The sequence below is a fragment of the Prosopis cineraria genome, unplaced genomic scaffold (genome assembly GCF_029017545.1).
Source record: "Prosopis cineraria cultivar Desert tree isolate PC_DT_omini unplaced genomic scaffold, ASM2901754v1 PC10, whole genome shotgun sequence".
Taxonomy (NCBI): Eukaryota; Viridiplantae; Streptophyta; class Magnoliopsida; order Fabales; family Fabaceae; genus Prosopis; species Prosopis cineraria.
In genome coordinates, this window is record NW_026555341.1 from 26660676 (window position 1) to 26732764 (window position 72089).

General features: G+C 29.8%; 6 protein-coding genes and 1 pseudogene across 9 annotated transcripts in view; 3 read left to right on the forward strand and 4 right to left on the reverse strand.

The window, feature by feature from the left end:
- Nucleotides 1-6193, forward strand: part of LOC129284367 (uncharacterized) — a 10112-nt gene extending 3919 nt beyond the window's left edge. Inside the window, exons 6-11 of one of the 2 annotated variants that reach the window (XM_054919826.1) lie at nucleotides 985-1077; nucleotides 1794-1866; nucleotides 4739-4814; nucleotides 4888-4978; nucleotides 5318-5441; nucleotides 5951-6193. In XM_054919826.1, the coding sequence (XP_054775801.1) occupies nucleotides 985-1077; nucleotides 1794-1866; nucleotides 4739-4814; nucleotides 4888-4978; nucleotides 5318-5437 (453 nt within the window). In that variant the 3' untranslated portion in view covers nucleotides 5438-5441; nucleotides 5951-6193. Of the gene's footprint in view, nucleotides 1-984; nucleotides 1078-1793; nucleotides 1867-4738; nucleotides 4815-4887; nucleotides 4979-5317; nucleotides 5455-5950 lie in introns of both variants that reach the window. The other variant, XM_054919825.1, reaches the window with a different exon arrangement.
- A 5561-nt stretch (nucleotides 6194-11754) lies between these two features.
- On the forward strand, nucleotides 11755-15896 carry LOC129321557 (protein RETARDED ROOT GROWTH, mitochondrial). The gene is made up of 7 exons (XM_054967357.1): nucleotides 11755-12235; nucleotides 13114-13225; nucleotides 13338-13497; nucleotides 13578-13726; nucleotides 14151-14302; nucleotides 14846-14960; nucleotides 15549-15896. The coding sequence occupies exons 1-7, from the start codon at nucleotides 11934-11936 to the stop codon at nucleotides 15684-15686; spliced, it is 1128 nt and encodes a 375-aa protein (XP_054823332.1). The 5' UTR covers nucleotides 11755-11933; the 3' UTR covers nucleotides 15687-15896.
- Nucleotides 15897-21397: 5501 nt separating this feature from the next.
- LOC129321855 (G-type lectin S-receptor-like serine/threonine-protein kinase RLK1) lies at nucleotides 21398-24302 on the reverse strand. The gene has a single exon (XM_054967782.1). The coding sequence runs from the start codon at nucleotides 24127-24129 to the stop codon at nucleotides 21694-21696; it is 2436 nt and encodes an 811-aa protein (XP_054823757.1). The 5' UTR covers nucleotides 24130-24302; the 3' UTR covers nucleotides 21398-21693.
- A 1733-nt stretch (nucleotides 24303-26035) lies between these two features.
- On the reverse strand, nucleotides 26036-28478 carry LOC129323162 (xylan glycosyltransferase MUCI21-like). 2 transcript variants are annotated; one of them, XM_054969745.1, is made up of 2 exons: nucleotides 28193-28478; nucleotides 26036-27302 (listed from the first exon to the last, which is right to left on the reverse strand). In XM_054969745.1, the coding sequence occupies exons 1-2, from the start codon at nucleotides 28452-28454 to the stop codon at nucleotides 26182-26184; spliced, it is 1383 nt and encodes a 460-aa protein (XP_054825720.1). In that variant the 5' UTR covers nucleotides 28455-28478; the 3' UTR covers nucleotides 26036-26181. The 2 variants fall into 2 exon arrangements, with proteins under 2 accessions (XP_054825720.1, XP_054825719.1); XM_054969744.1 differs by having other exon boundaries at nucleotides 26036-27446.
- Nucleotides 28479-29264: 786 nt separating this feature from the next.
- LOC129323037 (xylan glycosyltransferase MUCI21-like) lies at nucleotides 29265-32924 on the reverse strand. 2 transcript variants are annotated; one of them, XM_054969576.1, is made up of 3 exons: nucleotides 32709-32924; nucleotides 32360-32537; nucleotides 29265-30693 (listed from the first exon to the last, which is right to left on the reverse strand). In XM_054969576.1, exons 2-3 carry the CDS (start codon nucleotides 32529-32531, stop codon nucleotides 29432-29434), a joined length of 1434 nt encoding a protein of 477 aa, XP_054825551.1. In that variant the 5' UTR covers nucleotides 32532-32537; nucleotides 32709-32924; the 3' UTR covers nucleotides 29265-29431. The 2 variants fall into 2 exon arrangements, with proteins under 2 accessions (XP_054825551.1, XP_054825550.1); XM_054969575.1 differs by having other exon boundaries at nucleotides 32360-32548.
- Nucleotides 32925-52295: 19371 nt separating this feature from the next.
- On the reverse strand, nucleotides 52296-54596 carry LOC129284599 (xylan glycosyltransferase MUCI21-like; annotated as a pseudogene).
- Nucleotides 54597-62827: 8231 nt separating this feature from the next.
- LOC129322517 (xylan glycosyltransferase MUCI21-like) lies at nucleotides 62828-65318 on the forward strand. The gene is made up of 2 exons (XM_054968825.1): nucleotides 62828-63041; nucleotides 64069-65318. The coding sequence occupies exons 1-2, from the start codon at nucleotides 62828-62830 to the stop codon at nucleotides 65316-65318; spliced, it is 1464 nt and encodes a 487-aa protein (XP_054824800.1).
- Nucleotides 65319-72089: the final 6771 nt, after the last annotated feature.

Here is a 72089-nt window from a genome sequence, read left to right on the forward strand (position 1 = left end):
ATTTGTTCCATTCTTCTCGTCGGTGCCTACTACGGCCTTCTCTGTATATGGCTAAACCATCTCAAACGATTTTCTACCACTTTTCCCTCAATAGATGCCACATCCATTGTTTCCTTATATGCTCATTTTGGATTTTAATTTTTATAATTTTGTTTTTTGAAATAGTGACCAATATTTAATTGGTTAAAACTATAGGGACTAAATTATAAAAGTTAAAGTTTAAGAATTGAGTTACAATTGAATTAAAATTATGAAGACGGAGTTACAACAAGTCAAAGTTCAAAGACTGAATTACAATTGAGTCAAAATTATAGTGACCAAATGATTATTTTTCCCTACCTTTATTTATTTTTCAGTTGACTTGATTAAAGAAGTCTTGTAATAGACCTAGCAAATTATATCACTTTTAGGAATACAGAAAACTTCTTGGTTCCAATCATAATTGATCTGATATTGGGAGAACTGAAATTTAACTAAAAATGAGTGGAAAGTAGATTACCCGGCAATGTTTTAGATTTGTGGTTGAGTGGCCTTTTTGGATGAAGGTTCTCTTTCCTGTTGGAGATCATAATTTTTCCTTGTCTTGAATTCTATCAATCTCTTGTCACATAAAACTGACTTAGTTCTGTCTCATCTTAAAGATGACTTACCTTTGTATCATCTTTCACAACAACAAGAAGCCTTATCCCATTAGGTGGGGTCGGTTACATGGATTATATATTACCATTGTGCTCTTTCATTTATTAAGTTTTTAGAAATATTGTTAATTAAAAGGTTTTGCTCAACAATCTCTAAAAGTGTTCTCTTCGGTCTTCCTCTACCTTTCTTGACAAGGCTCAAAGTCATCTGTTCCAATTTTCTCATATCTGTATCATCTTTCACATTCTTATATATGCATGAAATTTGACCTCATCCCACAAAATCTTAACTTCAAGAGTTTCTTTATTTTTTCAATAAAATAATAATCAATTGATTATTTTGCAGAATTTTCTTGTGGATATAAAAGGACCTTCTATAGCATATTTGCCTGTGCTTGCATTTGAAGGAGGAACTAGAAGAAATATACCTAAATTTGAGGTGTGTAGAGATTGATTTTATGTTACATGCCAATACAACTGAGAATTCTCTCTAATTGCATTGTGTGGAGCTTTATGCTTGGTGTGTAAATCAATTAATCTACTTTTGAAGTAGGGAGCTGTGTATTAACTGTCATATGTACGCTTGGTGGGTAAATTAGTTTATCAGCCCAAAACTCTATGATTTAGCTGATTTAAAAGAATGAATTAATTGAGCTTTCTTGCTAAAAAATTATGTTATATCTTCGGATGCAACCAAGATTATATGTGAGAATTAATTTCTTAGTGAGACATTATATTCCCTTTTGGATTCTTATTTATTTATTTTTGGCATATAGAGATTACAACCAAATTACTTTCTTCTAAAAGTGTTTTGTGTGTTTAGAAAAGAGGACAAAATATAAAAGAATAAATGATGTGTTTCTTGCTTCTTGGTTTTCTTTCTTAAATTTAGATGGTAGACTAGCCCTTGATTTGGCAATTTTTGTCATTTATCATCGATGTTTTTGTTGGTTAGTCCATTGTGTTTCTGCAACCTTTGTGCTTTCTTTTGCCTTTTGCTACATCTTGCAGGCGGGTACTTTTGTCATTGCCTTATGCTTTTGTCATCTATCATCAATGCTATTGATTTGGCAATTTTTGTCATTTATCATTAATGCTTTGGTTGGTTAGTCTATTGTGTTTTCTGCAACCTTTGTGATTTCTTTTGCCTTTCAGGTGGGTACTCTTCTTTATGTGCGGGTTGTAAAAGCTAACCCTGGAATAAATCCTGAACTGTCTTGCACTGATGGTAGCTATCCAATTCCTTGTATTTTCATTTCTCACATGCCTTTTGGTTCATGCTTAATTATGAAGTCGGTAGGTGATAGAGGTAGAGGAGAGAGAGAGAGAGAGACAGCAATTTCATTCACAAAGACCCCATTACATCCGTAGGACCTATTTATAGAGAATATAACTAAATACCGATTCTACCCTTATATTCTTGATTCTCCTAATTACCCCTATTATTCCTAATTCCCATGTATCAATAGACTCCCCCCACAAGAGATCCTTGTCCTCAAGGATCAAAAAAAAAAAAAAAGCAGAAAGTAAAACATATATTTAAAAGAAGACTACTTTTTTTTTTAACTAGCCTAGAAGTTGCTATGACTTGGTAAAAAATAAAAAAAATAAAAACAAAATTGATGGACATTGAAAGCCCAGACTTTCTGCAGCTGTCCTTCAATCCAGAAGCCTATCATGGCAATCCACAAGGTTTCATCCCCCACATCCATCCAAAGAAATTTGGGCCTATATATGCTTGACAAGCCCAAACCTCAGCTAAATAAAACCTAACAGCACTTTTAATTAGCCTCATTATGGTTTTGATGACTGGCATGTGAATCATAACTAGGGCATGCTTGGTCCTGGAGGGTGCCTAGAAACTCAGAACACATTGACCCTTGGAGCAAACACTCGCTGTCACAGAAGCTTGTTTGTGCCGCTAGAGAAAATTTGAGAACCTCCAACAAAAACCTGAAACCCGCTATCTCTTTGCTAACGCCACTCGACCCATTGTCTTCAACAACCTCGAGAACAATATTTCTGCCTGATTCTGCTTTGGGTTGCCTTTGGCTTCCGATCAATGTCCTTTTTTTCAGCATCATGGTTAGAACTCCATCGATGAAAGAACGATATGAATGGCTTTGGTGAGTGGTGAGAAAGATCCCAATAGTAATGAGGGTGGTGAAGATTCAATGTGGAAGGAAGACACAATGGAGGACTTGCGGTGTGAGCTTGGTGGACCTTTCCAAGGCGAGGTGTAGCTAGCAAAGCCAATGCGAAAGCGTTCTCTAGTGTTGTGTTCTGAACTATGCAGGTGAGCGAATGATATGAACACTTCTAGAATCTTAAGTATCTTGCCATTGATGCTGAATCATGCGAGACAACGACAGTAGGCGTCGAGTTTCCAATGTAGAAGGGAGACTTCAATGGCATCATTTGAACCGCTGAGGAATCTTGGTGCTTTGTTTGGAATTTTGATGGTGATGATCTCTCACCTTGTGGAAGATACATAACCATAGGTGATAGTGATGGTTGGAATTTTGGTGCTCAACTCAATGGTAAATGCATCGGCAGTGAATGGCCAAGAAGACACACATGAAGAGGAGAGCCAAAAATTGAAGAAGTCAGAGAACCATTTGACTTCTTTGCTGCTCTGCATTTCTCCATCTCTTCACTATCGTGCTTCTTTTGGTCTTCTGCAATGCTTGTAGTGACATTGTCTGATTTCAGGGTATCGACATTCCCTATCTCTATCAATTCATCCTTCATCTCCTCATTAACAAGGGTGAGTGTTGAATCCACATCAGACTCCTTGACAATTGGCTTGTCCGTGTCTTTGTCTTTCTTGTTTGCTACTTGTTTGTGAATCTTGAATGCCTTCATAATATATTCATCTTCTTGACTGTCATGTTTCTTCTGCCACCCATATGTGTCTTGAATATCAGTAAAAGACATTGCATTAGCAAGGGTTCTTAGATTGATGAACTGAATGATTCATCGGATCTTTGGCTGGAGTCCATTGATGAAGATGCTGATAGCAGTGGATTCTGGTAACTTTGTGTGTGGCAAGAGTGCTTCAAATTTCCACTGGTACTCCTTCACTGTGGTCTCTTGCTTCAGCTTGGACAACTCTATTACTGCCGTGAAGATTGACTTGTCAGCAACCATTGATGACAAATCAGCATCAATAGCTTGCATAGACTGTGCAAGGCAGGAAGCTGCTTGCTTGAGTTCCCCTATAACCTGAGAGTGTAAGGCCAGACAAGTGTTGGTAATTTCAAACATGGCTTGCTAAAGGTTAAAGCATTGTTGCTGTTTGCCAATAAGATCGGAGGATCAAATCTCTAGCAACTCCTCCATGTCCAGAGAGGAGGCCTTAGTACCTTTGATAGGGGTAGAGAGAGAGAGAGAGAGAGAGAGAGATAGCAATTTCATTCACAAAGACCCCATTACATCCTTAGGACCCTATATATAGAGAATATAACCAAATACCCGTAGCACCCTTTTATTCTTAATCCTCCTAATTGCTCCTATTATTGCTAATTCCCATGTATCAGTAGGGCTCTGAAACTGATAATGAAAATAAAAAGGGAAGTTAACTCTTAAAAGAGAGAAAGAGAGCAAGAATCTCACTATTACTTTCTTAATAGCCAAAATACTAGGAGAATCTCAATGTAAACAAACTGGGAACTTTATTACTCAATATGACTAGCCTTTGAGCCTGCTAGTCTATTTATAATGCTGAATATACATAATAATTAATAAATATCAGAAATATCATGCAAATATCTCTGAACTAAACTAATAAACGTTGGAAACCCCTCTAGAAACAACCATAGAGGCCCACTTATTTAGCTAAGTGACTTTTGAAAGATTCACTGCTAACAATCAATAGTTAAATTTTTTTTTTTTTTTAAAAAAAACCCAAATCATCATCATTGCATAAAGCATCCACTTCAGTTATTTTCCTCCCCTTTCGTCTATGGTAGGTGATTAGTGGGGCACTAGGCTGACATGGTCTCTTATCAGAAGATATCTTTTTTTAAAAAAAAAAAATTCTTTCTAGTTATTTTTATGGACTTAATTCTTTGAAATTTTTGTTCTTTTTCTGTATTTAGCCAGCGGAAAAGCAGCAGAATATGGTGTGCTAAAGGATGGCTTTATGTTTGAATGCACAACTGGTCTATCAAGAATGTAAGAACTTTAATTTTTTGTTTGTCATTCGTGCACAATGATAACAGGTGCTGACATCCTCTGTTGTTTATAGGCTTCTCAGCTCACCCACATGTCCAGTCCTTGATGCTTTAGGGAAGAAATTGTCCTTCGAGATAGCAGTTGGTTTAAATGGCCGTGTTTGGGTAATACATCATCATACTCTATTCCCTGTTTCATATTTTGCTCTTTGCTTATTCATTTATGCTGTATATGCTTGTTAATGATTTTTGTTTGGGCTGGATTTGGGAAGAACACTCGTTCAGTATGTGTTCAGGGTTTTAAAAACTTTTTTTTAATTGAAAAAAGAAGAGATTAGCAGAAAGACCGTGACATAAAAGACAAAAAATCATAAATTTCAATGTGTGCAGTAAATTAACAGTATAATAAATTCAACTTTTATAATATATATTCACAATTGGTGAAAATGGGTTCAAGTGATCTCTACTAATTCCATATTTTTGTTCTTTCATAATTGTGTTTAGGTTAATGCAGAATCTCCATCTACAACTATTATTGTCGCCAATGCAATTATGAACTCAGAGTCATTGAGTGGGGTCCAGCAGAGAATAATGGTTGACAAGCTGCTTCAGAGAATCCAGTGACCAAGTTAGTCGTGCATGTCAGTACTTCTTAGCTTTGATTGAACAATTTTAGTTTACAATCCTTTTAAATGAGGTTCTGAGGTGAATATAATTTATAAATGATAGATGAAATTAAAAACAGGCATGTAAGCATGTGAAAGGTGAGTTTTATGAAAATGCGGAGAAATTATTCCCTTATTCTTGGGATGCCATGTTATTTAAATTCCTTTCACTAAAAAACAGTCCAAGTATTTAGCGGAGTGAGATAAAGAGAGAAATATTAGTTCTTTGTAAAGTGAAAATAATATTGAAAGTGTAAAATAATATGTGGGTCTTAAATAATCTAATTTGGACTATTTTTATTAGAGTTTGAATGACATGGCATTTCGGGGTGTATATTAACCTTTTTAAAGCGTCCTTGGCATAGTTGCATGTCTCTTTCTAACCGGTTAAATTGGATTCATTTCAGAATTTTATATTTTGGAAATTCTCTTTAGATTTCATGAGATTAACCTTGTATTGTCACTATATCAGAAGGAATATGCGTCCCAAATCTCAAAAGCACTGGCAAAATGTACAAGGAATTTTCAATGACCTTACTCTTCAGTGCAAGTTGCAAAAAAGTTTATGACAAAGTTACTAAGTTAAATGTAATTTTGAATTTTAGGACCTAGGTTTTGTTGGTATATTACAGTCTCCCAGAATATCTTATGCAAGGCCCTGTATCAAATGCTAAATACTATTGATAAATCAGTACAAGTCCATTCTTTTTTGTTATTTGAGATTCAAATGATAGTTTATCGCATTTGGAAAGGTATTCATATTTCTTATTTCAATTCTTTTTATCAACTCATTTTTCACTTGCAGGATGTGAATGAACTGACATGATTATGTTATAGCTACAAGCATATTTAATTAACAGTGAAAAAGTTGTAGTGTAGCTAAACATTGAAATCATGCTATGGGTAATGATTACCGGATTGTTGTTTAAATATATATTGAAGCTGCAAAGTTTTTCAAAATTGATTTGTTTGGAAATTTTTGTCTTTATTCAGTCCAGTTAGGTGTTTTTGCTTTTGTTATTTCATTTAACTTAGTTGGCATGTATTGTGGATTTATAGTATTCCATGTGAATTCGTGTAGATATAGGATTTATTTAGTTTTAACTAATATTTTATTGAAAAATTAATTATTTGATTTTTTAAATTTTAATTTAATTATAACCTAATCCCTTGCTCCGTTTGGTACATAGAAATGAAAATGGATATAAAGATGGAGATAGATCTAGAAATGGAGATGAATATGGATTTTATGAAATTGAGAAATTATTTTTATTCAATATTAATGTTTAAAATATGAAAATACTAAAATATCCTCATCCCAAGAAAAGAAAATTGTCCCAACCATGAAATTGATTAACAGAGGCAAGCAACATCAGCCGTCGAATTTTCCTCCAACGAGTCATTTCAAATGCAATAAATTTATTGAAGTTTTTATAGATTTTTCTGTTATTAATAAATTTATTTAAATTATCAAATTATTCTTGTAAGAAATAAAACAATTCATAACTTATAAGTTTTTTTTTTAAATAGTCATAATTTTTTTTTATATTTACAACAATGTAATAACAAATTATAATTTTGTATGTTAAATTTTTAATTTGATGTTACATTATTGCGAATACAAGAAATAAAGTTGTGATTATTTAAATAAAATTTGTGAATCATTTTATTTATAACAAGGGCAATTTAATTATTTATACAAATTTATTAACGACAGAAAAGTTCTGAGAGACTTAAATGAAATTATGATATTTTAAAGAACTAAATTATTATTTATAGATTTTAAAAAAATTTTATTATCATTTTTCTTATAAAATATGACATTTCAAATGGGATAAATTTGAATTCCATTTTCAATTTTATTTTCGTGTCTCCAAATTTTAACGTGCCAAACAGGCCCATAAACATGACTCCAGATAACTTATTTCAAACATTGAAAATTCTAGTCCTGCGGTGAATGAAATGTTTACAATTTTCAATGAGTAGTTTGACATGGCACAAAGAAACCTTAAGAGAATTAAAATTGCTGCGACTAAGGAGCTGTTTGCATTTAGTTTTTGAAAAGTGAAAAGATCTTTTACAAAATAACAAATGAAAAATCAAACAATTCATAAAAGACTAAAGGCTCATTTAAATTTTAGTTGGATATAATTAATTATAAAAAAATTATTAATATAATTAATTTTAATTACAATTGATTATGTTATAATGTAGTCATATTTTTTTTTTACCAGCATAACATAATCATATTTGAATATTATTTTTTTAAATGATTTTTGATAGAATTAAAGATGTTTAGATAATTTAATCAGAATTAATTTTAGATATTCAAATTATTATAAAGGACATTGCTTTTGAAAATTAAAATATTAAAAAATTTGTATATATTATTAAATTTGTTCAATTTTATTTAACAAGTAAATATACTATTTAACTTTTATATCTAATTAATTATATATATGTATATATATATTTAAATTATATTAATACTAATAATTTAATATATGTAAAAAATAAATCTATAAATATGATATTATTAAGTTTGTTTTCCACTATTTTTTAATATATATAATAGTATCAGTTTAATATTTATTATTTAATATAAATATATTATAAGTCAAAGGTCCCACACATTTTGCAAGGAAGAAAAGCGATGTTGTACATGAGGTATTCGAGGTTGGGGGAAAAAAAAAAGGAAGACAATCACTGATGAAGAACCATACAGGGATATATATGGTATCTGAAAATATCCGACACACCATTAAAGTTGAATGCAGAGAATCATCAATTACAAAAGCTAGTGAGATGAGCTTTTTTGAAAACGCAATTGAGGATGCAGAAGGTGGTAATGGCAAAAAAAAAAACAAAAGATGTTTGGGCTTTTTCTAATAAAACCATGGTTAAGGCTTTCATAATCTAATTTTTTTTTTATATTGGCACCCAAACAGGTACTAAATACCTTTGGTTAGAATATGCATATCTCCAAACTAATGTTTTAGGATTTAATGTGTGTTTAGTTTTTAATTTATTAAAAATTAATTGGGTGAAAGTTCATTTAACAAAAATTAATGTAGTAAAAGTCAATGGTTATAATAAAATTTATATTTGAATATATTTTTTTAAAAGTCAGTTTAACAAACTAAAAGTTATTTGGATTAATAAAAATTTGTGTTTTTAAAATATACTTTTGAATATGTAATGATCAAAATGGACATTGATTTATAATAATTGATAATTTTTATTATATAAATATAATATATTAGAAGTGTTTAAAAAATGGAAAGAAATTTAAAATAACATAAAATTTAATATGTTAAATAATAGGAATAAAAAATATATAGTTTAATACTGGAAAAATTAAAACATAATAAGGGTATTATGGTCATTTATAAAAATAGGTACAATTCAACTCCCATCTGCAATTTCAAATCTGTCGAAAAAATAAAGTTGGCAAACTCACATTTCAACCCTATCTTAACCCACGTTTATAACAAGTGTGTGTTTGGTTATTTATACATATAATTTGTCAAAAAATTACCTACAATTTTTTATATAAAAATCAAGGGTAGCATAGTCATATCATAAATTAATGGATCACATTTATAAAGCACATCTCAAAAGCTAAAGGAAATCAATTTGGACGAATTCATATTCAATGACTTTTTCAAATTACATCCATAAAAGTACTTTCATTATATTTTTATATCCAAACAACTTTTAACTTTCAAAAAGTGTTAAAAGTACTTTTTAAAAGTTAAAAATAAAGTCATCAAATGGATTCATAGATTATCGAACTGGTTAGATCATCATTCAATTATAAAAATAACTCAATTTAACTTGTTAATTCCATTTAAAAATTGACTCATTTTAGATTGTTTTGAACCAAACAATTTTGATAGAGCCAAAATCAATTAGAACTTGAAATGGTGGATCATTTTGAATCATTTTTTTACTCTTATTTTAATAATAAAATTTTTTATTCCATTTAAAAATATTAATGTCAATTCCTTTTCGGGTTTTTATAGTAAAAGTTTAAGTATATAATTTGTTTATTAACATGATATAAATTAATCTGTAAAAAAAGCTGAAAATTCATTTACTTTAAGAGAACAAATAATGTAAATAACAAAAATATATATATGAAAAAAATAAGAAAATTAAAAATTAATATGTTTTGGTTGAACAACTTTGAATTGGGAATGATATTGTTATATTTTTTATTTGCGTTTTATATATTTTCATATATATATTAATTTTTTATTTAATTATTATGTTATCAATTTAATCACCAATTTAATTGACTAAACCATAAGAATTATTACCTGTTGACATTTTTTATTTATCTTATGACCTGGTTTTTAAAACATTACACCAAACTTTGTTTGGAGGGAGTTCAAAAACATTTATTCCATAAACTTTTTACTAGCTTCAGCATGTTAAATTGGGAGCTGGAGCATTAACGAGGAAGTTAAACATGTTAAATACCCTTTATCCCCATGTTGTCGTTAGATATGATTTTATGTGCTTTGAGGATAAAAATGTGGTTGATGTGGTGAAGCTAAACATGTTTATCCATAATTAATCCCAAATGTAAAAGAAATTATATAGTGTATGTAATTTAATTAGAAATCGTTGGCTAAAAAAAAAATTTAAGTAGAAATCAAATTATACATTATAAATAGAATAATTAATGCTAAATTTCCTTTTGAGTGTGTGTACAATTGTTTATATAATTTTTATTCAACATATCAAGTTTTATATTTTTACTTTTTGCCAGATTTATTTTTATTACTAAACCTATCAAATTTTATATTATTTATAATTTACATTCAATAATTATACTCATTTCAATGAGATCATACATTATATTTTTATAATTTATATTCAAAAATTAATATTAAATAAAAATTTTTCAAGACCTTTTAATTTATCTTAAACTTGGGCCTCAAAAATCACGATTTTGGCATAACCATTTCTTAAAAATTATTTATTATTCAGATACTATAAAAAAACATAAGATGTTTTTGGAAGTGATCAGAAGCTATTTAAAAAGTTTCAAAATAGTTAAAACATATTTTTAAAAAAAAATGATGATTATTTTAGTATATCAAATATGCATGAATTTGCTTCTTGTTGTTTTTGGTGGTAAGTTGTGGATTTGGTTTTTTTTCTTTTTAGAGTGTTTTTTGGCTTTGGTTATTAGTGTTTGTTATTTTGTTTGGTTATCAATAAATTTGTCTTATTTTTGGCCAAAAGAAAAACACGCACGAATTTAAATTTCCTATTGATTGAGAAAATATTAAACATTATATTGTGATATAGTGACATTAAGAAAACTTGTAAGTTTTCATATAAAAAGTAAACGGAAATACTTATTCATAACTTCCCCTAGACACACTTAAATTAAATTAGGAAAAACTAATCCTTGGATCTCTATAGTTTTACTCAAATTTTTAATCAAGTCCTTATGATTTTTTTTTCTTTTCATTGAATCCTTATACTTGTTATGAGAGTTAATTCTTGTGATTACAATCTGTTAAAAGCAAGCTTTTTGCTTTTAATTATTGATAGTTTTTGATCTAGATCGAAAGTTTTTGGTTTCATTATCATGTGCCCCCTTTTTGATGCAATTTTCAAATCATTATCGTGATTTGGCTCATTTGGGGGTTTAATAATGCTCAAAAAATTTGCATGTGAATGGTTTGCATCAAAAAACTAATTTTTATGATTAAACAAGATTGAATTGTAATTAAGCTGTTATTAATTTGAAAATTGAAAATTAAAATGATTTTCAGAAAATCAAACAATTTTAAATATAATATAAAAATTTTAAAATTGAAAAAACTGAAAAATTTTAAAAATTAGACTTTTACTAAAAGCTAATTTCTTTTTGGACCTTTCATATCTATATAATATAATTTGAGATCTTTGTTTTAAAAAAATGTTAATATAAATATTTTTGAGTTTATTTATACTTGATATAATAAAAATTCACATGTATTTAAAAAGTTATAAAATTATAATTTATAATATTATTGATTTATCATCATGTATTTTTTTTATTTACAATTATATATATTGTAAATTTATTTCTTATATTATTTATATATATTTATTTTTATTTAATTATTATAATTTAACTTATTACACCATTAAAAAAACCGGTTTAAACTTTCTGTTGTTGTTGTTGTTGTTGTTTTTTTTTTTTTTTTTTACCAAAGAACTTTCTGTTGTCGTTGTTGCTGTTTTTTTTCGGCCAAAAGCTTAAAATAGTTTGATAGGCATGCGAAGCACTGGGCCAGGCGCGGGGTTCGGGGTGAGAGACGGTGAGTCAGTGCGATTGCGTTGGAACAGCGGGCACGGTGAATAACGGAGGAAGAAGACGAAGACCTTCCCTGCCCTGCGAAATCAAATCACAGAAAGCAAAAGACAACGCTTATTTTCCCCAAAAGCAAATGTGTGGCAGATGGAGAACTGTCTCGCTTCTCCTCCGCCGCATAGCCGCTGCCTCCAAATCCACCACTCATCATCTCTCTTGTCCTCCAGAATCTCGCTTTCTCCCTCGTCCTCCTTTCAATCTCACACGCCGCTTCCTCAGTTTCGGGGCTTCTTCTGCAATCCCTTATCGGGTCCCCGTTGATTCCGACGATTTTGATTCTTCGGGTCCTCCTAATTTGGACCATAACTATGAATTGGGAGCTCAGGAAGACGGCGAATCCGTGAAAGTTCCCGTTAAAGCTTACTTTCTTTCAACCAGGTTCTTCCCTCTTCTGATTCAATCGATCTGATTGATGAGTTTGATTGTCGGCTTGATTTGTCCCCGTGGTCATTGTTTGGGTCATAATTCTTTTTATCTTGGGCATTCAAAATCCGTGGTTGCCCTTTACTGTTGGATTTAGAATGTCGTGTTAGGTAAAGAAGGGTTTTGGTTTTCTTATGCAAATTAATAATTTAGCCTTCAAAGGTGTACCGTTTAGCACATTTGGTTGTTAGAGTTGTTTCTTCACGGGAGTTAGTCCCTCATAAAGTTTCCTTTCAGTGGGTAAAATTATATGTAGTTATTTGGCTAATTTAGTACGCACCCATGGCAAGTTGCAAAAGGAACTAATTTGAATAGGAAATAAATTGAAGGACTAGAGTGTAAGTTATAATTATTGTATTTGTTGCTTTACTTATTTTTAATCATACGAGAGTGAGCGGTTGTTCAGTTTGGATACGCCTCATGTGACTATGTGAGAAGCTTCCATGATGGTGTTATGTGAGGAGAGAGATCGATACAAATTCACTTCAGTGATGGTTTTCATGGTTAACTCGACAATTTTATGTTTCCATCTCTCTCTATCATCATATGACAATGTTGAATTCTTCTTTAAATAAGAGGATTCTGTTTCATGGATGATGAATTGATTGTTTAGTGGAAACTATATTAATTGGAACCAGGATATTTGGTTTTTTGGATTAGAGGTATTTACAGCCTCTTCATTGGAACATGATCTTACATTATTTATTTTAACTGTATAGGTTGCAACCAAATTACTTTTATGCTTTTATTTTCTCTCTCTATCACTATCTTTGTTCACTTGTCCTGTTCTCTTTCTCTATTATTTGGCTGTCTCAGATTCTTAATTTTGGCAGTATAAACTTGAAGGACATTCAAGCTGAGAATTTAGGAAACATTATTCCTCCATCTTCTCGCTCATCAAACTCCATTGCCCTCCGATTCCGTAACTTCAATTCAGACACTAATGTAAGATCATCTAAAAAATCTCCTGTAGTGTTTCTTTTGGAAGTTTATAATTTTGTTTAAATAGAACATGAGTGATTTAACAACCTGATCAACATGAAGAACTTTGATACAGGGAGCTGGAACCCACAACAAAACAAGCAGCTATCGGTACATGGTCGTTTACCAGTATGGGTCTGCTGTTTTGTTTAATATTGAGGATCATGAAGTGGACAATTACCTGGAACTAGTTAAAAGGCATGCTTCTGGTTTGCTTTTAGAGATGAGGAAAGATGGTAATCTTATTTCATTCCGGATGCACTAATCCATCATTTACATCTTTGAATGTTTAACTTAACACGTTGTTCTGGATTAGATTATGCGGTCAAAGAGATGCCACGCTTAGTTGAGGATATGCGGGGAGGGCCGGACTATATAGTTCTGAAATCTCTGGACACTGATGGTATTCGCATCATTGGTAGTGTTTTGGGACAAAGTATAGCACTGGATTATTTTGTTTCTCAGGTTTTTGTTTTCCTTCTCTTTTCATGTTTGCTTATTGTATGTTCTTTGCAATTCTTTTTATGGAGAACGTGTTTCATACCCTTTTCTATCCCTTTATTCTTTTGCACTCCTGGTGTGTCCTTTGTTTTTTTCCCCCCTTTCTTTTCCTTTCCTTTCCTTTCCTTTTCTTCTCTTCCTTTTTTTGGATGGGAAAGGGAGTGGAAAAGTATGTACTCATGAAGCAGGTTGCAATTTGTATTTGTTGAACTGGCGTAGTTGCATGCCATAAAGATATTGAGTGCATGTTATGATTCTTCATGAACATGTCAGTTAATCCTGTAATGAACTATGTCCAGTGTCTGCCCAAGCTATTCAAAATAAAAGAAAATGATGGCTAGTTGATTCAAGCAGTTGAAAACTTAATGTTTCTCTCCTCATCGGTTAGGTGGATAGTTTGGTTGAAGAGTTTGCAGATATAAATCGTGGAATGGAGAAAACAGGAACTTTCACTATGGATAAGAAGAAGCTCCTTCAGCTCGTTGGAAAGGCCAATTCAAATTTGGCTGATGTGATTCTTAAAGTTGGCCTCTTTGAGAGGTATTGTCATCGTAATATTTAGGTCTTATTTGGTTACTAAAAAGAAATGGAATGGATTAGAAAAATAAAGGGAAAAATGAGACAGTCAAAAGAGATAGCGAATCATATTCATAAGGGAGAGGGGTAATTTAATTTGAGGCTGGGAATCATGCATGATTCATGAGATTTTTGGAGGATGAAATGATTCCAACATTTGTAGTATTTAGTATTAAGTTTTACCGTGCTTGTTATGAGGGGAAAGGGTGATTTAGTTCATTTTTCTATTGATTTTTTTCAATTCATTCTACTCCATTCCTTTCTAGTAACCAAGCAAGATCTTAGAAATTAGATAAACCCTTGTCTTCTCTTGTGAGTATTTGTAGAAGTTCTTAGGATCATTGTAAGAACCAAAATCTTCTAAATATATGTTAATAAAAACACACTTCATCGTTACTTTTCAAAAAATAAAAAAGGCTTCATCTTTTGCAAGAGCATTTAAGGTTAGCTCACAGATTTCTTCTCTCAGCTTTCTCATTAACGTTTTATGCTGAACTAATTAATCAGATCGGAAATTGCTTGGAGGGATGCAAAGTACGCTGCAATTTACGAGTATCTTAGGGAAGAGTATGAAGTTGCACAACGTTTTGGAAACCTGGATTTCAAATTGAAATTTGTCGAGGTATTTCTGCTCTTTTATCCATTTTAAGTTTCTGAAAGTATTAGACACTTGATTTAAACATGCCTTTCAAGATACATAGACCAAATCAGAGTTTTTAGTAGGACTTCTAACAGTTTTTGCTTTATTTTCCTGATTGATTTAGTTTATCTCTTTTACACTGCCTTTGGATGTTTTGTTTTTCCCATCTAGTTTCTCAATAAAACTATGATATTTGATTCAACAATTACTAGTAATTTGACAACGTACCTTCTTACTATAAGACACCTTTTAAAAGAGATCGATCATCCTTAATTTAATGCAATTGATGGGTATTAATTATGTTTTTTCAATATTATTCCTATTTAGACTCATTAATTATGAGAGAGAATGGAATACAAATTTAAAAAAAAAAAATCATTTAAATAAGAGTAAAATTAAAAGTTTATTATATTTTCTGACCAAGTTAATGGTTTAACCACCTCTTCATGATTCTAATGAGGTGGTTAAAAGTGACTTATAATAGGGATTGGAGTATATACATTTGGAAAAGAGAAATGTTTTTTTCTTAAAATAAAGGCTTACGGTCTTTTTTGATTTTGTTGTTGGCAGCATAATATTCATTTTCTCCAAGAAGTGTTGCAAAACAGAAAGTCAGATTTCTTGGAATGGTGCATTATTTTCCTTTTGTTTATTGAAAATGTTATATCTATATATGAGATTCTTCGGGATTCAAGTACAATTTCTTAGCTAGAGAAGTTGGAGCTGGATTTTTTATCCTATGTAGCCCTAGTTCCAATTTTTGATTAGTTAATTATTCTTTCTTTTTCATTTTGCATTTATGATAAAGAAAATTCATATGCCCCTTGGTTTTGCTTTAAAGCTTATAAATGACAAGGGAGCTGGGTGAAAATAATTTGAAACTAGTTGTCTATGAGAATGGCTATCTGATCATCAAAATCTAGAGTATGAAATTTCTAGTGCTTTTTTTTGCTTAGCATTTAAGAAAACCAATGAGGGTGTCATGCATTGCATGGAGTCTGAGAATTGAATTGCACTGATTGTGACCCTTGAATTTTGTGGCTTGTTAAAATTTTTATGTTATAAGATTCGATATGGTCACTGAAACTTACCGACTTCCATATTTTTTTAAAAAAAATATGATAATTAAAATATATATGTAATGATAGTCTGATTCACGCAACACAATGGATGCTATTTGTATGTACCATTTGTTGACTATGTCCTTAATGCTTGTTATTGAATAAATCATTCCCTAAAATGTTTTAGGTTAAAATATACTTTTATTCTTCTAACTTTATATAAAGTTTTAATTTTATCATTTAATTTTGTAAAATATTTTTTAAGTTATTTTCGTTGGTTTTAGATGATTATTTTTTGTATTAATCATTATTATTTTGGAAAAAAATTAAACCTAATATGTTAACATTTGAGAATGTTTTGTCAATATTTAAAAGTTTAATGTAAAAATTTATTGGAATAGAACTAATAATGTTAAAGTTAAAAGATTAAAAAGATACTTTATAAAGTTAAGAAATTAAAATGAAATGTTGTATAAAATTAAAAGACTAAATGTATACTTTAGTTAATATTTTATTATTATCAATTTACTATTAAAATTTTGGGTTAAAGAATATTTTTGTCCCTCAGGAATTTGCTATATTCTAATATTTCATGTGGTGAAATTTCCAACTTCAAATTTTCAAGATGATGCATTGAGTATTTTATCATTAAAAAGTTAACTATCATCATTATTTGATTTTGAAATTGTAGAAGATGACATCGAAAATTACAACATAAGACTTTCAAAATTACATATGAGTACTTTATAAAAAAATTAATATTAATTAAGTCTCTTAAATTATATATAAATAATAGGATATTAGTGTCATTTTTTTATATACATAAAAGGTTATTATTTTGGTGATTTAATTGATATTAGTTCTTTTTAGCAACGTACTTAGCACATTATTTTTAAATGTTGAAAAAAAAATTACTTTACATATAAATTTAGGATGTCAGATACTTTTAAAAAATAATTGAGAGGTAAAAATTTTACTGTTATTAATTTAATGCTGACGGGAACTTTGATAACAAATAGAATTGAACGCTTGGAGTATTTATGTTCGATATGGCACACTATCTCCTGATGTGAACATTTGGAAGAAAGAAATAAGTTTCAAACGTATCTTATTGCAGATCCACTTTTGAATTCCTAACTGATTTCTAGCAAACATTGAAACAATGTGTTTGCTCAAAACTTTAGGATTAAATTGTTGGCAACAAATATTTAGAATAAATTGATGACAATAATACCTCTCAAATATCATTCAGGTAGATCACTCTCTTTATTTTGCAAAATTGTCTACAGCTTTAGTATGTGCAAGGCAATTGGCCATGTGAACATGAATATTATCTCCTCCTATCGATAATACAAGTCATTTTTTAAAAGTTCTATTTGGTCCAAAATACAAGATATTGGTTAACTTATTTTTTTTTTCTCATTATACCCTCACTTCCTTTATAATTCCTTTTGAGAAAATGGTTAATGGAAATTTCAATTGTTATTATTAAGGTACTTGTTTAGGACATTTAATTTAGATATAATTGAAAAGATGTATAATTTTTTAAAGGGTTAAAGGATAAAAATATTTAAAAACTTTTTTGCCATGAGTATCTAGTATCATTAAGTCAATAAAAGTGTAAGGGTACTCATCAATATTTTTTTTAATGAGGGTATTCTTTCCCAAACTGTTAAAATGGTTTAAAATTTGTTAATGTGAACCTAAGATGTTGGGTTAACTAGCAAAAATACTTAAAAGCTTTTTTCTAGAAACTTTTGGTACAGTGATGCATGGTATTTTTGCACCTTAAAAAATCTCCTTGGTATTTTGAAGAAAAAGTTTTAGGCATTTTTACATCTATGAGTGAATTTCTCTCATCTCTCTATTTCTTTTTCTCTTGATCTCTCTGACTCTTTTATTTCTTTCTGTTCTTTTCTCCAATCTTTCCTATTTCTCTCTACCTCTTTTTATATTAGAGTTACACTGATATAATAGATGCTCTTATTATTTTTTATTCATAAGTATTTATGTATCATTATTGACTTAAGGATATTGAATGCTTCTAGTAAAAAAGTTTTAAATATTTTTACCCTTTTAACTTTTTTTTTTTTTGAGATCAAGGTTTTAGCTAATTTGTTTTAGAAGAGTAAAGTAATTATCAATGTTTTATTTTCTGTATTGTGAAACTAGAGGGAGTACTTTGTTAAGGGAGAGAACTGCAAGACTTAAATGTGAGCTTGGATATTAATTAATGATTGGTACATCAATGCTTGTGTGATGCAGAGTTTATTGTTTTTCTTCAAACAAAAAATTCATTCAAAGAAAGTCACGCTGTTGACAAATAGGCACATCACCTAAAACAGAAGAAAGAGACGCGTTTGTTTTGGCGTCTGCACAAGTGTTAATGGATGTAAAAAAAAAAAAAAATCTTAAGCTATTTCCTCTTCGTCCGCACCAGCACAGGGGCAATCCTGGTACTTCATTTTACTTTAGAATGATTTATGCTGTTTATTTCAATTAATTTTTAAATGTTTTTAATATTATATTTATTAATATAAAAGATATAAAAAATTTTAATATTAAACCTGGGCTGTCTTTAGCGTTCGTTAAGAAATAAATACCATGACACTTATCACTTTTGATGAGATTTGGATAATTCAAACTTAACAATTTTTATTTTTATTTTATATTTATTAAAATAAAATTTATAAAAAATATAAAATTTTTTAATTAATATGTTCATTACCAATTTAACTAATACAAATTTAACATAGACAATTCAATTTAATATTAAAAAAATTTTATAATTTGGCTATTTAAATAGATTCTGAATAGTTCAAATATAATCTGAATGATTTACTTTAATATTAAAAAATTTATAAATTTTATAAATTAATTATTTAAATGTCCCCTAAATCATATAGATTTAATATTTTTAAATTTTTTATATTAATAAATATAATATTAAAAATATTTAAAAATTAATTTAAATGAATGCAGAGATAATTTTAAATTGAAATGGAAAGCCATGATTGCTCCTAGCCTAATGAGCACTCGGCGTCGAATGCAAACGCTCTCTTATCTTTAATATAAGATGAATAAATTTCATGCTTATTAAAAAAATATCAGTTATAATTTTGAAATTATAAAAAGATACAACTTTTTTGATTTTACCCTTTTTTAATTAATTATTATAATAAATTGTTGTTTAAGAATTCAAATAACAATAAATATATAAAGGATAAAATTGAAAAAAATGTATTAATTGTTTTAATTTCATCATGTAATTAGGACAAAAAAAACTTCCAAATTTTGTAAAGTAGCACTCCCTCTATTCCAAATTATAGGGCACTTTTGAAAGAATTTTTCTATCCCAAAATATAAGACAGTTTGAGTAGATTAAGGTTTCATTAAATACACTAATTTTAATATTACCCTTTCTCTCTTTATAATTAATTTACATCTCTTCTCTTTTCAATATATTAAATGGTGGGTATTTTTAAAATTTTATATTTTTATTTTGCAAAGATAAGGCTGTTAAGTATATTTAATAAGATTTATTAGTATGTAAAATTTTATCTAAAAGTGTCTTATTTATTTGGGACTGAAGGAGTATTTCTTTTACTAACTTCCAATTACACGTGTGTTCATGGGTGGATCAACGCAGATGCAAATGTGCTCTAAAGGAAAACATCTCCTTGCTATCAGGCTAGCTAGTCAGCTACCAAATGACCAATTCCAGGAAAATAGTACGAAACTAAATAGAGGACTACAATTAAAAAAAAAATTCTTAAATCAAATCTGTTCGGGACCTTCCATAAAATTGGAATGATAAAGAGAAGATTAATGTAATCCCAGTGCGAGGAAGACTCACACAAATCGAAAAAGAAAGAATTCCTATATTAGAAACAAAAAAATCATGGAACGAATCTCGACAATTAGCGTGTTATAAAATTGAGTTCAACAAAGGGAGAATTTCAAGTAAGGATTCTAGAAGAAAGTTAATGTCGAATCATGATTTTTTTAACACTAACGCTCCCAAATTCAATACTCCTTCTCCCATTTTTCAGTATTGAAATTTCTAAATTTGATAATAAAAGGTTTTTACTTGTGATTCTCTCTTCAACAAAATTAAACAGTCAGGTTTAACTACTAGAGCGTCCAAATCAAAATCCTTCATCTTGTTGAAGCTAAAAACAGCAAATATCTACAACTGCACCAGTTTAATCTTCATGACATTATGCGGATCTCTGATTCTCATTTGACTTATTAACCTTTACAGCTTCCTGTTCAGTTCAAAAGCAGCATTTGACAGTCCGAAAATCAGACAAACTGCTACTAGCTGAACTGATAACCCAGGTTACTGAAGGCTCCTTCTGCTAAAAAATCTTGTTGCATCTGGCTTTCCAAGCATACCAACATATATAAGTAAGCAAATACAGCTTGACTAAATTCACAATTCTTCAAAGAGGATAAAGTCAAGGGGCAAGCAAACCACATGTATTTAACCCAATTGAACATGAGAACATGTTCAACAGATTCCACGTGATGGCTACAAAGGCCACAAAATGGGGAATTGACACAGCCACGCTTTCTAAGTTCCTCTTTGTCTTTGGTTGGTAATGCTCTATTGTAAGATCTCCAGAGAAAGCGCTTTATCTTTGGACCTTTAGAGACCAAATAAACTTCAAAAGCTCCTATGGTGTACCTGTTGAAGGACCTAAGCCATTACTATATCCCTGCTGACCAGTTGTTTTCTTCTTCAACCATTTATGACCCGTTTGAACAGAGTAGGTGCCTTTGGATTTGCCAATTCACATAAATTTATAGTTACCTTTGTCAACATTAGGGAAGTTAAGATGGTTCAATTTCCAAGTACCCCTATTAATAACATTAACCAATTTTAATTTTTTTTTCCTCAAGTATAAGGACTAGGGTCCATCAGTAATAGAGATTATCTCTCTCACGGTATTGAGAGCAAAGAATAGACATCTCCCAATTAAATTACTACATATATAAGAGCTAAAATTCAAACTTTCAACCACTTCCTTAAGTGATGAGAGTCTCTACCACTCATACCAACTTTAATTGGTTGGTACCAATTTTTAAGTTTTACATCATAGTTGGAATATTAGCATATGAAATTTTGAGATAAGGCAAATCTGGGGCCGAGGGTCTTTCCCAAGATTGCCTTAAAATTCACAAGCATAACAACATGCAACAAATCAGGGGGGAATAACAAGATTGTTATGTAGACTTTGAAATAATGAGCCTACAATATTATCAACTGAAATGACATCTAAATTGAGTCAACAAAACACCAACGATAAGTCATTAATTGAAATAATGTTATCAGCTTATTAATAAGTAATTAATGTAATTAACCGAACAGAATATCAAACTTAGTTGAAAAAAAGACTATACAAATCTTACATTTTGGTTCCTAAGCTGATATATCCATAAAGTTAGCATAACTAAATATGTTTTTGCAAACATTGTATGGAATACGAGAAAATGGGTCATATTGACTCGTAAATAGTATGACTTATTCTACATTTCATAGTTTATACTAATGATTAATTGACATAAGGAAAATTATAAAGTTCTCAAACGATACAATAATATCATAGCATACACCAGCCCATGCTTTCTCAATCATGCTAAGTGAGTAGCTAATATAGATATTGATTCTCACTGTTTGAGGTCTGGCATGGTGGCGTAGGCACTTCAACAACACCTTCAAGCATCTGAAAAACCTTTTTAATGGAGGGTCCAAGAGTTGGATCCTCTTGAACACACCAAATGGCAATCATCACCAATTTTTCCAGGTTCATGTTGTCATCCAATGCCTCTTGATCTTGTTCAACCAAAGCATCTAGAGAACCTTCTGTGAAGCAATCATAAGCCCAATCTGCTAAGATTGCCTTCTCTGCATTTTCTGAATCCATTTCCACACTTCTTCTGCAGCAAACAATCTCAAGTAACAATACACCGAAGCTATAAACATCTACTTTAGCCGTGATAGGCATGTTCTTGAACCATTCAAGTGCAACATACCCTTTTGTTCCCCTCATGGCTGTGTACGTTTGGCTTTGATTCATGTTCAAGAGTTTGGCCAACCCGAAGTCAGAGATTTGAGGATTAAAGAAGTCATCGAGGAGAATGTTTTGAGGCTTTATGTCACAATGGATGATTTGGGTGTCACAATCCTCGTGCAAATAAAGAAGTCCTTTGGCAACCCCAAAAGCAATTCCTAGTCTTAGGTTCCAACTTGGTTTTGAGTCATTGAAAAGAAGACTTGCCAATGTGCCGTTGCTCATGAACTCATAAACCAATAACCTTTCTTCTCCTTCCTCACAGAACCCAAGCAAACGAACTAAATTCTTGTGATGGGTCTGACCAAGGACGTTCACTTCATTCTTAAATTCCATCTCATTTTCTTCTTGCAAAAGAAAGTTGTTCAACCTTTTGACTGCCACATGAATTGTAGAACCCATGTTTATGACTCCTTTATAAACTACACCAAAAGATCCTCTTCCTAACTCATCTATGAACCCATTTGTAGCCTCTTCAAGCTCCTCATAAGTAAAACAACGCAAAATGGATTTAACATCACCGTCTCTTGGATTGACACTCTTGATCTTCTTCTGGAATATGTAAATGAAGGGAAAGCCTAGACAGATTGATCCAATTAACATGATGTTAAGAAATGCCGAACAACCTAATAGCACAGGGAACACAAAAAACATAGGTCCCTGATTATCTCTCTCAATGATAGGAGGACCAGTTTGGGAGGAATTGCCCTGTACCTTTAAAAAGGCCTTAGAACCATCTAAACTCGGGTCATCTCTGCCATTTTTAAGTGGCCATGTCTTCTTCCAACAAGTGTCACCTAATCTGAAAATTGAAACTGCACAAAAGCAATCTTCGAAACAGGCCCGTTTGCACTCTTCTTCAGTAGAAGGACTTTGAATATCATAATCATTGAGAGGCCAATCAACATTTGTTAACGTGACAACTTCATAAAGATGTTTCCTTTGACTGTGCTCTTCTTTACAGTCTATGAAATATGGTTGACAGCTACCATGTGGATCGTCAGGATCTACTAAAGAATAACCTTCTGGGCATCTACAAACCGGCCTACTATTATTATCCAAAGTGCAAATGCTGTTGTATCCACAAACGCCTGTTCCTTCACTAACTAAAGATGCCGTACAGATATTATCTGGTTGAGACCAAAGAGGTGTCCAAGTTTCATTGCCATAAGAACTCTTTGGATGTTGATAGAAACTGAAAACTCCATTGTAATCAAGAGTAGCTCGAAGATAAAATTGAGTGGGAGAGGGTGTTGCCATGTCTGAGAAGACGACTGTATTATTATTCTTTCTTAAAACATACAAGTCTCCAGACTTGTTGAGGACTAATTGAATGGCGGGGCTTGATGTATTAGACTCAACAGTTTCAGTTTCGAAATAATTTTCATTAGCGTACCCAGATGGTAAGTTTATGGAATGCATCACGAGTTTACCATCATCCCGTAGAAGAAGTTGGAACCGTCCCCTAGCGAAATCTGTCTCTGATTTTCTAGAAGAAAGCATCCCTCCTTTTCCCAAAACTTGTGATGGCAGTAGGGTGTCTTTAGGATCTTCGAAAGCCTCCCAAACAGAATTCAAGCTCCTATCTTTGAGAACAAAGTTGCCGAAGTCATTCAAGGCGCCAAGAACAACAGAACCAGAAAGGCTATCTCGAGTAGTCCACAGAATCTGACCATCAGGAGAAGTAAGCTTAAGCCCTTCTGAAGCAGTAAGTTGAACTCTTGACCCCTTTGGAGCAGGATGGTCTCCATTGGCGTACCAAACGATGGTTCTGTTTGGAATCTTTGCATACCAGGTGGAGAGCAAGAAGAAATTATCATCTTCAAGTTGTTGAAACCCAAAGGCAAAATCTCCATAAGGCGAAACCACCCATGAGGATATGCTGTCTCCTGCAGTGAGTGAATCACCCACCCTTAAACTATGACTGATACTTCTGGTTTGGGCAATAACACAAATGGGTGGCACACACAGGAAGAGCGTACAGAGTTGAAGGGGAATCAGAGAAAATGCCATTCCCAGAACCAATTTTACTATCACAGATGATTCCAACAAGAATGGATCGTTGAGATACAAATGCCGCAAGTCAGGGTCAACTCTTACTGGCCATGTGTTATACGTCTCTCTGACTATGATTAAAGACCTTTTTCTCTTTGAATTTTCAAAAGAGCTCGCCAAGCATGCATGAATGGAATAATGCGCACTAATTCAAGCTCCATAAACGTTGTTTTCCGTTTTCGCGAACCTCTTATAGCTAAATTGATTCTGGGAATGGACTTTGAGAGATAAATGCTACAAGTCAGACTCAAGATTTCTTACCCGTGTGTTAGAATTTATAGAGGTACTCAGTCCATTGATCATGATTAAAATATTACCGCATAATATTCTTTTAAATGTTAAAATGAAAATATATTGCTATTATTAAAGAAATGCGAAAAATTAAATTATTAAAAGATTAATTTTTTTTGAAGAAATTTTTTTTTTTAAGAAAACAATGAACTGTCTTTATGGCAAAGTAAATCATCGTCTTAAACTGCTTTAGGATATTCTCATTTCTTCAAAGCATTTTTCAAGTGATTTTCACCCGTTACTTTTAACATACTGTGAAGGTTTGAAAGTTTGAAAATTTGAAAAGTGAAAGCCCTGCAATGGTGTGGAGCTTTTCTTTGGTTAGCTTATTGAAATAATCTTACCAATTCTACAAGAAAAAAACGTGGATTGAACATTGCTGATATTACTCGCGTGCTTATTGATTACGATTTGCCTGATAAGACTTGTATGGGTATTTCCCCGTTATGGAAAAAAAAAATTAGGGGGGAAAAATCAGTAGATAAATATAAAAGAGAATGAAAATAAAAATTTATGTTTGAAAAAAAAATAACAGTAGACCTTAAATTTAGAGAGAATTTCAATATAGGGCCACATATATGACTTTATATCAAATCAGATCAAACAAATTCTAAAAATTCACATAGGACTTAGGAATTAAATTGAAAATAAGTTTTAAAATGAAATGACAATATTGCCCATTCTCCTCACATTGCTGCCCCTTTTCAATTCTCTCTGCCCTTTGCCCCTTTCTAATGTGAAATCATGAACCATTTTCCGCTCAATTTCAAATAACATTTGGATGGATGAATTTAAGTTAAAAATTTAAATTTAAAATATATTAATTTAAATTTTAAATTTAAAATATATTAATTTAAAATTTTACATTTAAAATTTATAGATTCTTAATTCGATGGTATAAAAAAATCTCAAATTATAATATTAAAATCATTTATTTGAATTTTAAGTAAAATTTTAAATTTTAAATTTTATGTTTGAATTTAAATTTTATGTTTGGTGCTGCACAAATTTTGTTAGTTAGACACATCAAAAAGGAAAAAATTGAAATTCAAATAATTCAATTTCTTTTGTCCTTATAATGATTCAAATTAAATACTTATAGATTATATTAAGAGGAGATCAACAAATAGTTATCAAGAGAATTAGTTATTAATTGTTCAATTAGACGGGTATAAACAAAACCCATATAACCAAAAACAAAAACAGGCAGTGAAATAAAGATTCAAATATTTTACTTTTGAAGCTTATCAATTTCTATTTTGATGACTCTTATCTTATATTGTTTATCTATCTCTATCCATCCATAACCTTATTTTAGTTATTTTATTTTCTATTAATACATTCTATTTCAACAATCAATCAGGATCTAAAATATATCCATTTCCGTCAAAACTCAGAAAAATCTCCACTAAACAATAACTAAATTACTAACACCTTTGTACCAAAGTAATAACAAACAATTACCCAAAAAAAAAACGAAAGTAATAACAAACAAACAAATAAATCCCCACACTCGAGGCGGCAGATTTATCAGTTTATTCGAATTTTCAGAAGCAGGATTCACAAAGCATGATGAAAAACGAACAAAACATGAGTGCGATTGGCTATATATATAAAAATATAATTGACATTACATTAAACAAAAATGAACAAGAATGCTTTTTTCTCCTCTTAACCACACAAAGAATTAACATTAGATGGCTTTATATATTTATTTACTCATGAAACACCTTCCTCTTCTTGCATGAACTTGTAGGCCTTCTTGTAGGCTTCCTCCAAATACCCTCTAAACCTAACCAAATCTAACTTTACATTTTGCTCCTTCAAATATATATTCATTAGCTCTATTGGCCAACCATTCTTTTGTAGAGCAAATGGGTTTCTCAGCATTAAACTGTCCCTCCCATATTTTCTCACCAAACTACTCTCTTTCACTTTAATCCTATACTCCATATATTCCAACTTTAAGCCTTTCACTATACTCCCAAAGAATGCTTTTGCTGCCCATTCAACCCCAATTGGGACAATTTGCATTAACATTGATCCTGGTCGAAGGAACAATGAGTGTGTAAGTGCAGCACCGTGAACACCGATCAAGGCATGGCATGAACTAACAAGTGCATAAGATTCACGTAGTGACGTGTTCTTCTTAGGCTCAAAAACAACAACATCAAAACCTACTTCTTTCATGACTTGAATGGCTTTCCTTTGGTTCAATATCATTCTCCCGGTGGTGCCTTTTCGACTTGCAAATACGAGCCGTGGCTGAGAAATTGGCTTCTTGGGTGACATGCTCGAGTCATGGTGGCTATTATAGGCTTCATGTAGGGTGTTGCGAAAATGCAAGTATGTCTTTAAGGTTGGTAATAATGTGTGGTTTATGGTCATGAAACCATGTGAAATGAGGCCTACATGAGCATAAGGAAAACAATGGGTTTGGGTTTCATTTTTCAGGGTAATAATTGGGTGCTTCGTGAATATATTTAGTAAATTTGCATACTTGGTGGGCCACCAATCAGGGCCCTCGGATATCACAATCACAAAACCTTGATGATCATGGAAAATTGTGTTGATTGTGATGAACAATGGGATAAATCCATCGGTGAAATCATGGAAGAAGTTTCCGGTGTACCCACCAACAGAGAATACCAATGCCGGCACAATATGATGGACCTTGCATGGTGGGCTTTGTGGGCCTGAGATAAGGGTGATATTCTTTATCTGGGCCATTATAAAGTCTTCAAATTTCCTTGGATAAGGCTTTATCTTCTCCACAATTTTGGGCTTGTCAGATCCATTGGGGCCCATAACGAAGAAGGTACCTGTAGTAGGGTCCACAACTGTGGGCCCACTAATGTTGCAAAGATCATAGCGATTGGAAGTACGGTCGCACCTAATTTCGGTGGACGTTAAAGGATTTGATAACTGCCATGAATTTGTTGCGTTTAGTTTGATTTTGACTTTGAAAGATGCATTTTCTGATTCTGTAATTAAAAAAATAATCAACAAGTTGATTCAAAGAAATATTATGAATAATTAAAGTAAAAAAGTGATACACAAATCAATTATAATTTTGAGTCTTTTTTTTCCCCTAGCTGATTGTTTTAATTTGAGTCATAAACCATGGAAGTGTTAACCAAATTATCAGTTGGCCGAAAAAACAACCATGGAAGTGCGAAGATGATGTGGCCATCCCTCATATATGTTTAAGAAGTAAAATCAAAATAATGTTTTTGAAAAGTAAAAAAAAACATAAAATAAAGTAATTAAATTTTTATTTTATTTAAAAATAATTTTTCTCTCTCTCACACACACACACATATATGAACAACATTTTTTTGGTCTGAATATAATATAGGTAGACAAATATAGTTTATGAAAGATTAAAAAAACAGTTGGATATAACCAGTTTATAGATATATTTAATTCTTCTCTTTTTTATACTCTTATTATCTGTATTGAATTGTCTCCCACACTAATGAAAATTATGGTGACGATCTAGCTAGCTAATTGAACAATCCTTGGTTGAATTATCAAAAATCTATTCACGCTATACTTCTATTTCTTCAAATTCACTATCTTAATTTAGAACAATTGAATTGTTTCCACACGTATGTACTGATTTGAGACTTTATATATATATATATATATATATATATACAATTTTGCGCTCTTCTAATAGCTAATCTTACTGAAAGATGAGAGGGAATTATGAATAATAGAGGCATACCTTGCGGAGGTTGATTTCTTGATGAAGTTGCAGAGTAATTATTAGAAAGTGACTTTGAGAGATCAGCTGAAGAAGAAGAAGAAGGCGAAGAAGACGACGATGAAGATGATGATGGGGCAAAGATATTAATGGAGGATAGCGCAGAGAGCTTGATCATCTGTGCAGTGATGAGAATTGAGATCAAGAACAAAAGACCCACCATTGTTAACCTTGAAGAAACTGAACATTGTCCCTTCATCTTCTTCTGATCACAATTCATCATTTCATCGAAGTCACATACGTCTTCTTCAAGATATAACTGAAGAGACAGAGACATTAGGAAAAGTGAGATTCGTTGCTTGCAGTTTCAATATATATGATCTTTCAACTTTCAAACGTGACGTGCCACTTGTCTTAAATAATTATTTACAGATGCATGAGCCAATGTCATTATGTATACAGCCTTTTCTTCGTTGTTCACTAGTCAACAACCCACTATACATATTCTTGTGCACGAAAGTTTTGCTTCCTTCTTTTAAACTTCTCCCAAAATGAAAAATAAAACAGAGATGTCAAGCCTAACAAGTTAATGAAGTACCTTCCAGATTTTTCAAAATATAATGAAATTTTTAATCCTTCAAGTTTATTTTAATTATCAATTTGATTCTTCAATTTTAATTTTTCTCAATGCAGTCCCTTTACATTTTGTTAAATTATTATGTGAATTTTTTTTATTTTAAAACACAAATTCACTTTTAAAATAATTTAATGTGTAGAGTACATTGATACTTGGTATGTATATAGTTAAATGAGAATAATTTAACTCTCAAATTAATTTAATTTTTATCAATATAATCTCAAATTAATTTTTAAAATTTTAGAGTCTATTTTTTTTTCTATCTAAATAGTTATACTTTTTTTATTAATTAATTTACTTAGTTATCATCAATATTTTGTTATTCATGTCAGCAAACTTTAATAATATGTTGGTAAAAAAACAAATGTTAATAATGTAACTTTCTTTTTAAACAATAAGGACTGAATCGATAATTAAAATAAACTTAATTAGAGAATTAAATTAATAAAAATTAAATTTAAAATATCAAATTAATAATTGAGATGAACTTGAAAGACTAAAAGTTACATCAGTTTATTTTAAATAAACAAACATCACAACAAAAAAATTTAATAACAAATTAACAATACATTAATGCATATGTATTAATTAATGAATGGCTTCATTCTTGTTTCATAAGGGGATTAATTTTGTCTTGAGTGCTCTTTGTCCATAAACTCTTTTGCCTTGTTATAGGCTTCCTTCAAGTACTTCCTAAACCTAATCAAATCCAATCTCACACTTTGCTCCTTCAAATAAATATTCATTACACTTGATGACCAAGATTTTCCCTTCAAGAATCCTACAGGATCCTTGATCATCATATCTTCTTTGCTATATTTTTCTATGAGGCTACTCTCTTCAGTCCTAACCTTATACTCAACATATTCCAATCCCTTTGCCCTAGCTGCATTCCCAAAGCATGCCTCCGCCACCCACTCCGTCCCAAGCGGCACCACCTGGACAAGCACGGCTCTCGACCGGAGAAACAGTAAATGCGTTAGGGCTGCACCGTGAACGCCCACCATTGCATGGCTTGAATTGATGAGTTCAAAAGATTGGCGCAGTGGAGTCGTGGGTGTGGGTTCAAACACAATGACATCAAACCCTACTTTTTCCAATTCAACTTTGACTTCTTCCACGTTCAACAATTCTCGTCCACTGCCACGTGGACGATTCATGAGCACAACACGTGGCCGGCGAGGATTGGAGATGTTAAGATAAGAAGGATGGTTATTTGTCCCATAAGCTTTGCCTAGGAATTCATGAAAATGATTTAGTGATTTTGAGTTTGGCATTCGGTTTTGATTTATGGCGAGAAATCCATGAGATATGAGGCCAAGAGTGGCAGAAGGAAAACAGTGAGTGGAAGTATCATTTTCTAAGGCAATAATCTGGTGCTTGCTAATTTTCTGTAGCAAGGTTACGTACTTTCGTACCCACCAATCACGAGCCTTGGAGATCACAAGCACCACGTCTTGATCTTGATGGAAGATGGAGTTGACGGTGATGAAAAGAGGGATGAACCCGTCACTCATCTCATGAAAGAAGTTTCCGGTGTACCCTCCCGCACTGAATACCAGAGCCGGGGAGCTGTGGGTGACATGGCAATGTGGGATTGGTTGTCTTGAAGTGATTATGGAGACTTCCTTAATTCTCGACATGGTGAAATTTTCCAATTTTCGAGGATAAGGACGAATTTTCTGGACCGTTGGATGAGTGGCTGATGGGTGATTGATGAAGAAAGTGGAGGTGGTCGGGTCCAACACTGTTGGGACGTGAATGGAACAGATGTCGTAGAAATAACGAGAACGGTCGCATGTGATTGCTTCCGCGGGAGGAGGTGGCGAAGAAGGGACCAACGTGGGTTCCACTTGCACTGTTGACCCTTCTGATTCTACGTTTCCTTCATAAATCAAACAGTAAGTGTTTAATGATTAGACCACAGAAGGATAATAATAAATTTGCAATGATAAAATAAAAATAGATAAAAAAATTAATAAATTTCATCTCCACAAGAGTAAATCTTGTTGAATTGATTTCCACTATTTTTTTATATGACAAACCAGTAAATGAATAATATTTTTATGTTTGCATTGATTATTATGAAAATATAATAATGTTGACATGTATATATATATATATATGAAATTATGGAAAATATTTTTGTATCCTGAGAAAGGAATAAAATGAAGTTCTTCTTTCTAATCATGAGGGGCTGCTCATATAAAAAATATGTATAATTATTTCAATAAAGTCAAAATACGGTGGTTGAAAATCTTGAAACTTCTAAATTCAATTATTCCACCCCCAAAATTTAGACCCAAAAATCTTTGACTAACATATACATGCTGTATAAGTTATATTGTGACATAAATATAATATGTGTAGTAGACAGATAGCTGGCCAAAATATGTGTATGTCCATATAGATATAGATATGATTGAAAATGATATAACCAAGCAATAATATATATGCCCATATAGGGTGTATCTAACTTATGATTGAAAATTGTTGAGTATACGTATGAACATTATTCAAGAGATCATTTCACGAGGCCATATTCGTTGCCTCTAACGGTGGCAATGATGATGGGGCTATAATGTCGGAATTTTGAACTGTGAAAATTAAAGTATTGAAGTTGGCAAAAAAAAAAAGAAAAAGAAAATTAAAGTGTTGAAATCGTAAAGTAGACAATTGTGTAATCAAATTAATTTTGAAGAGCATCACACTTTTGTGCTTGTGACGTGATACTATGCGTGGATTAATCTTATCACCCTGCTCATTCTCCAAGCAGCCAAAAGAGTAGTAGAGTGGAAATAAACCCAAAGATAAACCCACTCTCACCAACATATAAGTCATTATTAATTAATTTATGTTTTTCAAAAAGTGTTGGTTAAAATCTTGATTTTATAAAAAAATTTCACAATTTTTCAATCATGCTCTTGAGTACAATAAATATAACATTTAATTTATTCAAAATGTTTTTATTTATTATTCAATAAATTAAGGACATAATTGAAAAAATATATAATTCATAGCCCAACGTTCCCTATTGTAGTCCAGATGGAGCAGTAATTAATTAAGCTCTAAATTTCATTAAGAAAATAGTTACGTTGGGGTTGACTTTAGAAATAAAAAAATTCATATTTAATTTTTTATAAAAATACATTTCATATATGTGTACATTGCATGCAGGATAGAAATAATCCACATTGATTATATTTAATAAGTTGGGTAACATGTTATAAGCTTTATAATTTACGGATCGATTGCTAGTTATTATATTTTAATGACATGTTTAGAACAATACTGATGATTAATTATAATTTATTATTAATAAATACCATTGAATATAATAAAAGGGCTTTTAAAAAACAGTATATAATTAATCACACCTCAAAAATAAAAATCACTCAATATTATTAAAAGAAAAATTAGAATAATTCTCAAACAATATATATATATATATATATATATATATCCCTATTCAAGAATTTAATAGCCGTCCCGATGGAAAATGACAATTAAAAAAATATTGAAACTAAAGACGATTATGGTTTAATGCTTACCATGACTTGTATTGCCAGCTTGAAGATGATGATGGTGTGCTTGACTCAGCCTGAGCCTCCCCGTTGACGGCGAGTACTTAATCTCCAACATCAAAACAAACAAGAACGCCGCCGCCGTGATGAGGCACCCACCGGCGGCCATGGCTGTTCTCGGAGTCTTCTTCTTCATCATCAAAAACTGCAGAAATTCTGGTCCTCATTGAATATAATGAGTATTGATATCAGTCAAACAAAAGTATTTTGGATTTAGAATAGTCGAGTCTGGATTTATGAAGCTATATACATATACATATATATATATATATATATATATGTATATATATATATCAAAACCTGTAAGGTAGTATACCTGATCAGATTGGAATGGAATCAATCGGATGAATGAATCTCTTCTAAAGGATTTCAGAAAACATTAGTTTTCTGAGATCATTTCTGGGTTGAAACTTCAAATATTAAGAGAGGGAGGAGGGAGATAGAGAGAGTTGGGTTGAAGGGATTATGGTCTTCGATCGGTTCAGGTTCGAGCCGAAGGAAGAGGACGCGTCGTTCTTTTGTTTGCGCTCAATCTTCCTTCTCAATTTAATGTCTCCAATATTAAAATGGGCCCCGTCTATTAATACGGACCGGTTCACATTCATATCATTGCCAATTATTACCAATTAATAATAAATAAAAAAATTAATTATTAATCTAATTATATAATTTAAACCAATTTTTAAATTAATAAGCTAGAGTTGGGAATTTAAGAAAGGCAAGCCTATTTAGGCTTGGCCTAAATTCAAACAGGCTCAACTTTTTAAAAAATCTGAATAGTTAAGTATGGCCTAAATTCCTTCAGGCAACCCAAATACTCAATTTTTTATTTTTAAAATCATTTTTAATTAATTTTTTTACTTTAAAATTAATTATTTTATTTTATAAAAAATATAAAATATATATTTTTGATACTTTAACGATGTATATGGTTCAAATGTATGGTATTTTAATATAAAATAACCTAAAATTTTAAGAATTAATTAATATTTATTATATTTTATATTTTTTTAAAATAAAATTTTTTATTCAGGTATTCGAACTCGAATCCAATCAAATTTGGGCTAGTCTGAATAAGTTCGAACATTAAAAAACCATATTTTTTTAAGTTCGGCTTTAATTTTTTTTCAAGTAAATTTGGGCTAGTTTGTCGGGCTCAGCCCAAATTATAAACTCCAAAATAAACCCAATAACTTGGAAATTATCATACACATTCCATACTCTCAAGGTTAGGATTAGGAAGTCCTTTTGGCCCCACAAAAAAAAAAGGATTAGGAAGTTATTATTTTTTAAAAAGGTACTCCCTCCATTTAAAAATATAAGACATTTTTTGAAGAGTTGGATATTAAGAAATGTTAGGCATTTTTAATCTTTTGAAATATAATTATTGCCTTTTATTTTAAAAGTACCCCTATCGATAATAACTTTCTATTTATTGTTGGGTATTTAATAGAGATAAATATAAAAAGATAAGGTTAGTTGAAAAGTAGGTAACTATTTTATTGGGGGTGAGATTCAGTTAAAAATGCTTTCTATTTTTAAACGAAAGGAGTAATTTACTATATTAGATCCTATTTATAATATTTTTTTGGGTAGGAATTATAAGATTCTTTTAACAATCAAACATATTAAAAAAATTAAAAATAGTTGATTTTCTCGTTCTTATAAAAAAATTTGTTATATATAACATCTGGGAATTACGCCATTTATTGGAAGTTTGTACCTGCGTTTAAAAAATTAGACCAAATCGGTTAGTTCACCTAGTTGGATCAGGAACCGGCTTATGATCTGTTCCCAATTAACCCCCCCCCAAAAAAAAAAAAAAAAAGACTCTAAGAGAAACGGTCAAAACTGGACCAATTCCGATGGTCAATTAAAAATTTAAAGGCAAAACAACAAATGAAATTTTAAAAACTTCGGTACCAAGAATTGCAATTTGAACCCACTACTCCATGAGCCCATGCTCTTGTCCCTCGCCCTTATTTTATGGTTTTATACCCCACAAATTCATCCCACGCCTCTCATGCTAGACGTGTGACTCGTTCGGTTTTCTTTTGTTTTCTATTTCCTTGAGGTGTTCTTCTTTTCCCCCTTTTTCTCCATTCCCTTTAACTTTGGTGAATTATTTTATTTAAGCCTTACATTATTATATTTATTATTTAAAAAAAAATTTTATTTGAAGTAGGATTGAGCACTAAATGTGGATACCTTTTTTTAATAAAGATTCAAACATTAATTTATTATGTTGTGAAGAATTAACCCCTTCCACTGACCAATCTTTGTTCCTCAAATTATTTATCTATTTTTTTATTTAAGTCTTAGAGTTTTAGTTTTGTTTAAATAAGCCTCTTAAAAGTGCCTCGTGCTTTATTACTTTTTACACATACGAACGTGTGCTTTTAAAAATTAAACAAGTTTAGAATAATTTTGAACCTCTAAGTTGAGCTTTCTTGCTAGATTAAAAGGGAAAAAAAAAATCTCTCACTTTCTTGTTTCTCAATTTTATTTGTTCATGAGCCTTGCAATATTTTATAAAATTTTTATTTCTAATATAAAGTTAACATCTTAACTAAAAACTATATTAAATTAATTATAAATGGTTCAACTACAGTTTAATCATAGTAACCATTAATATATAAACCAATACCTTATTCAATTAAGAATATTTCTTGATAACTAGTGATCACTTCGTTCTGTGCAGTATACATTTGCTACGTTTGTGCAGGGAAGATAAGTAGACAACTATTCGCACAAAAGTATTGACGCCAATAAAATAAAAGTATTTTATTTGGATTAAGAATAGTCGAGACTCTGGATTTATGAAGCTAGATATATATAAAACTTACAAAGTAGCACCTGATCAGATGGGAATAAAATGGAATCAATTGAATGAATGAATCAAACAATGAATCTCTTTTAAATGATTTCAGAAAACATTAGGTCTCATTTAGTTATTAGAAAGGAATAGAATGGAATGAGTTGAAAAAATAAAGGTAAGAATAAGATAATCAAAATGTGAAAGAGGATAGATCAATAAACATAGTTATAAAGAAGAAAGGTAATTTAATTCAAGAAAATTTTAGAGGATATGATAATTTCTATATTTATAGTATATAATATTGAATTTTGTTGATCATGTTTACTATAGAGGGAATGCTGATTTAGTTATTCTTGTTTTAATTTTTTCAATTCATTCCATTTTCATTCTTTTTAACAATCAAACGAGACTTTAGTGTTTTGAAATTTCAAGGTTGAAACTTGAAAAATTGAAGAGATAGAGAGTTGGTTTAAGAGATTATGGTCTTGCCCTCCAATATTAAATGGGTCATCATCAATTAATATGGCTCGGTTCATACCATTGTTAATTATTACTAGTGATCAATAATAAATGAAAAAAATTATTAATCTAATTATTACTTAAACCAATTTATAATTTCTAATTAAGCCCTATAACTTGAAATTTTCCATACACATGGCACATCACACACACACACATTATCTCATCATGTTACTATATTTAATTAACAGTCATACAAGGGTAAGAAGGTGTAATATCTGTGTGTGCACTAGAGTCCCATTTTCTTTTAACCATGTGAATTTACCTTAATGCCCTTAAAAACACAAACACGCGCACACACGCAAAACACAAACAATACCCTCAGATATCCTTTCTCATTTCCCTTTCGTTAGTACAAAAATTATTTTTCACCACAGTTAAAATATATTTTTGGCGATCGAAGATGTGGTGTAGTAGAAGATTTTGTAATAGTAAATAGACATTTTTCACCACAAGTCAAAAGAAACTATGGCAAAAGATACTATTTTTCATCACAGGTCCCATCTGACCTATTGCGAAAAATACAATGGTGAAAAATATTATTTTTTGCCACAGGTAGGTTCGGACTTGTGATTAAAGATTGCATCTTTCGCCACAGGTCCAAGATCACTGTGGCAAAAAATAGGAGAAAAATATCATTTTTCGCCATAGGTGGGTTCGGATCTGTGGTTCGAGATCACCTGTGATAAAAAATTACTTTAGAAATGAGATCTTTCACCACAGGTTTGAGACCACCAGTGACAAAAAAATTACTTTAGAAATCATTCATAACCACAGTTTTATCCACAACTGTTACTATAAATGACTTTTTACCATAGTTATTGTAATAACTGTGGCCATAAATACTATATATATATTTATATATTTTTTACTCATACACTTATAACTATATACATTCCTTACTTATAAAACCTGCATTAATTAAGAAACAACAGCTCTAGAGACTAATACAAATATAGTTGGTGAATATGTATGAACTAAATTTATGTTTTCAATACAAAATATCTAAATTTTTTACTATAATCCTGTTAATTCTAAGAAAAAACTAGACCAAAAATTACGTATATATCTCAACTCTTGCTTAGAATATGGCTCTAAATTTTAGAAGTGCTACAAATTTAATAATAATATACTCATGAATAATAACTCAAGTATATGAAAAACTTCATAATTATAAATTGTTATTTACAAATTATTTCCTAATCAAATAAGTGAACAATACCTTGAGTGATAATTTCATACATAAAAATCATCACATAATAATCACACTCTACACTTCCTGATTGTTGAGGACACTATAAAGAAAATAAAAATAATTAAATTCATTAAACCAATATTATGATCTTCATTCTAATTAAGAAATAAATTTGAAATATTTACTTGCTTGATTTCTTTTTTTTTCTTGTCAATCATTCTCGCTGATTTTCAATATGTCACTAAAGATCTATTTATCAAATATACACACTTAAAAAATATTAAATATATATTATTAATAACACAAAATAGAATTATTTAAAAACTTACAATTCAATCAAAGATTTCATGTCGTTGCTTACTTTCCTTTTCAGTGAACAAAACTAGTATATAGTATTTTCATACGGGCAAATGATAGGAAGCATCAAATGATAATTAAAATATATTAATTTATATTAATATCACATCATTAAGTAAATTTTTTTATAAATTGAGCAACGAATTTAAAATTTGATACCTCTCAATAATTGATAAAAACCAGCATATCTTTTTTTACTTATACATCGTATTTTCAATATAAGAAGCTCTTTGATTCACTTTGTCAATGGAGGTCAAAAGTGGAGATAAGAACCCATAATTTTCATTGACACCAAGTTCGTTGCATATCTTATAGAGGTACCTTTGATAATTAGACATACATTAACAATAAAATAAAAATATCAAATATTAATTTAGAAATAAAAATGAATACTTACATGATAAAAACTTGAATTATTGACAAGTCTAACTGCTCAAAAATAATGAAGTCACTAATATCTTTTTTGGAAACTCTAAAAGTAATAGGCTTCCCAATAATCTTTTCCATTATGTTTATTTCATCAGAAAATTCATTCATGTCAACCACCACTAAAGCCAATCATTTCAAATCATCTTGCATCGATTAGGGATTGGAACCCAAAGATTCTTTTGATTGTAGGAGTTCCTATAATTAATATATAATAAAAATTAGAAATACCTATGTTATTAATTAAAAAATAAAAAATTGTAACATTTTCATACCTCTTCAGTAACCTGTCGAACTAGCTTTTTCAACCAAATAATGAAATTATGTTGAGCTTGTTCTATTGTTTCCACCTCCTCAGTAGGAAATAGTAAAGGAGCATTAGTATCCACAACCTCTTCAACTGTCACCTTTACTTGGTTATGTTATATCCGCTGATGGTAGACTAAAGTTGCATGGTTATACACCTTTCCATATGTAACTACTCATTTGTCATGATCCTTCACATAAAGTATACATGGCATTCCTTGATCTGATAGACTAAGATCACACACTGGATCTGTAGCACTACCATAATTTGGTGTTTGTTATGGTTGCATTTGCAAATTACTATCATTGATTGCATTTCCATCATCATGCTTGACTTGCATTCTGCTATTATCATTTGACTTGCTAGATTGGTACAAAATTAGAAGGTGGAAATCCAAAATATTGTCTTATATCTATACCTTTTAGAATCCCCCTAACACAGTCGAGGTGCTCTTCACTCCCTAAGGCCATGGTCAATATGTCCTTTCTATCAGTAGACACAAAGGTCCCCTCATATAATGCTTCTGTAAGAGCATCCTGGAACATACAAGCAAGTAGAAATCAATGTAAGTAATAAATTTTAATTATATGATTAAGATATTGATTATAAAAATACTTACAATTTTCTCAACTACTTCTCTAGCTTCCAGGGAAATAAACTCTCCCTTTTTATTCATCCATCTTCTCTTCTATGCTTGAGCACGATTAACAGGAGATGGAGGAGAAACGTCTTCAATATTATCAACTCCCGTCACTTTTCTTTTAGCTTCCTACTTTTCTTGATTCATTATATCATAAATATATGTGGACCCTTCTCAAAACATAATATGATTGTATAGATTTTTCTTTCAACGCTCTTAACCTTTTTGACTTTTTCCCTATTAATAAATAATGAAAAGTATTTGTTAAAAATAAATATTCACTAACACTAAATAAATTATCATATTCTTCCTTTACTTACCAAAAACTTGGAATCGTGTCTACTGTGAACAAATTTTATCCACGTGTCATAATCAATGAACAAATATTTTTCCTAAGGTTTTTCTGGATTGGCATCATTGTCACTATCATCATTTTCGTTGCCATTCTTAAGAAAGACATATTTTCTAGTAATCTTAGACTTAAAGTCCTTCTATTGGTCCCTAGCATACTTTACCCACTTGTCCTTTAAAAATAGAGTTTCCTTAATGTCATGAGTAATCTACAAAATAATACATATCAATAATGAATTTAGTAACAACATATATTTCAAAATAAAAAATAGATATAATGTATAGCAATAAGAAATACCAGTATAGATTCTCAAACATTATTTCTGTCACTTTCATTGACATCATCTCACTTTTCTTCCCAAATGCTGATTTTTTGATGTGCCACCAAAGTCACAAAACTCATAAAGATGTTTCCTTTCTTCTTATCAATTAGTTGGTCATTGTCATTGAAATCAAAATAAATTTTTTCATGAATTTGGGCCAACTTAGTAACTTGTGTAGCCCTTCTTTTAACTGTTTTAGAATTTTTTTATCAGTGACAAGATTCTCCATATTTTTCCTAAAACAAATGAGATAAATAAGGTCGATGGCAAGAAATATAATAAATTTAAATTAATTTAAAAATGAAAGTATAAAAAACAAAATCAAATAAATCAAAAAGATCCTATTATATTCTGTTACCATTATAAAAATATTTTAGTTCTCCCATAAACCTTCATCATGATCAATTTTAACATCATATACATCGTCTTCATCTTCCACATCCAATAGGGACAGGGTTGGCACAAAAGGAGGAATCTCTTCAATATCAAAACTCGCTTCATCATTCTCACCATGAGTAATGAAATCATCATTACTATCTATCTCTTTTACTTTGTAATGTGATGCCCTACAAATTGGGCACACATCCAACACTTCAAAATTATTTCTGTACAATATACAATCATTGGGGAAGTATGTATCTTTTGATACCTCAAACTCATTGGACATAATATTTTTTTGGCTTTATAGTAACTACTCAAAAGTTTGTTATCCTCTAGAAGCATTTCTTTCAACAATTTAAGCAACTCTGTGAAACTCTTATTGCTCCACCCTATCTGGCTTTCAAGTTGAACAACTTAAACACCGCTCTTAGTCGTGTATATTTTGTACACCCTGGATATAAAGGAGTTTCTGAATCATTACACAAGCTATCATATTTGTGCACCTTTTCAACAGCTTCAATGCCAATGTCATATAATATATCCTCTATTTGATCACCAAAATCCATATTATCATTCTTAACTTGTGGTATATTATGTTTTCTAAATTTACCATGCAATACCCACTGTTTGTGCGCTTTGTAAAATCCAAAACAAATTAGGTGATCCTTGATTTTCATAGAACTTCATCGCAACTCATTCAAGCACTTAACACAAGGACAATAAAACAATTCTTTATTATTAGAAACATTGTTCTTTGCAAATTTTAAAAATTGATCTACCTCCTTCTCATATTCATCACTTATTCGCAAAGCATCTATCCAATTAAGGTTCATCATTACCTATTTCAAAAAAGCAAGATTTTATCCAACTACGGCATCATAACAATTTATAAAGCAAGATCTTTAAGATACTAAATTCTTCAATTCTATCAATTTAACATTACTAAAATGCCAATTTCAACAAATTTTAACAAATATCAATTATTCAACTTCAAATTAGTTATACTAAACATAAAGAAATTAATATCATGAAAATTTTAAAAAAATCGACAACATAATAACTTATAAATTGAGATTTCGCGAGCACTAAACCCTTAACTTGATCAATTTAAGTAAATCATGATTGGTATTTTGATAATTATCAACTTTAATTAATAATCAATAGTATAATTTATGATAATGGGGTTCACAATTCATCCCAACAAACAAACTTAAAAAGAAATTAATTATACTAAACATAAAGAAATTAATATCATGGAAATTAAAAAAATTGAAAACATAATAATTTATAAATTGAGATTTCTTGGGCACCAAACCCTCAATTTGATCAATTTAAGTAAATTTTAATTGACATTTTAATAATTATCAACTCTAATCAACAATCAACAGTATAATTCTTTGAAGAAAAAAATTAAAAAAAAAACTTAAAAAGTAAGAAGAGGTGAGCTGTAATCAACAAACAAACTAATTAAGTAATAAATAATAATTATTAACAATCAAAATTTATCCCAACAAATAAACTTAAAAAGAAAAAAATAGTAGGAAAAGGAGCTAAAAAAATAGCAAAAAATTAGAAGCTAAAAATAATTAAGTAAAAAATTGCCAAAAAAAACCTTGGTGCGGCAGAGAGGCAAACTGTGGGAAATGCAATTGAAGGCGAGCTAGAGGCAATGATTGGGAAGAGACAGCAGCTAGGGTGGCGACAGCAGGAGACCCACGAGCAGGGTTGGAGAAGAGGCAGAGCTAAGGAAAAACGAGCTGAGGGATATAGCAATGGCAACATATGGGAAGGGGCAGAGCTAAGGGAAATGAGCTGAGGGAAAGAAGCTATAGGTGAAAGCAGCCGACAATGTGTTGGAGAAGATGAAGAGCTGGAAGGAAAACGCACAATGTCTGAATTTTAGACATATTAATGTGTTCGAATTTCAGATATTTTTGAAAATTTCAAAATGTCTGAAATTTAGACATTTAACTTTAGTAAGGCTATCCAAATTTAGACAATTTGCATTTAAAATATCTTAATTCAAACATAAATAAGTAAATTATTTATTAAAAAAATTTAATTTTAATAAATTAAAATAAAATTTAGTAATTAATAATCTAATTCTAATAAATTATGTTCATTTAGTATTTCTTATTTTAGGTAAATTAATTTGTCTTAAATATTACTTTATTAATAAAAATAATTAAGATTATAATTAATAATTTAATTTGTTATAGTTATTTTTCAAATTAACTACATTTGAGTAATAATTTACTTTAACTAATTAATTAAATTAAATTATTTAATTTTTTAAAATATTTCTCATAATCATCCATGGTGACAATTAATTTTAGAATTATGACTATAAATAAAATACTTTAAGCATTTAATTATGAAAAAATTACTTGCTCATATATTATCACAGGTTTTTGATGAACTGTGATAAAAAATGTATCATTAAAATTTTATTTTGTATTAGTGTTTTCTTCTTCATTTTGATCAGTTGAGAGAGACTCTTCACCCATCTCCATCCATTCTTCATTCTTCCTTCTCCGTATGATTGCATGAAGGTGGCCGATCGTTCTTTGCTGCAAGGGGTGCTGTGAGACTCAAGACTTCTCCCTCTTCCTCCCTTCTTTCTGTGTGTGAAGGCCGAGAAGCTGGTTTGCTTCTACTGGAATTTCGCTTAGTGATTTCTTCTCCCTTTCCCTGTTCCACCGATTCTGATTGAGTGAGTTGAATTCTCCTTTTTTTTTCTTTGTGCTGTCGCTGTGTGTGTTGAATGAGTTTTTAGACATCGATGTTTTTAACTAATTTTAAATTGAAGGCTTAAGTTTTGTTGCTGTAAAGGGAAATCGTGATATATATATATATATACACACACACACATATACGTATGTGTATATATATATGTGTGTGTGTATCATTTACATTGATTAGCGAAGGATGATTTGAGAAGTATAATTAAGATTATGTTATAATAATACAATTAGTTTAGCTAAGAATAAAATGGAGAATTTGAAGGCATAAATGAAGAGAAGCTTGATTGAAGTTGCATTGTGAGAAGGGAATTTTAAGAACTTGATAATATATCATGTAAGTAAATAACATTCTCCAATAATTAAAAGTGCTGGTCCTTCTCTCACTTTATTTTTCACTTATTGTAAATGAATTTTACTGCTCTATCTTTATAATTCAGTTGATTTAAAGTATATAAGTATCTTATTTATTATTCAAATTTATTTATGTAGTTGTTCTTATGTTATTTTATAAAAAAAATATTATACATGCATGAATAAAATAAATTATTGATGAAAAGATCATTTATTCTTTACAAATTAAAGGACAATTTGAACTATAAAGACTTTTAAACTCCATGCATGTCAGAAATGTTTTATAAAACTAAATATAAAATACTAGTTACTAACGATACTTTCATTAACTCTTGACACATCATAGCACATCAAGCTAGCAACATACATTGGTAGTGCTAACCTCATATGTCGGCCAATATATGCGGAAGGGAGGATATAATTCTGTGGATATAATCCACATTATTATTCTTGAAGTTTATGCTTGCATCTGTTTTTTGTGGTTTCTTGCCACGTTGGATATGTTAATTACCTTCATAGATTATGTGTTCACTCCTGGTATCAATTCTATTGAAGCCCTAATAAAAAACATCCTTTCGAGTTATGTTTTTACTTCCAAAAAGATGAATTGTATTTTTTTAAAATGTTTAATAAATAATAATATATTTTTGTTTTATATTGTATTTATGATTTTTCATTATCTCTTTACTATTATTGTCATTAATGTTAAAAAATTGCTGATAAATTATAGGGAGAATGATAGATAGGTCTCGAAAGGATCAATTAATTCAAGTTAGGTCCCAAATGTCAGATTTAAGGAACTTACAACTCAATCTCTCAATTTTGCAACTTTTTTATGATAAATTTGCAACCTGTATTTCAAATTTTAATAGAAAAAATAATTTTTTTATTTTTTAACCATGTTAAAATTTAAAAAATAAATTATAAATTCATCACAATACAGTTGCAAAATTGAAAGATTGAGTTGTAAATTTTTGAAGTTTAGTACTTGAAACCTAACTTGAATTAATTAGTTTTTTTGAAATCTCTTTGTCATTCTCCCTAAATTATATTGTTATGACTATTGTTTCTAATATTTATTGATCCATGAGATCTATTGAAGAGTAAATTCACTTCTACTAAAAATGATATATGTCTATTTATTTCTAATATATATATATATATATGACTATTGTTTCTATTATTATTAATACTTGGGGATGTTATTTACTAAAAATATTTTTGGTATTTAGATAATAGAAGTAGACTTGCTCTTCAATTGATATCATGAGACTCCTTAAGACAATAAGCATTTTGTTACTCTAATTACCTTGTGGATTAATGCAAATATTTAAGCATTTTGTTTTTTATTCTAGAATCGCTCCACTAATAATATAGGTAGAATTCTTGTTTAACGTGCTTTGTTTTGCATGTGTGTGTGTGTGTACATACATACATATACACTTTATCGATGTAGAACTCTTAATGTTGTTTGAATATTCTCTTTTTAGTAGGTTGTGAAGATTTCAGAAAGTCTAACTTACAGCAGAGACTCTGTCAAAATTTCTACAATAAGCTTGAATATTTTATTCCTATTAACAATTTCTTAATATAAATGATGATTATATGACAAAAATTATAATTAATGTGTTAGATGTGTTAAGGGTTTAGGCTAATAAAATATAAGCTTGTTTGTATTCCAGCCAATCAAATTTGAAATTTGGGCTATGATAAAGGAGCGAATGATAGTTAAGTATCAAAATATTTAATTAATAACAGTTAAATTCTCAATAATTTTTTTAAAGTAAGTTGAAAATATTGATACAAATAATTATAAATTCAGGAGTTTTAATTAAAAAAATATAAGTATCAAATGTAACTTTTAGATTATAAGAGAAATTTATGTTTATAATTGTTTAATTGATATCTACTACTCAATTTTTAAAAAATTTTATCAAAAATCTAACTGTTATTAATTTAATATTTTAAGATCTAACTATTATTCACCAGAGTAAGAAACGCCCACCGTATCTCGAAACTTTCCTCTAAAATCTTAAAAGGTTCAGGCTAATTAATATACTTTGTTTAGCAGGCGAGTCAACACACATGTTTTGCTCTCTAAACACATGCTTGACATGAATCTGGCGCTGGATGTTCAAACATATCAAACCTAGTTAGATCCTAGTTACATACGATTCTTTTAGCTTAATCAAACATATTAAAAAAAGTTAAAATATACAAAACTTCTTTGAATAATTTTGGATGTGTTGTGATCACCACCCTTCTGTTTACTAAAATTACATGGACATCTCTCCTATTTTCAAAACATACACCCGAATCCAATTTTTAACACCATCAAATATTCTGTTAAAATTCTAAAATATTTACATTTTTTACTTGTAATTATATTAAAAAATTATAATTACTAGTTTTCCTTTAAAATTGAATTGTATACTCTCTCTAAATTAAATGAAATTTAAATAATTAACTATGAAAATATTTAATAAATAATTTAAGATACTTTTTGAAATTAATAAAATTTAAATAAAAATAAACATAAATTACCTTGCTAATTTATCTCTTATTATATTAAATATCTAACTCATTAATTTTTTGCATGTGTATGTTTGAAATATTATTTTAGCCAACTTATTTATTTATTTTTTAAAAAAATTAGTAAATATTTACATAACTAAAAAATAACATATGAATTAAAAAATAGAAATATATGCATTAATTTTTGTCTTAAATGATTTTTAGATAATATGTATGTTTAAAAAGAGAAATTTTCATCCAACATATGAGACTTAATGATTAATTAATGGTTAGGTGGATGAAAATAAAATTTTTCAAGTAGAAGGGAGATTTGTGTTTTTTTCTAATTATTGATTCTAAGAGAGGTTTGTATATGTTTTAAAAATAAAAAGAAAGTATATATAATTAAGGTCGGTAAAATAGAGGGAAGGTCAATATATTTTACTCTTAAAACTAAGACCCTAGAATTTCATGTTTTGATCACCAACTCCCATGCCATTAAATTACTACTACAAAATTAGGTTTAAATGATAGTTATTTTTTTCTATAAATAACAGTTATTAAATATCATTTATCTATCTATCATTTAAAATCCTTTCAATAAATGATAGTTATATGATCATCATTTAAAATATATTTTTTCATTTTTCCTGTATTGTTGGAGAAAATAAATTATGAGTAAATACTTTACTTGTCATTTATAAAAAAAAAATTCATCATTTATTATCAAATAAATGATGTTAATTTAAATAGCCGTAATTTATCATATGATTTTTTTACATAGGTAGCTGCTATTTAAATCAACCCCCTCCAACAACTACTAAAATAATCCCAACAGTCAGCTATTAAACATTTCAAGTAGGAAATCAATAGAATTGTATTGTAATCAACTACAAAGAATCAAAATCTCATCTCTTATTCTAATCTATCATGTAAACAAAAGTATAGGATTTTCTAAAGTAAACTAGTTAATAAAACTATAAATACTAATCCTAACAACTTCCTCTAACTCTATTAATTTTTTTCTTTGTGTGAGGTCCACGCTTAGAACATGAATTAGCAGACTCTTCAATTACCTCATTTATTTGTGCATTCCTAAATTTTCCTTGTAAGAATTCTCATAGTATTATAGTATATAAATGATCCACCTTAAATTAATTTTAATACATTAAATTGATTAGCAATTATAAAGTGAATATTGTTGACATACCATCTCAAAAATTATACTTTTGTTATGGATAATAATATCCTTCATGAACCATGTGATAAATTGCAAATTTATATATTTTTATCCTTTTAATTTAGACTTTTAAGTATTTATTTGAAGCTAATTGAGTTTAATTAAATATTATTTAATTTTATTAGTCAATATTCAACTTTTAGATTTTAACTACTTAAATCTTGAATTTTAAAATATAAATAATATCTTTGATATTTTTATATAGTTGCTCTTTTATTTTATTTTATTTGTGCGTATTTTCTGGATATAATTTAAAAGATATTTATGGATATTATTTTGGATGGAAAAATATGAGCATGCTTAAAGATGAAGTGAAAAATCAAATTGCAAAAAATTTGTTTATATTTACTTTGGGTTTTTAGTATAGTTTTAATTAGGGTTATTAAGGATAATTTTGTCATTTTTTATTAAAATAATTAGGTTTAGTGGATTGTGAGGGGACGCACAGCTTTTTGAATAAAAAGCGAAGAATGGAAACAGAGTGAGGGAGAGTGCAGAATTGAAATAAGAATTCTTCCTCACATTTCAAGCCTTTGAAAATCTCTGAACCTACTAACCTTAATCTTTGCAAATCATCCTCAGATTTGGAATGGTTTCTGGGCAAAAGGTAAACAAGGACAAGACCAGTATATATTTTTCAAAAAATGTATCCTGGGCTAAACAAAATGAGCTCTGTTATGTGTGTGGTTTTCAAAGCAAGGATTAAGTTGATCAGTATCTAGAAGCTTTCATTACTCAAGGAAGAGCTTCGAGAAACAAATTTCAGTTTATTATCGACAAGGTGCAGAACATGCTTAGTGGTTGGAAGAAGCAATGTCTTTCTCTTGCTGGAAGGTTGACCTTGGTTCAATCTGTTACATCTCAAATGGCTATTTTCTCAATGCAACCCTGTCAAATTCCTGTAGGGGTTTGTAATGAGATTAAGAAATTACAGCGTGATTTTATATGGGGTTAGACTGAGGATACAAGAAAGTTGCATATTGTAAATTGGGATTTAATCTGCACACAGAAGAAATTTGGAGGTTTTGGCATAAGGGATATGAGAATTATGAATGCTGCCTTATTATCTAAGGTTGGGTGGAATATGCTGTCAAATCCTGACAACTTATGTTCCAAGGTGCTGATGGGGAAGTATGGTAGGGGAGCTGATCTTTTCAAGAAGTGTTATGTCAAGAACTCTGATTCTGTTTTTCAGAAGTATTTGGCTAGTTTTGGCGAAAATTAGTGGAGATGATTGCATGGGATTGCACAGATGGGATGAACATGAAGTTCTGGCAAGATCTATGGTGCAATGATGATAGAACACTGCAAGAATTATGTTATAGTAGACCGGGGGATAGACTACTCGATTGTAAGGTTTGTGATATGGTCAGTGAAGGAATTTATTTTCCCCAAGGACTATTTACCTGAAGATATTATGTTGCAATTGAGGGCTGTGCCGTGCCCAAAAAGTGAGTTTGGGACTGATTGTATCAGATGGAGAGGTTCCCCACACAAGAAGTATAGTGTTGCTGACATGTTTGAACGCATGACTCTTTCAACTGATGCTGCTGCTGATGTTAGTTTGGAAACTAATCTGGAATTGGAGGGGACCAAGGAGGATTCAAGTATTTCTTTGTCTTGCTAATCATGACCGTATATTGACTTCTTCTAGGAGAGCTATATTAATGGGGGGCTCCCCTATATGTTGTAGATGTGACTCAAATGATGAATCTTTATAACATGCTATTCATGTTTGTTCTGTTTCCAAAAATGTCTGGCTTTAACTTAATCATAACGAGGTTGATAATAATTTCTTCCAAACTAATGGGAAGGATTGGTTTAGACTGAATTTGGAAGGATATGTGGAATGGAGTAGGATTTTTGCAATCACTTGTTGGTGGCAATGGACATGCAGAAATAAGACACCTTTTTAGGAAGATTTTGTTTTTCCCCCAAGATCCTGCTGGTATTATTAATCACCATGTATGGGAGATGATTAATTTGAATGGTGGTGATGTCATTTTGAGTTTGAATAAAATGATGGTGGATATTAAGTAGCTGCCTCCCCCTCTTGGCTGGTATATATTGAATTTTGATGGTGCAGCAAAGGGGTCTTCTGTTTTGTCAGAATGTGGAGGCTTATTGAGAGGTGAAAATGGTAATTGGGTTCGTGCGATTGTGAAGAGGATTGGAACATGTCCAACTATAAATGCTGAGTTGTGGGCTGTTTTATGGGGGTTGAGGATGGTGAAGGAAATGGGTGTGAGAAAGTTAGTGGTTGAAGGTGACTCCACTGCAGTTATCAGTACGCTGAAGGATATGTGGAGGGAGGAGCAAGCTGACAGAACGATCCTTATGCTGATTCAAACGGAAATGCAGGGTGATTGGCAAGTCAATTTTGCTCATGTGTACAGAGAAGGAAATTAGAGTGCTGATTGGTTAGCCAATCATAGCTTTAATTTTGATTTTGAGCCTGTTGTTTTTTATGTGCCTCCTGTTGGTTTACAGGCTTTGTATCACGGCGATAAATTGGGTGTTTCTTATCGAAGAGAGATTTTGTTGAAGTAATAATACTGGGCTTGGGCCATCAGTTCACCAAAAAGAACAAAAGAATAGAATCTAGGATGCAAATAGATATGTCCTCTCCGATTAGTGAGTTGTTGATGGCTTTGTTTCAGATCAGCAGTGACGTAATTATAAGCATGTGGACAAGATTAGAGAGTTATGAAAGAATTTTAAATTTAATTAGGAATCAAATGACAAATTAATGTAATTTACGTTGGGAAAAAAACTGCATTACCCACTGCATTTTAGGTTGTCAATAAACCTCAAAATCTAGACTCTATCAATAAGTAACCAACAATTTTTGGAAGTGGCTTCTCTCCACTTACTATAAAACCCTTGCATTTTATATACTGTTGGACCAAGCTAGATCATTTTTAAAAATACAAATTAATTTATTCAATTAAAATTTAATTTAAGCAATTCAAAATTGCAATTAAGATACGACAAAGAGAAACCAAGTCACGATTTCTTTTATTGTGTTGAGTGTTCCAATCCGCTAGGTCCAACTCATTTTTTCAACTTTTTATTAACTAAACATTGCAATGTTCAGGAGAGAAGGGAAATGAGGTTTCAAAATATTGATCAGAAATTTTTACATGGACTCATTGCCCCACATCATCCAAATTTTGTTTAATAAAATAGCACCAGTTCAATCAAATAAAATATTATATTTTATTATTTTTAATGATTGTATTTTTAAAATAGAGTGGTTCTTTAATTTCTTATATTTTCTTTCTCTATAATAATCAATAATAAAATTAATTTATATTTAATCATTTATAGTCATCTAACACAATATTACATGTTTTTATTGAATTAAAGTATTGATGACTTGGTGCATCAGGTTCATGCAAGAATTACTCTCAAACATTATGCCCCTCAAAGCCCATTCATATTATAAGTGGTCTGTTTAGTTGAACAAATGCATTCTCTAACTTCAACATAAATGTTAAATGCGAAGTTGCAAACATAAATAACTAATAGACTAGGAATTGAATTACTAAGATTGTGTTTGGTTTTATAAGGTATTAAAAATCGAAGTGGTAATTAAATCAGTTAATATATTAATTCAAAAATTAATAGTTAAAATTATAATCAAATTGTTATTAAATTGATCATGAACAAAATATTTCATTGAACTAGTTAAAATATTAGTTCTATAATTTATTGATCCAACCAATTGAGTTAACTTGTGTAGATTTTATGTTACAATACCAATGTATTTAACTAAAAGAACAACCATACTAGTTAATCAAAGTTTGGAGGAGGGCCAGCATGCCCCAAAAAAAAAAAAGAACTTTAATATTTTAACAAAACGAATTTCATAGGTATCAATCTATATTAATTAATTATTGCAAAAATTAGAAAAAAAGCATATTCATAAAACAAAATGTGTGTAATCCTTCTCAGCAATTTTCATAGCATAAAATTAACTTATATTATAAAATTTATTAATAATTAAATTTGCATCAAATTTTTTCTTCAACACCTTTTCAATAATATTTTATTACCATATGTCAGTAGTAAGTAAAAATGAATGAATATTTTACAGTAAATTTTGTGGTGAAAATTTTTGCAAATCTAACAAAAAAAACACCGTGTTATACTCTTTTTTTTTTATTACTACACACAAAAGGTAATCATTTTTCATAGTATGATTATAAACTAAATATGAACACTTCTTATAACACAAATTTAAACATTAATTTATCATATTATAAGGGATTAACTTTTTTTATTAAACTAACTATCATTAGTAAAAAGTTATTATACTCTTATTTGTAAAAGAATAGTACGTCATAAAATCAATCCAGCTCCTTCCTTTGCAATTATCATCGGAAGATCACTATCGTTCTATAGTGATCAACAATTGACGGGGAAAAAAAAAAGTCTAAAAAATGTGTGGGCCAAGGATCGGAATGAAAAGAATTCTTGAGGGAACCCACGTTTTCCCCCCCCCATCCTGCTTGTTAAACCTCTTTAAAAGAATTACATCCAAAAACTTTTTAAGAGAATTATTTAAAATTATTTATTATTAAAATAAAAATAAAGATTTTTTTTCTTTCTAAATTATGATTTGGTACTAGTCCTTATTTGCAAATAGTTCTTCTGAAAGGTCTTTAACTTCTCCCTTTTTCTTTTTGAGTTGAAGGGAGTTGCATATTCTTAAATGAATTTTTTTAAAAGTTAAATTAAGACTTTCATTAGTTTTTATAGCTTGTTTAGTTTGAGGGAAAAATAAGGGGATTTTAATTAGTTTTAATTTTACTGAGTCTTTTGCTCAAAAAAAAAAGTTAATGAGCCTAATTTAAAAAATTTTAAAAATTGTGTTGAAAATTTTAAATTAATTTTTTAATTTTTTATTCTTACATGTTTTCTCTCCCAAGATTTTATAATCTCACTTATCCATTTTTTAAAAAAATTTAATCTTATTAAAATCTTTATTTTGTCCAACCCTTCATTTTCATTGAATCTTATATAAGGTTGATGTCCCGTATCGCGTAGGGTCTTAAATCTAGTTTGCTATAGATTTTTCTTGATTCTTGCCACAACATTAATCGATAGATTTACATTACAAGGAACTAATGATAAAATAAATAAATCAAATAATAAGGGCATGTTTGTTTTTTGTTTTTCAAAACTATTTTCTGTTTTTGAAAATAGAAAAATTTAAAAATTTATTTAGATAAGTGTTTTTTATTTAGTTTTTCTTAAATTGTTTTGATTTTTTTAAAATGAAAACGACTTTAAATTGCTATCGTATTCTTTTTCTCATTATTAAAATACATTATATTTAATTATTAAAAATTATAATTATCTTGATCAATTTTTATTATTAATCATCACCATTAATTGCTTATAACCATTATGATTAGTCCATTTTTAATTCTAAAATTGTTTTTAAATTGATATAACCAAATGAATTTTATTTTGTTTTATTTTAAAAATAATTTTAAAAACTGTTTTACAAAATAATATTTTTTAAAAAATGAAAACAAAAACCAAACAAGTCCTAAATATAGCATCTTTTTATTCTGTTACAATCATCAGTCGAGAAATTATTTTAATTAAGATGCTTAAAAATAAATATATCATGATATAACAATTGCGTTTGAAATGCGCACAACATCTCTTATTAAATAAAATAATAATCTTTAAAAAACTAAAAGAACACATACTTCAAAAAAAAAAACTGTGGTAAATAACGAGAAGTCCTAATTGGTTTTGTTGAACTCTTTGTATATATTTTCTTCTATAAAAATAAAAATAAAATAAAAAACTACACATTGAATTGTACATTGCCCTTTTAATCTACCAATCAAACATCATCTCCCTCTGAGTGCATGAACTTTTTGGCCTTTTTATATCCTTCTTCTAAAAACCCTCTAAACCTAACCAAATCCAAGGTTACATTTTGATCTAACAAATATATATTCATCAACTCTGGTGGCCAACCACCCTTTTGTAAGCCAAGTGGATCCCTCACCATTAAACTGTCCTTCCCATATTTTTCTGCCAAGCTACTCTCTTCTACTTCTATCTTATATTCCATGTACTCCAACTTTATACCATTCGCTACCCTCCCAAAAAAAGCTTTCGCTGCCCATTCAATCCCGATCGGAACAACTTGCATCAACACTGATCCTGGTCGGAGAAACACTGAGTGTGTGAGCGCAGCACCATGAACACCAATCATAGCATGACTTGAACTAACAAGCGCATAAGATTCACGTAATGGTGTATTTTTGCTAGGCTCAAACACAACCACATCAAAACCTACTTCTTTCATGACTCTCATTGCTTCTCTTTTGTTCAACATCGCCCGAGTGGTAACTCCTCTTCGGGTAGCAAAGAGGAGTCGTGGCCGGGAAGGTGGATTCTTCAATGACAAGGTTTGGCTATGTTTGTTATCATAGGCTTCCTTGAAGATGTCATGAAAATGCATGTATGTTTTTGAGTTTGGCAACAATGTATGGTTTATTTCCATGAAACCATGTGAAATGAGGCCTATATGGGCTGAAGGGAAACAATGAGTTGTGTTTTCATTTTTAAGGGTAATAATTGGGTGTTTTGTGAACACATTTAATATATCTGCATACCTCGGGGCCCACCAATCAGGACCCTCCGTTATTACAATCACGAAATCTTGACCGTTGGGAAAAACTGTATGGACGGTGATGAACAAAGGGATAAATCCATCATTAAAAGCATGCCAAAAGTTTTTGTCGATGTACCCGGCAAGAGAAAATACCAAGGCCGGCACATTGTGTTGGGCCTTGCATGGTGGGCTTCTTGGGCCTGAGAGGATGGTGACGTTCTTGACTCGGGGCATCAAGAACTTGTCAAATTTTCTGGGACTGGGCTTGATCTTCTCAACAATATTGGGCCTAGTGGATCTCTCAGAGCCCATAACAAAGAATGTAGCAGTAGTGGGGTCTAAAACGTTGGGCCCAGTAATGCTGCAAAATCATAACGGTCAGAAGCACGGTCACAGTTAATTTGGGTGGTGATCGTCGGAGTTTGTGATGACTGTCGTCGAAGAGGGTCCAGCTTGATTTCACCAAATGCCTCTTCTGTTCACAAAGTATAAAAATAAAATATGATTTGGAAAGTAAATATGTTATATCCTTATTTTAACAACAAATAAAAATTTTGCGGGATAATAGAAAGGGAAATTTGGCGATAAGGACCATAAGGTTCAAATATTTAGGCACAAGTTCCAAATTTTGAAATAAAACCTGTAGGGGACCATAATCATGGAGAGAAAATAAGTTTTTAGAGAAAAATACTAATATACTTTTTTTTTGGTATTGGTCTATAGACGTCATCTATAAATCTTTAATAATAATAGATATGCTGGAGACAAGTGCCAAAAAAATAAAATAAAAGAAAATTTGATATTTTTACCAAAAAAAACAAATAATCTCTTAGAGACCATGGTCCTTTGCGGGCATTATTTGTCTACTTGGAACTTACGCCCAAATATCAACGCCCTTTTGTTTTTTTTTTTTTGTTTTTGACCAAAATCAACGCCCTTTCGTTCCTTGTAGGCAATTTTCCCAATTCGAAATCTTTCCCCTCTGTTTCATACAATTAACAAGATCCTCTCATCTATGAAATGTCTCAGTCTATAACTAGAAAATAATTAAGAAACCCATATTGATATACAAGATCTCTGCTGAAGTAGAAGAAATGCTGATGAGAGATGAGAGAGAGAGAGAGAGAGAAAATGAAACACAGAAGGCATGGTATATACCTGGGGGAGGCTGGTGTGTTGAAGTTGCAGAGATATTAGAGGAGAGTGATAGTGACAGAATAAGATGATGATGGGATGAAGAAAAGGAAGAAGATGGTGAAGAAGAAAAGATGGAGATTAATGGAGGAGAGAGCTTGATCTGAACAATAATGAGAACTGAGAGGCAGAAGAGGCCCACCATTCTTAACCTTGGAATCGACCATCCCCTCATCATCTTCTTCTGCTCCTTCATTTCTTCTCTCATTGCCTGTGAAATCCTCAACAAACGGACTAAAATTCAATATATGTGTGTGTGTGTGCGCGCGCGCGTGTGTGTGTAATAGTAAATACATTATTTGGCTAGTGTATTTAATTATGAAATGTATGCCTTGTAACCAAAACATTTGATTCAACTGGTAAATAAATTGTACCAATTTAACCAAAATTTTAAGTTAGAGTCCAAAAAATATAGTAGTATTGGTGGTAAAATTTTTACCTAAAAGGATTTGACCTGGCTTGATTTGAATTCAAGATTCTTATTGAATTTTAAATCTTTCCAACTCGATATAAAACAGGTTCAGGCTCAATATACCATATGTTATATGCAAAAGTAATTCTTTGTAAGGAACTCTAATATATTTTCTATCATGCTTTATTTACACCTAGTATACTTAGATGACTATAAACCTTTGTAACTAATTAAACAAACTGCTCCAAGTAATGATTTTTATTGAGGATATTTCAACATTTTATAAAAATAACTAATTTTAACAATTTTTTATGAGATTTAACAAATTTATTTTAATTTACTTGTAAAATTGTGGATAATGCTTATAAAAAAGATCAGAGGTATTATTAAATACTAAGAAGACACCAGGTAAAACATTCAATGTGGGTAAAGAAAATTAAATTGGTAACATATTTGTGAATCTTAGCTAATATTAATTTTATTTCTTAATCTTAATGAATTAAATATTTCTTAATATTAATTAATTATATTTTTCTTGTAAGTAATTAAATGCATTTTCTTGTGGGCCCCATCTTCGTTTTTTACTGGTCAACTGTCAACTATTTATGCATTTGATGACTTTTGCTTCCGTCTTCCAAACTTCTCTCAAAAATAAAAGTAAACAGAGATGTTAGGCCTAACCAAAATTTAATGGATTGGAATTGTTACTTTACCATGACTTGTATAAATATTAAATATTAATGATATTTCTGATTTTTTAATCACAATTATTTGTTGAATAATTATTTTTTGGACAAATTTGGTGAATACAATTATAATAAGGGAATTAAATGATATTTTGTTCTTTTATTGATTACTTAAAATAAAGAAACAATAGTGTCAAGTATATAAGGATTTGTGGATAATCATTTTGTGCACGGAGAATAGGATAACATTAATTTCAATATTATTTTACTTGTTAGTTATATAAGTCATAAAAAAAATGTTTCCTCTTATTTTCTTGTTTTTTTTGTTTATTCAGGCTTATAAAAAAATGTCAAGCAATATTACACTCCATCCACCTCATTTTATAAGATGTTATTTTTTTTGTAAAACTATGAATTTCAATTAAATTAATTTAATATAGTTTAAAACTTTATTTCTTTTAAAAATAAACTTTTAAAAATATTTTTCATTTAATAGGAAAGAAAGAAAAATATATTTAAATATTGAAATAAAGAGAGTTAATTTTAAAATAAATTTCATTAACGAATTATTATTTTTTTCAAAAGTCAAAACATCTTATATTATAAAATATCAACTAAAAATATCATATAGCATGGATGAAATACACTTACACGCACATAAATGTCATATCATAAAATTTTATAAAATTTAAGAAACATTTATTATATATATTTTAAATTATTTTACATAATTTCATGAGACAAATTTATTTAATATATTATAAGAATAATTTAGTTTAATTTTTAATTTAAAGTGTAATTATTATATTTAATTAACTTTTACGAACCTTGAATGTGGAACAAGATGAGTGGCATGTTCAATGCCTTTAAATGTGGCAATGATGAAGGGTGTTTACAACTTTGAAGAGCGAAGACGTGCGACTCATTTGGAATCGTAATAAAGTTGATGACGCTTGTCTACATATAAATGGTGCCAAATTTATTGTTGATTGTGATGCGATGATGTGACTTCACTTTCGAGCCCGTCATAGGCGCATGTTCTCTTAAATGGTCATGGATAGAGTGAGTAATTTAAGAGGATCTACTCCGATTTAAATAAACTCAACTCTTTAAAAAAGTTAAATCGTTAATTTTAATTAAAAATTTTTAATTTTCACTTGAATATTTAAATTTTATTTTTAAAATTATTTTTTATTATTTTTTTATTTTAAAATTAATTATTTTATTTTATAAAAAATAATTAAATACTGGTTGTCTAGAATCAACCGAATGCAAGGTAACCTCTCCATATTTGCCTCATAAGAGATATCGTCAAGGACTCAAGTTCATCAAAATTACTTTTTCTTTTTTGACTTTGCAGTGAAGTGATCGATCATCCTTGATTACTTTTGTCGCACGGCTTCTCTTGCCTGAGATTCCGTCTGTCGCCTTTCCTTCGCACCCCTATAACCAGACGTGGTGTATGGATAGTTTAACTTTATTAATTTTTTTAATTTTATTTTATTAAAATAAAAACGTGGTGTATGGATAGTTTCAATTTAATAATTTTTTAATTTTATTTTATTAAAATAAAAAACGTGGTGTATGGATAGTTTCAATTTAATAATTTTTTAATTTTATTTTATTAAAATAAAAAACGTGGTATCTAAATTAAATTTAAAAAGTTCAAATCTTGTCCCAGTGCAACGAAAGAGTAGTGGGGGAACACCTTAATTCTCTATTTGAATGGAAAAAAATATTGAGATAAAAGAAAATAAAAAGAAGAGAAAATTGAAGAGAAAATATTATTACTTCTCTTGTTTGGATGGGTAGGAGAAAATGGGGAGGAAAGAAAATGAACATATATAATAATAATTATAATGCCTTTATATCAAAATATATCATGTTTTATGTAATTATATTTATAAAAATAAATTGAAAGTTGAAATGATATTAAAATTAACAGAGTCAAATTAATTTAAAATTAAATTATTTGTTAAAAATGCATTTTTATATTATAATTTAAAATCTAATAATTTAGTGATAAATATGTTATTTTCACATTTTAAAATTAAAAGTGGGCACTGATATAACAAAACATGGTACTTATAGAAACAAAATCTCTAACACATTGATAATGAAATATTATAAACATTATGGTCAATTTGTCAATACATCATAAGCATTATGACAAAATATATATGTTCACTAAACAAAAAAGACCAACATGTTCAAAAAACATGATATAATGTATATGTTCTCTGGGCAAAAAAAGCCAACATGTCACCACAACCTAAAAATACTATTACCCATAAACAAATGTCTATACTTCTTTCATTTGTGATAGATCATAACTGAGTCAATAATTAGGAAGTTCACTGGGGACAAAAAAAAAAAAAAAAAACAACAACAACTAGTGAGCGCAAAAAGTATTCAATTAGTCAGAAAATCAAACAATCTAATACTTTATATAAGTGATCTGTATTTTCTAATTGCTATGATATTGTAAAAATTAAAAGGAAAATATTTATGCATTTAATTCTATAAATTTAATATGCTTTTATTAATTAAATTAAAAACAAGTGGATTGATTATGGAAAGAACAACACTAAAGTCCTAAAGGGACAATTTGATCCTATTAAAGTTTGAATAAATTTTTAAATATAAAGAAAGTATTTTTGGGTCCTTAAGTGATCTTTTGACAAATTTTACAGTTTATAAATTTGCATTCTACCTTCTAAAATTTACTATTCCTCTTAATTTGATTTATAACTTGGTTTCCCAATTTAATTTAAGAACACAATTTTTTTATTAAAAAAATTTAAATACTAAATATTTTATAAGATTATTTATTTAAGTCATTTATAACTTACTCTCTTAGATTTGAAACTTCGTTTACTATGATTTGTAATTCTATATTATAATTTTATTTGTAAACATAGTTTCAATATTTTGTTTCTCATGAGAAATTACCTATTCAATTTCAAGAATTTTCAATTTATTCTCTCCAATTTGTAACTTTATTTATCTTAGTTTGAAGCTCAAGTTTCAAATTTTATTTAGAAATTCATAAATAAAATTTTTTAAATGAGGCCTAACAAAATCTAATAAGGGTGTACTACATCAACCTTATGCATCTGGTGCTTTTCTAATTAGACTTACTCTTATAAAAATTTTAATCATGGAAAATAAGACACAAAAATCTTAATAACCAATACTAATGTCATAATGTATGCAATGCAATTCATCATGTGATAGCTATGTGGGGCATGCAAAACATGTTTCCAAACAATCAAAAGCTAAATATTCAAATTCGAAATGTATGACCAACACCTTATCTCTTTCTTTCTCCATACTCCGTGCCTAGCTCACCCAACAAAAAGTAAGCTAGCCCAAACCATACAGGCCACTCATGGATCATATGAGGACATATCATGTGGCAAGTTCAATCAGAATACTATCAAATACGAATCCCCCTACACCATTTTCCAAACATGACCTAGAAAAATCATGAAACAATAATAAATCTGAATAAGCATATTCATATTTCCAAACATATAATTTCTTACTAGCACAATTATGTGCAAATTTTCATCCCACTAGCAATAAAATTTTCCAAATAGACATATACATTTCCCAAACATATATGATTCCAAATAGTACTTTATTTTACAAAAAAAAAAAAACATACACACACACATAAATAATCACATAACTTACACCATAACATAAAACTAAAAGTTACCTTTGCTCCTAGTAATCAAAGCTTCTTGGACAAGTGATTTCTCACTACTCACACCTTCAACTCCTTTATCTACACATAATACAACACTAAGCATCATTAATGTTTGTGTTTAGACATTAATCACACTTTAATATATGGTTAGGTTAATTTTTTAATAGACTATGTCAGATTTACAATTAAAAACATTACTAAAATAATAAGTGATATTTAGGAATTAACATGTCACCATTATGTTATGACAAACAAGTGTTTTGGAAGCTAAATTTATTACCTATATGAACATGTTAGTATAATGACATTTAAACGTCAATTTAAAATTGAGAAAATGTAAAATACATGAATTTTTAAACCCTCAATTCTTTATAGATTATATCATATTAACAAGTAATATTAGTAAAATAACAAGCATTATATTCTACACAAAAAAATAACAAGTGCTATTTAAGAATTAATAAGTCATCATTATATTATAACAAACAAATGGTCTGAAAACTAAATTTATTACTCATATGAACATGTTATTGTGATTACACTTAAATGTCAATTTACAAATGAGAACTTGTAAAATACATAATTTTTTAAACCTTTCAATTTGTAATTGGTTATGTCAGATTAATAAGTAACATTGATAAAATAATAAGTATTGTTGAAAAATTAACAAGGCACTATTATTTTATAACTTGGAAGTAGCTTAGAAGCTTAGTTGATTGCATTTTTTCTTTTATCTTACATGATTAAAATAGTTTGGTGACTTGGTGGCCACAAGCTTTTTAGGTAGCCAAAGAGTCATGAGTTCAACCCCCTTAGCCACCTTCACCATTTATCAATCAAATTGGTCACTAGAGCTTAAGTGACTGGCCACCGGTGGCAGGGTCTAAGAAAAACTTGTTCGAGAGGTCCTTGATTGTAATTTTTTCTGTTAAGATTTTGTATTCAGAAATAAAATTGGAATATAGAATTGTAAATCATAATATATAAAGTTGCAAATCATAGCATATGAAGTTATCCCTTTGGGACTTTAGTGTCATATTCTCTCTTCATTATATGAAAAATTTATGATCTGTCTGATTTCTAAAAGAATAAGTTTGGCTCGGTTTGGAATAAGTGATGAAAAAAATTCGTGAAAGAAACACTAATTTCTTGTCGTAAAAAATATGTTAAAAGCTGATTTCCATTTACCCTTGTGGTAAAGGGAATTTCATATCCGTTGTGAAGAATAGAAAATGCACAACCCAAAGTTAATGCCCTTGTGAAGAATTTCATATCCGTGATACTGTTATTGTATAAATTGTGTGATTGTGAATCATCATCAAACTCACCACAACTACAAAAGAAAATATTTAAATAAAATAACATTCCTCTATCCCAATTTATAAGACACTTTTAAAGGTAATTTAGTGTAATAAAATATAAGATGCTTTAACAAAAATAAAATTTTATTAATTTTTTTTGGCCAAAGAGATTTTATTAATTGTACTTGTTCATTCCCTACTTACTATATTTTCTCTCTCTGTTTAATGTTTTACAAATAAAATTATATAAATGAAAGATATTTTTAAAAATTTGTATTTATTTTTTTCAATTGTAAAGTATATGCAATCAACTTTAATTGCGCGTATAATGTTTAGGTTAAAATATAATTTTTGCCCTCAAGTTTTTAGAAAGAAGAAGGTTAATTGCAACCACTTCCTTAACGGGGCAGAGATTTTGAGACCTATTCAGTTTTTTTAAAAATTCAGTTTGGTTCGGTTATAATAAATTGTGAAAGATTGTAAATTTTCTAACAGCATTGATTATGTGAAATTTTTTGTAAAAGAAACACTAATTTCTTGTAATAAAAATGAAAGAAATCCAAAGAGACCATCCTAATAATGATGACTAATAAATACTTCCTCCGTTTAAAAATAAAAGTATTTTTAACCAAATTTTACCTTCCAATAAAATAGTTATCTACTTTCAAACTAATCCTATTTTTTCATACTTATCTCTATCAAATATCATACAATAAATATAAAGTTATTATTAATAGGGATATTTTTTAAAAAAAGACAAGGATTATACCTTAAAAGACTACAAATACATTACATTTTTAAACATTCAACTCTTTAAAAAATGCTTTACATTTTTGAACGGAGAGAGTATAAAATAATTTTTAAATCTTAATAAATAATATATCATAATGATATTTATAAATCTCAACCGAATCCCGTTTAATAATATATCATAACAAAAAAAAAATGATAACAGCTAGTTTCTAATTACTCTTGTGGTAAAGGTGATTAATTACTTGAAGGAAGCCTACAACAAGACAAAATAAGAAAATGCACAACACAAAAAATTAATGAATCCCCTCTAGAATAATTTCATATCCGTGTTACTGTTATTGTATTTTTCTTTTAATGCTAGTTGTTTACAGGAAAAAAAAGCTCATTAATTATTTATTTTCGTTGAAGAATCGTGATTAAGAAACTTCATCACAATCACCAGAAGTTCATAAGAAAATATTTGATAAAATAATAAGTTATAGTAATATAATATTAATTAATCGATTGACAAGTTAGGCCTCACATATTTGCTTATTTGTTATTTTGAGCAAAGTTTGAAAGAAGAAAGCAAAACTGATATGCATTAAGTAGTTGATAATTGACTTGCTAACAAGGAAGATAGGGTCCTATGAGAAGCGTTTCAAATGCTATCTACCACCAAAAACAAGCAACAAAACAAAAACAGTCACTTCCCAAATGAAAATGTTCGTTTAATGAGGCATCACTCTTTTTTCTTTTTTCCCAAAAAAAAAAGAGATCAATTTATGTATTCAATCAGTCCATCACAAAAATACATATAAAAGTGTATTCACATCAAAATAAAGAAAAAAGAAATGGCAAAAGATATAATTATTATTAAAAATTAATTGTGAATTGCGGAGTGACTAAGTCCATATCAAATAGTTGAACGAGCTTATATCCTAAAATTTTAAGTTCAAATTTTATGATATATAATTATATTAAATAAATATACTAAATGTATCTTTTAAGGTACTCGTGAGGCCATCATTAATAATAATGGCTTCACATATATAGCTGGGGGTTTGGGTTAATTTAGATGGAAAATGGTGATAGTTTCAAGTTTCTCAAAATATCAAGCGGTAGAATCAACAAATAATAGGTAAATGTGTATTTCTTATTATTTAATTTTACATAAAGTTTTAATTTAATCTTTTAATTATATAAAGTATTTTTTTAGTCTTTTTACATTAATACTGTTGGTTTTACCTAATAGACCCTTGTTTTAATGTGATAAAATTTCATGTCATGATACGTCAAACCAAAATAAAATAAAATAAAAGATTAAGAGGTGGTGTCAAATTCAATTATACCATATAAAGAAAGAGGATTCAATTTAGAACTTTATGAGTAATTAATTAATTAGAATTAATGATAGTGTAAATGATGAATTAAGTGATCGTCTCTTGTTCTCTTTGGATAAATTTCGTTTCACATATCCATTCGATCTCTTTGGTTTTTTCCCAGAAACTTCACACACACACTCACACACACTCACACTCTTACACTTGAAGGCTTTGTGATTTGAAATGAATAATCGGAAAATGAGGGCATTGAAGGTTCCAAGCCTAACGATGGTGGGTCTCTTGTTCGTTGCAATTTTCGTTACTGCTCAGATCCAGCTCTCTGCGTTATACTCTATGATCTTCTCTTCTTCTTCGTTGTCATCGTGGTCGTCGTCTTCTTCTTCTTCTGATCTCTCTCTCAGATCATCACTTTCTAATCGTTCTGCAACTTCAGAGGACCAGTCTCCGCCAGGTATATATGTCTTAGTTTACCTTTCCCATATCTTTATGATTTTAGTGAGCTAGACAGTGAAGCTCATGTATCCAATTACTATATATGAATATGTTTAGACCAGGAAGAATTTCATTATCTTAATATATTGGATATCAATCTGTGTCTCTTAAGTTTTTCGAAAAGGTTCCCATGAAATTTCCATTTGTGTGGAGACTTTAATTTCATGGGTAATAGGAGCTGCCAAAAAAATAATAAGTCAAACTTATATTATTTTTATATCATATATACATATTTAATATTTTAAAGATTTTTTATTTATAAATTAGAGTATCAAAGTTTTTTAGACAAAAATGTATTTTTCTCCTCACTTTACATAAAACTTCAGTTTGGTTTCTTAATTTTATAAAATATTTTTTAAATCCTTTTAACACTAATATTGTTAACATCAAATGACTTTTTTTGTGCATATAATTTTACAAAAATAAACTTTATATGCCAATATTTATAATATTATACAACATTTAAAAGTTCAATGTAAGCTTCTTTTTTTTAATGAAATTAACAGTTTTAGAATTAAAGAATTAAAGAATTAAAAAGACATTTTATAAATATTAAGGGATCAAAATAAATTAAAACCTTATATAAAGTTAAATGATCAAATGTAACTTTTATCAAGTTTATTTTACTTTCAAAATTATTTTTTTATTTTATGCTTTATTTCATTTTATGTGTTATATGAAAATTATATTTAAATATGGAAATAAAAAATGAAAGATAATACTCTTTCATGTATATACTTTAAGTTGACTGAATTTTCTACTTTACTTCATGATAAAATTGATATAAATAATATTTCTTAGAATTAAATAATCAACTAGATTTGACTCCCATCAGTAAGCAAAGGATTTTCTTTTACATAATAATTTGATAATAATCAAGACAAATATAAAATGCACGGTTCATTTCATTTTAATTTTATACATTGTTGATGATATTGGTTATTGAGATTGATGATTATTTTTTTTTTTTTCAATTGTATAATTAGAAAAAGCAAGTGGCAAAATCAAGCAACTTCTACCCGAGTCATCCCAACTTTCAACAGCCACCCAAATTAGCTGCGACCACAGTTCTAATCGTTATGATCTTTGCAACATTAGTGGTCCCACTGTTGTGGACTCCACTACGACTACATTCTTTGTTATGGATCGTGCAAGATCTAACAAGCTGAAGATTGTGGAGAAGATTAAACCATACCCAAGAAAATTTGATCATGACATGATGCCCAAAATCAAGGACGTCACTCTCATTTTAGGCCCAAAAGGCCCAAAATGCAAGGTACACCACAACGTGCCAGCCTTGGTATTCTCTGTTGGTGGGTACACTGGAAACTTTTTCCATGATTTCAACGATGGATTCATCCCTTTGTTCATCACCATCAATACTATTTTTCCAAATCATCAAGATTTTGTGATCGTCCTATCTGAGGGCCCTAATTGGTGGCACATCAAGTACATAGATTTACTAAAAGTGTTCAGCAAGCACCCAATTATTTCCCTAAACAATGAAACCAAAACCCATTGTTTTCCTTCAGCCCATATAGGCCTCATTTCACATGGTTTCATGACCATAAACCACACATTATTACCAAACTCAAAAACATACTTGCATCTTCATGACATGGTACATAAAGCCTATGGCAACCACCATAACCAAATTCCTCCACCCACAAGTCTCACTTTTCGACCACAACTCATTTTTGTGATCCGAAAAGGTGCCATTGGAAGAGTAATAGTGAACCAAGGAGAAGCAATTCGAGTCATGGAAGAAGTAGGTTTTGATGTGGTTGTTTTCGAGCCTAAGGAGAATACATCATTACATGAGTCTTATGCACTTGTTAGTTCAAGCCATGCTATGATTGGTGTTCATGGTGCTGCGCTTATGCACTCGTTATTCCTCCAAACAGGATCGGTGTTTATGCAGATTGTTCCGATAGGGATAAAATGGGCGGCAAAAGCATTTTTTGGGAGGGTAGCGAAAGGGTTGAAGTTAGAGTACATGGAGTATCATATTGAAGTGGAAGAGAGTAGCTTGGTGGAGAAATATGAGAGGGACAGTTTAATGCTGAGAAATCCAAGTTCTTTACAAAAGGGTGGTTGGCCAATAGAGGTAATGGATATATATTTGAAGGAGCAAAATGTGAAGCTAGATTTGGTTAGGTTTAGAGGGTATTTGAAGGAAGCATATGAGAAGGCCTACAAGTTCATGTACACAAAGAAGAAAGTGGATTTACCTTAAAAATGACTATGGTAAAATGATTAGAGTGATATATATATTTTTTTAAAAAAACTGACCCTACAATGTGACCACATCAAGAATGTGTTGTTATTGATGTACGTATGAAAGGAGCATAGCATAAGGAGTGCATGCTGACTCACCCTTTTCTATTGGCTTTCCTTTTTTTTTTTTATCATTGATGTTACGAGGTTCTTGTAGTTCATCATCATCATCATCATCATGCAAATATGTATGATTGGTCCTCTAATTTTATGTTATAAAATGAATAAAGATTTAAAAGAAGAGAAGAGAAATATTAGAAGGAAAGAATTAGAGAGTAAGAGAAGAGATAATTCTCATTTTAGTATATTGAATACAACAAAGTTGCCTCCCATTTATAGGCACATATGTAACTGAATAAATTAAATAAAATATACAAGATAATAATAATTGAAAGATACAAGAGTGATAGGAAGATATTGATGTAACTGAAAGATATTGACATCTATCTAATATTTTAAATATTCATAATACTCCTTCTTAGATGTCTATAAAAAATATTGTGTATCGTTAAAACTTCACTAGAGAAAACCCGAGGGAACAAAACTTTAATGAAAGAAAAAAAGAACAATATGTTCCTAACATTGCCTCTTTAAAAACTTTGCCACAAAAAAAACCCAATGAAAAAACATGGTCAATAATGAAAAAAGAGTACAATGTATATAAACTCCCTTTCATGATTAGATCAATTAATGTTCTTGAGCTTGTGAACTCGAATATTGTATACAAGATTCTCAAAAGTTGAAGTGGGATCGAAGTGCTTTGGTCAACAAGTCTATTAGATTATTACTGCAATAAAATTGTTGAATTTTGATTTCTCCATTTTTCTGAATATCATGTGTTAAAAGTAATTTTAGTACAATATACTTTGCTATGTCTTCTTTAATATATCCTTCTTTCAACCAGGCAACACATACATCATTATCTTCATGTATTAAAGTTGGGATCATTTTTCTAGAAGACCAAGGGTGCTTTGAATGTGATGGACCACGGAACTTAACCAAATGCAATCTATTTTGCTTCATGCATTGCTAAAACTTCTACATGATTAGAAGATGCGACTGCTATAGTCTTTTTCATATATTGCCATGAAATAACTATGTTGCCACCATAAGTAAACAAATAGCCCATTTGAGATCGACCATTATGAGGGTCTGATATGTATCCTGCATCTGTGTAACCAACTTGTCTAATTTTATTTTATTAGAATATAATAAACCTATATCTATGCATGGTACCTCTAAGGTAATGTAGAATATGTTTAACTCCATTTTAATGTCTTTGTGTTGGTGAAGAATTCTATCTTGCTAACAAATTAACAGAAACTTAGAGCCATCAATTAATGTCGAGCCTATCAGCTGGCTCTTTCAAGCTTAAAAAATCCAAGGTTGGACTGCTACTTTAGAGTGTAAAATGATAATTTGAGCTTAAAAATGTTGGTCTTTTAAAGCCCTAAAATAAAATGATAGGCCTTTTAAGCCCTTTTATAATTTTTTTAAATTTTAATATTAAAAAAAATTAAATGCTACACTAATTCTAAAACCCTAGCCTTATTTCACGAAGATGAAAGAGGAATATATGAAAAGCTTAATATATTTGCTACTAATAAGGTTCTACAATGAGAAGGATAAAATTATATTGATATTGATGATAATGAAAATAATCAAGATTTAGTTGATGATGCTAGCAAAATTTGATTATTATTGGTGTTGATTTTGTGATGTTGTTTTTAATTAGACTTAAATTTATTGTTGTGTGTATTGACTTAAGTTTGTTTTTTAGACTTAATGTTATGTGTAATAACTTTTTTAGGCTTTTAAATAATTTTTTTTATATTTTTAAGTTGAAAAATGAAGTTAGTCCTTCAGCCTTGAGGGTCAGGCCCGCCTGACCAAAATGGAGCCTTAAGGTATAATTAGACTTAACAGGGCCAGCCCGTTTAGACCCTGCCCTTCAAAGGCCGACTCTAATTGACAACTCTATAGAAAATGATATATTAGGTCATGTGTGATTATCAAGATACATTAATGCTCCAATTGTATTAGGATATGGTACTTCTAGACCTAGTAGTTCTTCATCCTCTTCTAAATGCTTAAAAGGATCTTTGTTCTTTTCTAAAGATCTAGCAACTATTAGAGTGCTTAAAGGATGTGATTTGTCCATATAAAAGAACTTAAACTCATATATAGTGATCAATTATTCAACATGGACATCAATCAGACCATTAACAGTGAAATATATGATTTAGTCACTCTTTTTGGGCCAACAAATGTGTCTAGTAATTGATTTGCTAAATTTTACAATTGAATTATCCTTTGAACTTTTTGTTCTACTACAAAAAAGGCTATATTGAATGGTTGTTTTTTCTTATATTGGACAATTATTGGAAAAGCAAATATTGAACAGTTGAAAGAATCTTCCAATATTTGGAGCCCAATATTGGATGGTTCATAAAAAGCATCCAATATGTGTGGTATAGCATATAAGTTAGGAGGGAGGGGAGGGTATATTAGACTGTTTGACCAGGGCTATCTAATATATATCGCTATATTGTACAATTATGGTCCTAGCCATAATAGTCCAATATGTTTTTTAATAATAGAAGAATGCATTTTTAGCAACTTGCTACAATAGCACAATTCAAATATATAAGAAAAAATTTAGTTCAATCCAGTTCAAAATTACACTAAACTAATAGCAAATGTACTAAACTAACAATTTTTATTAAAACTATGAAAATCAAAATTATTTGCTATACAATTGCTCAAAACTAATCTAACTTATAGAATCTAAATGAGAAAAACTATATAAAAATGTCCAATTCACTTATTTTTTGTCCACAGCTAGAAAACATACCTACACCATTCTTCAATGACTTCATTGATATAAGGACTTCTAAATTCTTCACAATAAGAGTCATGATAATATTGCAATAATGTAATATGACAACAAAGTTAGTTAATTGTTTGAGTAAATTAAAATTCATAAATACATATAATTGAAGCTAAATAACATACATATCGTTGTGAGGATTAGTGTTATCCTGTGAGTGATGATGTCTCTAAGAAATCTCATCACAATTTGTTGTGGTCACTGTATAAAAAACCAATAAAAATGGCATTGAATTAATTAAAAAGTAAGTATTGATTGTTTAAATTAATAGTGATAAATGTCTTTATTATCTTCCAATCGCTATATGGCAGATCATATGAGTTGTACCTTAATGGTACAGGAATGCTCATTTTTGTGTGATAAAGTACCATAGTCCTAATAAGAAAGAAAATAGGTTAAAGTTAGAAATTCAAAACAATAATATATATTTAAATAATTCCACCATCTCCTTTATATTATCTGGCTACCCACCAGTAGAATCCAAGTAGTAAAACTTTACAGTTTTAATTGCAAACAACATAATGCTAATAAACATTCAGTGGCTCCTAAGACATACAATTCGAAAGAATGTATCATGAAATTTTAAAAAGAAAATATAGACTAAATTGATTAGGATACCACTAAACTCATCCTTACACATATGGTACCAAAAATAACATCCCTAAAATAGGGTTCGTTGTTGCAAAGTAATTTGTTAATGTCATCGCTTGCTCTTGTTGTGCCTTGATAGTGACGACGAGATGAGCAGAGATATCATGAGGAAAGAGATTTTCCATTGTTACTTTGCAAGCTATAATTAATAATTAATAATAATAATTTACACAATAAAATAACCAAATCATAAATTACATCAAAACATATAAAGAACTAAGTTTCACATTAATTCATTAAATACTCAAAAGTATATCACAAACATATTCAAATCAAACCATACCAAAAGCAATTAAAAAAAAAATCTAATGTAGATATAACATCATAATCCCTACACAAAACCAGCAACTTCATCATTTTCATTATTTTCTTCACTCACCAGCAATCTTTCACCATGATTCTATCCCTGCACCACAAACCAAAACCAAAAAGAAAAAGAAAAAGAATCACGTCATTTTTTTTTGAAGGGAGGTACGTAGAACCAATAATATAACCCAAAAAGAAAAAATCCCATAATAAAGAAAAATGAAGGAAATTGATGAAAGAGAGTTTAATTCCTTTATGATAACTCCATCAACATTAACCAAATTATAAGACACTAACATTAGTTTAGTCTAATTATATCTTGGTAATTAGCTATTTCTCACCCAAGCCAATGAATAAAAATTCAATCTTGATCAATACTTCAAGTCAATATAATAACTACAAGCTAGCTAAATTATTAACAATTTTTTGAAAATATAGTGCTTTCGAGACAAGTACACCAAGTTAGGATCATGCTCTTTATATGCATTTAATTTTCAAGTCCCAAGCACCTGCAAAGTATGAATAAGATGTGTCTATTATAATTTTTTTTTTTGGTAACAAGTCCCAGCTTCTCTCCATGGGGAGCAAAATAATCTGAAATAAATTTTTTTGCATATTTTCTTTGTTCATGATCACATAGATAGAAGCTTGAGATCACCTGGAGTTTGGAGAGAAGCTACAATGAAAAACTGTCAAATGAACTTGTGGAGGAGTAGAGATTTTCAAAATCTATTCCTTAATCTCCTCCATCATTTTTGCCACGCCCGCACCACTTGTTATATTATATATCATATTCAAACACTAATTAATTAAGAATAAACATGCGTTGAAAATAATAAGACTTCAAAAAATATGAAAATAACAGAAAGCAAGGAACAATGATACATACTTGCCTATAGTGATGCTGCGCACTCACAAAAACCATGAAGGCCAAAATGAAAATAAGCAGGGGATTATAGTCACCAATTCAATATCAAATAAAATAACATTTTTTAATTATTAACCAACAAATCAATGTCTATCAAGTGATCAAAGTGAACACAATTGGATATTATTGCAGAGCAAATTGAATATGATAGAACATGAATTCATGTTAACCAATTTAGTGGCAAGTCGATATCGCATAACAAAGTTGATTTTGTATTTCATATTGCGTGCTTGATGGCTTCATTCAATCCCAAAGTTCAAACGAGAGAAAAGCACAACATCTTAGATCAGTAACAGGGAATTCATCTAACAAATACACCATAGCTCCCTTCTCATACAGTAATTAGATTGACAAAGAACAATGACAAAAAAATTTAGAGCAACTATTGTCAACTAATAGTCTTGAATCCAATTAGAATCATGTACACATTTCGGAAAGCAATCTCTAACAGTACAAGACATAAAATTCACATGAAGGGGAAGAACTTGAAGCACACGAAGAAGCATAAGAACTCAAGAAGCACACCAGGTAGAGTTAATATATGATATGAGGCACTTCATGCTTTGCCTCAAAGACTGATCTGTCTCTATCTAAAAAACCTCACCTTGGTAATTTTTTCCAAACAAAAGAAAATAAAAACAAATCAATTAAGACATTTCAAAAATCCGTCGAGTAGTTCATAGAACGCACGAGTTGAACTTGAAGTCAAAGGAGACAGGGTGAGTACGGAGGCGCCAGCAAGTACATCGTGACTGATTGAAGAGCTAGGACCTAGGACTCAGCAATTTGATTTTAGAATCTGAATGAGGCAAGGAATAAGGAGGTGCCAATAACTATGGTCCCTTAGGGTCAGGAATGAGATTGACAATAACCTAAAAATAATATTGTAAATACATAAATAAATTATTAAATTAAAATATAAACAAAATAACACACACACATACTATAAATAAAAAATGTGAAAAAATGCTGGTTGAATTGAATCGAATTATTTTTTACATTATGAATTTACCATTTTGTAACATAACTTTTTTTTTCATTCTGATTTTGTGCTCCTTCAATTATTTTTTTTTAATTTTTAGAAAAAATTAAATGATAGAAAATAGATTTAAATTTTGAAAAAAAACAATATTTTGCAAATTGAATTGCAAAAGTAATCCCTATACATATGGGATAGAAATTTTATTATGAAATTTTGAAATCAAATCCGGAAAACTAATTTTTTTCTCGGAAGTTGTGATATTTCATAGTTGGAGGGATATTAGATATAGGGTAAAGGGACAAAAATACCCATAAAGTGGTCAGCCATGGGCACCCAATGTCTTAAAGTGGAAAAAAGAGTAAAAATACTCATAATGTTACATGGATAAGTGTAAAAGTAACCAAATCGTTAACTTTGACCTAACGCCATTAACTTTGACCGTTAAATGCTGACTGTACATGCCACGTGTCATTCTTTGTTGATGTGGACTAATAAAAGGGGTACAAATACCCACGAAATTGTCAGCCAAGAGAAAAAATACTTATGAAGTTATAGGCCAGGAGCAAAAATATCCATAACGTTATTAGAGTTAGTGCAAAAGTGATCAATTCATTCAATCCCTTAAATGTTAACCGTTTAGTTGACACCTAAACAGAAGTTGACTATTTTCTCGCTGATGTAGACAAAAAATATTCCAAATAAATTTTTATGGATGTCGATTGATTTGAGTACCCATAATGTTACTTTAGTAGATATAATAGTGACAATTGTCAAAATTAATGCCATATGATTTCTTTGCATTGCCATGTATCTTGTCCCCTTTCTTTCTCTCTCTCTACTCATTTTTCTTGTCTACAAAACCTGAGATTCAACATAATGAGATAGGTTATACAAAATTGAAGATTGAGACTGAGCACACCTAGCTTAATAACATTATCACAACGTTAAGTAATTGCATTCATGATAGGTTTAA

Excerpts from the sequence above, each read along its gene's own strand:
- LOC129321557 (XM_054967357.1), top strand. The coding sequence starts at position 11,934 with ATGTGTGGCAGATGGAGAACTGTCTCGCTTCTCCTCCGCCGCATAGCC. Across the intron at positions 12,236-13,113 it reads GCTTACTTTCTTTCAACCAG|TATAAACTTGAAGGACATTC; the intron begins GTTCTTCCCTCT and ends TAATTTTGGCAG. Across the intron at positions 13,226-13,337 it reads ACTTCAATTCAGACACTAAT|GGAGCTGGAACCCACAACAA; the intron begins GTAAGATCATCT and ends ACTTTGATACAG.
- LOC129322517 (XM_054968825.1), top strand. The coding sequence starts at position 62,828 with ATGAGGGCATTGAAGGTTCCAAGCCTAACGATGGTGGGTCTCTTGTTC. Across the intron at positions 63,042-64,068 it reads AGAGGACCAGTCTCCGCCAG|AAAAAGCAAGTGGCAAAATC; the intron begins GTATATATGTCT and ends TTGTATAATTAG.
- LOC129323037 (XM_054969576.1), bottom strand. The coding sequence starts at position 32,531 with ATGATGAAGAAGAAGACTCCGAGAACAGCCATGGCCGCCGGTGGGTGC. Across the intron at positions 30,694-32,359 it reads AGCTGGCAATACAAGTCATG|GAAACGTAGAATCAGAAGGG; the intron begins GTAAGCATTAAA and ends TGATTTATGAAG.
- LOC129323162 (XM_054969744.1), bottom strand. The coding sequence starts at position 28,454 with ATGATGAATTGTGATCAGAAGAAGATGAAGGGACAATGTTCAGTTTCT. Across the intron at positions 27,447-28,192 it reads AAGAAATCAACCTCCGCAAG|AATCAGAAAATGCATCTTTC; the intron begins GTATGCCTCTAT and ends TTTTAATTACAG.
- LOC129321855 (XM_054967782.1), bottom strand. The coding sequence starts at position 24,129 with ATGGCATTTTCTCTGATTCCCCTTCAACTCTGTACGCTCTTCCTGTGT.